Below are 72,089 nucleotides of genomic sequence, written 5' to 3' on the forward strand. Positions count from 1 at the left end.
TAAATTCCACTAAAATCCTAGGGTCTCCTCACCCCATTTGCAGTAATACTTAACACTTCTTTTCTTAACATTGCCACTAGTAACACCTTATGAGGCACCATCCATACTGGGGTAAGGCTAATATGTAGGCTCCTGGCCTAGTCCTTATTAGGATTTCAACAGTCTACCAAAGCAAGAGTCAAAACTTGTCTTTCTTTCCCAAAATATCTTATTCTTTCTAGTCCACAATACTCGAAGAAGTATGACGTCTCCAGCATAGAAACTCCACGTTTCCATATTGAAATTTGCAAACTCTTATGTCCTTTTAAATAAGCAGACACTGCTACCCTAACGATCCTAATAGCTTCATTGGTCCTCCGGACCAATTCTGAACCACAATATTTCATGTCTCTCATTTCATTACTTGAAATGAGTACTTCTCGCTCTCTATCTCACTGTATCTTATTCAGAGTCACCCTAGTTGTAGAGCCTCGAATTTTTACTTAGTTATATAGTATTATCTTACGTTGTATTATTTTAGTTTTCATGGATATTGGTTCAAAGTCGGGATTTAGTTGGAAACTCGTAGAGCTAGTTATGAATTTTATAAGTTTAGCCTATAGTTTAGAAATATTAATTTTATCATAAGGTTTGGATAATGAAAATAGTTTTAGGAATATTATTTATTATAACCTAAGGTTTAGATAGAAGAATTAATAATGTGACATTTGTCACATGTATGTTTATTAAAGATTTAACATTTTGGAGAATAAAAATAACCATGGATAAGTCTAGGAAGTCTAGAACATTCCCTCAGCTGTTAGGATCTTGTATTATTCAGCCAAAGTGGTTTAAACAACTTTAAGTGTGCTGAAAATGTGCAATAACGTGTTTAACATATTAGCATAAGCCGATATATTGCAACTATAGGGGCTGATATATTGCCTATGATGATACAAAAAACACGTCGACTTCGCGTAAATGAAACCACGAAGGCTCGAGAATATGGGGCAGGCGATATATCACCTATAGGGGGCAATATATCGGCTCCTTCAACCATTTTTGAAAATTTGTGGAATCCGAGCTAGTCACAGCTCTCAACAACGTGGACTTGTTCCTGAATGTTTTTGACCAAGTTATGGGCATCTATTGAGCGAAAAATGTTATTTCTAATCATTTATTCATTGAAATGGGAGTTAGTTTCACTCCTTCAAATCTATAAATAGGACCTTTCACTCAACCATTTTCATCATCTTTCAAACACTTTTTAGAGCCTTCAAGCTACTATTTTCGTTCTAGAGAGAAACACTAGGGTTTTGGGGTTAAAACTTTCAAATCTAAAGCTTTTCTAAACACTTGGGAAGTAAGCTTTTGTGTGATTTCAGTGTTTGAGGTACAGATCGAAGCACTAAGCTATCTAAGATACTTTTAATCTTCTGGTTTAGTCCATTTCCATTCTTCTTATTCTTTCCTTTCATTTCAAAACCTAACTCGTTATAATAACTTTTGGTTAGGTGTTCGATTTCTTTGAAACTTAAGGTTTTTGGTAAGTCTTTATTATGATGGTTTAGATCTTCTCTTCATCTTCTTTTCTCTAGAAGACTTATGGTTTCTTTATGTTTGGTTTTAGGAGTTTCCGATCCCGCACTTGTCTTCAATATCCCAGATTTGGTAAGGAAAATTAGGTAGTTTAGTTAATGACCTAGTATATATTTTATATGACGTACCATTTAAGGTACAATAAAGGGGTAAGTATGTCTGGACCTAAGATGTCCAATGATGTATGACGGACTTATGTCTGGTAGCTCGGTTGCCAAAATTTGATGATGGACCTAAGTTGATGTTTGGTGTATGATGGACTTATGTCCGGGGCTTAATTGCCACCCTTATATAAGGACTTGTCCTTTTACTATATCTAACTTGTTATTATGACCTATGACTCATAGTTATGATTATGACCTATGACTAATTACTATGAACTTTCATTTAGATTATGATTTATGATTATGACTTCGGCTATGATATGACCTAGGGTTTTATGATGTGGTATGATTATTATAAATAAGTTTTGTAATGACTCTTGTGAAATTTATGATATGTTTGATTATATGATTATATGAAGACTTGTTTTTATTTTCCTTACTGGGCGTAGAAGCTCACCCCTTATGATGTTGTTGTTACAGGCAATTAAAGATAGAAAGGCCGGTGGCGAGTGGGACCTAGGAGCTTCGTGATGTACTCGTGGGGACCATATAGTCATGCAAGATCAAGTGGGCCTATTTATTTTTATTAAAGAATGTTTTATTTTAAAGTTTTATTTAATGTTGCTCATTTTAATATGTTAAAGACAATTATTTTATTTTTTGTAAAACCATGGATCCATATACTTATTTTTTAAAGTTTTCATTCAATAAAAGAACAACGTTTATGATTATGATCCAAAGATGTGTTCACGATAATTTATTAGTAATTAGGGCGTTACAAGTGGTATCAGAGCCACGTCTATATTGATCCTGAACTTTCCCACGAAATACACACGATAGCTACAAAGGACCAACTCGCTACCAAGTAAGTATACACATTATTATCAAAATATGTTTGTATTTTTTTTTTTTTTAGGTATTATTTTCAGAAATTAGCTCAATGGACTCAAGTGTGGTTAGAAAATAAGTTAAGCTATAAGAAGAATACCAAACCCTGAGTATGAGAATGAGTTAGAGAGAGTGTTTCATAGAATCAACTCAAGAAATGCTAGAAGAAGGATTTGATGTGGAGGATTAGACGATATAGGAACACATTGTTAAGTTTTATTTTATGTTATGTTTTAGATTTTTTTTTCATTTGTTTGTAATTAATTTTTTTTAATAAAACCTGTTATTTTCTTTTATTTTATTTTTATGTTTCATTGTTTAGTAAGTGTTAAGAATTTTGGATTCAATTGAAAATGTAAAGTTCAAATTCCTCTCTTATGGGTTAGCCCATTTGGGAAATCTCATTTGCTTTGCATTATTAGATTGGGCCCAATTTAAACGAATAACAATTAACAAAGAAATGGTTCAAATTCTTGTCTTTTGGGTTCAAGTGGAAGTTAGGGGGCCTTAGTGGTGGGTACGATATACTGAACCTAACCCTCCTCCATGGAAGATTCAATTGTTAAGTCCCATTTACCCGAGTTGGACTTAGTTGTAATAGGGTAGTTTTTAATAGATAGATGGACCTAATATATAGTTATACAATAGGCTAAGTTATAACCTCTACTTGTTTTGTTTGTTTTAGCTTTTACAAATTTTTCTCTCTATTGGGGAAACAGAAAAGACACATGGAACAAGAACCAAGAAGATCTGAAAGACTAGATGATCAGGGAAGAGGCCGAGGAAGGGGAAGGGGGCAAGGGAGAGGAGTTGCCGCAACCCCCATATATGAAGAATTTCCAGTAGCACTGGGAGTGCCAGAAGCACCCAATGTAGTGGAAGAACCGGCAGCTACTGCTACTCGAGAAAATTTGGAAAGAGAAAATGCTCGTCATAGGGCAGAGCTAATGTAATGCCTTAGGTAGCCAAGACCGTTACACTGTGTGTTTATAAAAGTATAAGACTTGCTAATCAAGTCAATTAGTTGAAAACGTGTCGCTAAGACCATTAGTGAACTAGGGTTAAAAGGGTTTTGGTCATAAAAGATACATCTCATATAAATAAACGTTTTATACATGGGATCCCAAAAGAAATAACGTTTGAAGGACAGTTTACAAAATTTTCCAGAGTATATACATCAATTGTCCACTTTAAGGGCAATACAGACATTTAAGGTCCTCTTATTCCCGTCCCTCCCTCAACCGTGGCAGCCGAGTAGCTAATCATGTACATTCCGCTTCTAAAGCTCTCCAAATCAGGGCTGATTAAGCTTACCCTTGCCTTTACCTGCACCACGTAGCACCCATGAACCAAGGCCCAGCAAGAAAACCATAATATCATAGCATAAACAATGACAATAACCAAATAATTCTTTAAGCATGATAATATATTCAGCAGACCATGGCATTCACAAAATCAGTAAATATAATCAGCAAATCCACAAACTATTGCTCAAATAATCAACATATTGTATTCGTCACTTAACAACAACAACCAAATCATACAATAACCAAGGTCGACGCCTTAGGTCGTACCCTATATTTACACCACTGACTCTGATCCACTTAAACCAAGCTCAGTGAATATTAAGCTATCCTCAGCTACCAATGGCTGAGTCGCGTCCTACGCGCCATTATAAACTCTGGCACTCTTAGGTCGTTTGTTTTACATTTCCATGGTATAATACTACCTTACATAATGCATACAAGAATAGGGAGCCCTTAGTCCCGTCATAAACTCACAACCGGGTGCAGTTTTCTTACCTTTAATTCTAAGTGTTCTGATTACAAGAGATGACCCTTGAGCAAGATCTGTTTCCCGAGCCCTAGAAACACCTACTCATAACCAAGATAAGGGATTCCATTAATAATAATTGTATAAAGGTTTCGGGACAAAGTTCTAGCCTCCGGAACATCAAATTCCACCAAACACGATAGTGGAATCGATCCCGAGCACCCAAGGTTAGGTTCCCGCGCCTAACACCTCCTTAAGGCCAAAAATTCCCTTAAGAGCCGCGGCCCTAAGCTCTCTATGTCGCAGCCCACCCCTATCTAGAGGCTCAGCCTCACCAAACAACAAACACGGGTCGTGGCCCAACACTCCCCATGCCACGGCCCACCCTTCATCCCCAACTCCCATCTGCTCCAGAGGGCTGTGGCACACCAAGAACTGAGCCGCGACCCGACCCCTTCGAACCCAGAAAACTCACCATTTTAACAATCAAACCTCACTAAATTCAACCCAAATCCATCCCAATGACATGAATTAACTTCCGCAAACACTCTAACATATTCCCAGCAGTAAAACCCAACAAAAACCTAACTTAGAAACTCATCAAAACTACACTCCAATCTTTGAAACCCAAAAGCTTATAAACCTCTTAGAACAGACAGAATTTTCCAGAATTCAAATGCTTAACTATAATTAAAAGCTTACCTTCACTGAAGAACAAGTCCACCAAGTAGCTGCTGAGCTAATTCCCAAATCCTTAGCCTCAAACCAATCTTCAATATCAAGAACCCAAAAACACTTGAAACCCAACCAAAACTATAGAATTTAGTCAGCTAAACCACAATTAAATGCTTACCTAATTCCTTTATGAACCTCCAAATTGCTACTGAGATATCCCCCAAGATTCCAACTCAAATCCCCCTTGGTTTCAATGGTTTCCTTGAGAAAGAGAGTTGAGTGAGCTGAGAGGAGAGAAAAGGGTCTGTTTAGGTGTTTCTAGCTATTTCCTTGTTACTTTTGTCTTACTGAAGTTAATCCTAAAGCTTGGGGGTACCAAAAACGTCCCCAAGGGCAAAATGGTAAATTTCCCCAATATTCCCTCCTAAGATTCCTAACCTCAAATATATCTCCAATTATTTACTTCCATAACCCGATAACCCAAATAACTGTCTAATACCCAAAATACCCATTGACTCACCTCGAGTCAAGTATTGCGTCACGTTGTGACTTTCTCGCCAACTAGCTCCCTACGATCGCCTCAAGCTGCATGCTGCAAATATATCCACATAATAATGTGGTCTTCACAATTATAACATATAATCTCATTTACGCCCTCAATGGGATAAAATTACAAATATACCCCTTTAAGCTAAACAGGGCCTACATGCATACTGCTACTCTTAAACATGCATTTCATATATCCACATAATCATATAAGCATGCTTATCATAGAATCATGCATTAAATCATTTAATTCACACATAAACCAGTTATGCCCTCCCGACATACTAATCAAGGCCCTTAAGCCTTATTAGTGATTTTTGGGTCGTTACAACTATCCCCTCCTACTAAGAACTTCGTCCTCAAAATTTACCTGAATAACTCGGGATATTGATCCCGCATCGGTCACTCAAGTTCCCAGGTCGCCTCCTTGACCCTATTATTCCTCCACAACACTTTAACTAGCGGAATTGTCTTATTCCATAAAACTTTGTCCTTCTAATCTAAAATCTGAACTGGTTGTTCCTCATAGGATAAATCTGTCTGCAATTCCAAGTCCTTATATTTTAGCACATGTGTCGTATTTGAGATGTACTTTTGCAACATAGAAACATGGAATACATCATGAACTCCTGACAACGATGGTGGCAAAGCCAATTTGTAAGCCACCTATCCAATCCTTTTAGAATCTCGAAAGGTCCAACGAATCGAGGGTTCAACTTGCCCTTCTTCCCAAACCTCCTTACCCCACGCAGTGGTGAAACTCGCAAAAGCATGTGGTCCCTAACCTGGAACTCTACGTCTCTACACTTAGGGTCATCATAGCTTTTCTGTCTGCTCTGTGAAAAGAGCATCCTAGCTCGGATCTTCTCAATAGCTTCATTTGTTTTCTGAACCATGTCCTGCCCCATATACTTCCTCTCACCCATCTCATCCCAATGAATGGGTGATCTACATCTTCTCCCATATAACCACTCACAGGGAGCCACTCCAATCGTTGATTGGTAACTGTTGTTATATGAAAACTCAATCAACGGGAGATACTTACTCCAAGATCCCTCAAAGTCGATCACACACGCCTTAAGCATATCCTTCAACACCTGAATCATCCTCTCAGACTGTCCATCAGTCTGAGGATGAAAGGTTATGCTAAACTTCAACTAAGTCCCCATGGCTTTCTGCAAAGCACCCTAGAACCTAGAGGTAAAGATAGGATTCCGATCAGACACAATAGACTTAGCAACCCCATGGAGATGAACGATCTCCCTCACATACAATTTTGCATACTGTTCCACTGTATAATTCGACTTCACTGGTAGAAAATGAGCTGACTTGGTGTATCCGTCCACTATCACCCACACTGAGTCATAAAGTCCCACTATCCTGGGTATGCCTCCCACAAAGTCCATTGTAACCTCCTCCCATTTCCACTTAGGAATACCCAAAGGCTGAAGCAACCCTGCTGGTCGCTGATGCTTAGCTTTCACCTGCTGACAAGTCAAACACCTGGCCACGTACTCCACTACATCCTTTTTCATCCCGGGCCACCAATATAATGTCCGTAGATTCTGATACATCTTCGTGGAACCCGGATGAAGCGATTACGGCGTAGTATGGGACTCATCTAGTATCTCTCGTCTAATCCCTATGTCAGCAGGAACACAAATCCGCCCCTGATACCGTAACATACCAACCTCAAAAATAGAATAGTCCTTAGCTACCCCTGCTAAGACATTCTCTCTAATCTCTTGTAACTGCGCATCCATCAATTGACCCTCCTTGATCCGCTCTAGTAGGGTCGACTGCAGAGTAACATTGGCCAATCGGCCCACCACCAGTTCTATCCTTGCCCTGGTCGTCTCATCAGCCAATTCCCTGGAAATCTGAACAGAACTAAATAACTGCCCCGAGCCTCTCCGGCTTAATGCATCCACCACTACATTGGCTTTCCCTGGGTGATAAAGAATGTCGCAGTCATAATCCTTTACCGACTCCAACCAACGCCTCTGTCTCATGTTCAGATCATTCTGAGTTAAGAAATAACTCAAACTCTTGTGATTAGTGTATATTTTGTACTTCTCCCCATACAGATAATGTCACCACACCTTCAGTGCGAATACCACTTCTGCCAGTTCCAGATCATCGGTAGGATACCACTGCTCATACTCCTTCAGCTGTCATGATGCATAAGCTATAACTTTCTCATTCTACAACAACACACAGCCCAAACCTAACCTTGATGCATCACAATATACCACAAACTTTCCTTCCCCCGAAGGAAGACTCAACACAAGTGCAGTAATAAGTTGTCACTTCAATTCTTGGAAACTATTCTCACACTTCTCTGACCAGATGAACTTCTGATTCTTCCGCATCAACTCTGTCATCGGTGTAGCAATCTTCGAGAATCCTTCTAAAAACTGCCTGTAATAACCTGCTAACCCGAGGAAACTCTGAACCTCCGAGGTGTTCCTTGGCCTCGCCCAATCTCTCACTGCCTCCACCTTGGATGGATCCACCTTAATCCTCTCTACGCCAACTATATATCCAAGAAAGGTCACTTCTGGCAACAAAAACTCACACTTCTTAAACTTGGCATATAACTGATGTTCCCTTAACCTCTACATAACCTGTCGAAGATGTTGCTCGTGCTCTGCATCTGAACTGGAGTACACTAAGATGTCATCAATGAAGACAATGACGAACTGATCCAAGAAATCTTTGAACACTCTGTTCATTAAGACCATAAAGGTTGCTGGGGCATTGGTCAAACAAAATTACATGACCAAGAACTCAAGGTGCCCATACCTCATTCGAAAAGTTGTCTTCAGTATGTCCTCATCCTTGATCCTCAACTGGTGATAACCAGATCGAAGATCAATCTTTGAGAACACCATCTTTCCCTGCAATTGATCAAACAAGTCATCGATCCTTGGTAGAGGGTACTTATTCTTGATGGTCAACTTGTTCAATTCTCTGTAGTCTATACACATCCTCAATGTCCTGTCCTTCTTCTTTACAAACAAAACCGGAGCGCCCTATGGAGAGTAGCTAGGCCTAATGAATCCCAAATCCAGAAGTTCCTGTAGCTGTATCTTCAATTCCTTCAACTTTGCCGGTGCCATCCTATATGGTGCTCTTGATACTGGTTTTGTCCTTGGTGCTAACTCAATATCAAATTGAATCTCCCTGCGCGGCGGCATTCCTAGTAGATCCTCAGGAAATACATCCAAGAACTCACAAACTAATCTGGTTTCTCCCGGCCCTGCTAGCAAAACCCTAGCAGTATCCACCACACTTGCCAGAAAACCTATACATCCTCCCTGTAACAAGTCTCTGGCTCTTAATGTTGATATCATGGGTATGCGGGGTCCACATACCGCACCCACAAAAATGAAGGGATCCTCGCCCTCTGGCTCAAAAGTCACCATCTTCTTCCTGCAATCAATAGTAGCCCCATACCTGACCAGCCAATCCATCCCTAGAATCATGTCAAAGTCCTCCATGTCTAGCTCAATCAAATCTACTGAAAGCTCTCTACTATCAACCATTACTGCAGTGCTCTAATCCACCTCCTAGAGACTACTAGTTCCCCAGTAGGCAATATGGTCCCAAACCCCGCAGTACGGTACTCACTAGGTCTACACAATCTATTAATCACCTTACTAGAAACAAACGAATGTGTAGCACCAGAGTCAATCAATACAGTAAAAGGAGAGCCAACACTAGAAAGCTGACTTGTCACCACCGAGGGACTAGCCTCGGCCTCTGCCTATGTCAAAGTGAACACTCGAGCTTGAGTCAAGCTGTCCACCTTCCCTGCTTCCCCTTTCTTCACTGTTGGGTAATCCTTCTTGAGGGGCCCCACTATCCAGCATACAAAGCAAGCCTTGGCCCGACACTTGCCCTGATGGTGTCTTCTGCACCTTGTGCACTCCGGGTAACTCCTCCATGCCTCACTGCCTCCCTGACAGCCACCCTGAGCACCCCGACCCCTCCTATCAGGACCAGCAGCGGTCGAAGTGTCAGGGGTCTTCCTCTTTCAATTACTGGGGCCTCCGCCCCTACCAGACTCAGAGTATGGAGGCACTGCTCTGCGACCCTCTCACCTCGCTACACCCTCCCTCCAGATCTTGTTCTCTGCTTCTTCAGCGATAAGAGCCTTCTCAACAGCCTAGGCATAAGCCGTTCCCTCAGGTACTGTTGTAATTCTCACATCCTGGGCTATCATAGAATTAAGCCCTCTAATAAATCTGTCTTGCCCAACTGCATCTGTAGGCCCAAGATCTGGTGCAAATTTTGCAAGTCTGTCGAATTTCAGGGCATACTTAGTAACTGTCATGTTGCTCTGCACCAATCCGACAAACTCATTAACCTTCACTGCCCTGATGGCAACATTATAGTACTTCTGGCTGAACAAATCCTTGAATCCATCCCAACTCAAAGTAGTAACGTCTCTAGCCTGTGATGCCACTTCCCACCAGATGCTGGCATCCTTACTCAGTATATATGTGGCACAAGCCACTCTGTCATAACCTTCTACCCTCATGAAATCTAGAATAGCAGTAATCATAGTCATCCATTGTTCGGCCTTCAGTGGATCAGATCCTCCCTCAAAAGTTGAGGGAAGCTGCTTTCGAAATCGCTCATACAACGGCTCCCACCTGTTTCCAACTTCAACTGGCTGAATATTTGGTGCCACTATAGGTGGCACAATAAGTACAACACTCCCTGATGGAGCTTGCTGCCTCAAAAGACGAATCTGTTCATCTTGGCTCTGAAGTTGCGCTTGCATCTCTGCCTTAATCTGCTGCCAGTTCTCAAGGACTGATGGAGGGTTCTGGCCCTGGTCATCATTTCTAGTCTCAGATCTAGTGCCAGCTAGTCGCGTAGATTTTCTTGGACGCATAACTATCCAAGTTAATCACAATCAATGACTCGGCAATCAGACTATGATGACAGGGTAATATTTTTTCAAAATCCACCAATGGAACATAATCAATCACAAACAATCAAGATATAGGCATCTTTCCATATATTCATTCATATATACGCAATATGCAGATAATTATTCAAATATTCATTGACATGCATAGCAATGCTAATAAGCATGCCTCAATATTGTCACACAGCAGTCAAGATCTAGGCTCTATCAGTCTCTCATGCTTCCTATTAATCCAATAGATAACAACAATCATAATTCTTTCCAATCACTTAAACATATAGAAACATATACACATTTACCAAACCTTGAAATGAGCTTGTCTTTAGCGGCGAATGTACATGTCCAACTGGTCTTCAGGAACCCTTAAACCTAGGATGCTATGATACCAAGTTGTAACGCCCTACGTAGCCAAGACCGTTACACTGTGTGTTTATAAAAGTATAAGACTTGCTAATCAAGTCAGTTAGTTGAAAATGTGTCGCTAAGACCATTAGTGAACTAGGGTTAAAAGGGTTTTGGTCATAAAAGATACATCTCATATAAATAAACGTTTTATACATGGGATCCCAAAAGAAACAACGTTTGAAGGACAGTTTACAAAATTTTCCAGAGTATATACATCAATTGGCCACTCTAAGGGCAAAATAGACATTTAAAGTCCTCCTGTTCCCATCCCTCCCTCAACCGTGGTGGCCGAGCAGATAATCATGTACATTCCGCCTCTAAAGCTCTCCAAATCAGGGCTGATCAAGCTTACCCTTGCCTTTACCTGCACCACGTAGCACTCGTGAGCCAAGGCCCAGCAAGAAAACTATAATATCATAGCATAAACAATGACAATAACCAAATAATTCTTTAAGCATGATCATATATTCAACAGACCATGGCATTCACAAAATCAGTAAACATAATCAGCAAATCCACAAACTATTACTCAGATATTCAGCATATTGTATTCGTCATTTAACAACAACAACCAAATCATACAATAAGCAAGGTCAATGCCTTAGGTCGCACCCTCTGTTTACATTACTGACTCTGGTCCGCTTAAACCAAGCTCACTAAACAATAAGTTGTCCTCAGCTACCAGTGGCTGAGCCGCCTATGCGCCATTATAAACTCTGGCACTCTTAAGCCGTTTGTTTTACATTTCCATGGCATAATACCACCTTACATAATGCATATAAGAATATGGAGCCCTTAGTCCCGTCATAAACTCACAACCGGGTGCAGTTTTCTTACCTTTAATTCCTAGTGTTATGATTACGAGAGAAGACCCTTGCACACGATCCATTTCCTGAGCCCTAGCTTACACCTAGTAACAACCAAGATAAGGGATTCCATTAATAATAATTGTATAAAGGTTTCTGGACCAAGTTCTAGCCTCCGGAACATTGAATTCCACCAAACACGGTAGTGGAATCGATCCCGAGCACCCTAGGTTAGGTTCCTGCGCCTAACACCTCCTTAAGGCCAAAAATGCCCTTAAGAGCTGCGGCCCTAATCTCTCTATGCCGCGGCCCACCCCTATCCAGAGGCTCAACCTCACCAAATAACAAACACGGGTCGCGGTCCAACACTCCCCATGCCGCGACCCACCTTTCATCCTCAGCTCCCATTTGCTCCAGAGAGACGCAGCACACCATGAAATGAGCCACGGCCCGACCCCTTTGAACCCATAAAACTCACCATTTTAACAATCAAATCTCACTCAATTCAACCCAAATACATCCCAATGACACGAATTAACTTCCACAAACACTCTAACATATTCCCAGCAGTAAAAGCCAACAAAAACCTAACTTAGATACTCATCAGAACTACACTCCAATATTTGAAACCCAAAAGCTTATAAACCACTTAGAACAGACAGAAATTTCCAGAATTCAAATGCTTAACTATAATTAAAAGCTTACCTTCACTGAAGAACAAGTCCACCAAGTAGCTGTTGAGCTAATTCCTAAATCCTTAGCCCCACACCAATCTTCAATATCATGAACTAAAAAATACTTAGAACCCAGCAAAAACTACAGAATTTAGTCAGCTAAACCACAATTAAATGCTTACCTAAATTCCTTTCTGAACCTCCAAATTGCTACTGAGATATCCCCCAAGATTCCAGCTCAAATCCCCCTTGGTTTCAATGGTTTCCTTGAGAAAGAGAGTTGAGTGAGCTGAGAGGAGAGAAAAGGGTCAGTTTAGGTGTTTCTAGCTATTTCCTTGTTGCTTGTGTCTTACTTAAGTTACTTAAGTTAATACCAAAGCTCGGGGTACCAAAAACGTCCCCGAGGGCAAAATGGTAAATTTCCCCAGTATTCCCTCCTAAGATTCCTAACCTCAAATATATCTCCAATTATTTACTTCCATAACCCGATAACCCAAATAACTGTCTAATACCCAAAATATCCCTTAACTCGCCCCGAGTCAAGTATTGGGTCTCGTTGTGACTTTCCCGCCAACTGGCTCCTTAGCCTCAAGCCGCATGCTACAGATATATCCACATAATAATGTGGTCTTCACAATTATAACATATAAACCCATTTATCCCCTCAACGGGCTAAAATTACAAATATACCCCTTTAAGCTAAACTGGGCCTACATGCATACTGCTAATCTTAAACATGCATTTCATATATCCATATAATCATATAAGTATGCTTGTCATGGAATCATGCATTAAATCATTTAATTCACACATAAACTAGTTATGCCCTCCCGACATACTAAGTAAGGCCCTTAAGCCTTATTAGTGATTTTTGGGTCGTTACAGCTAAGGAGAAGTGAAGAAGAGTTCCAAATAAACCCAGGACAATAACAACAAGTGGCACCCAAGTCATTCCTCTAGCACAATTACTACAGTTTGCAGAACCTCGCTACGAGGCAGTGTATGAATGCTTTAGAAAGCAGCAACCTCCAAACTTTGATGGCGGATCTGACCCAATAGAAGCAAAAGAATGGCTTCGATCGGTGGAGTCCATTTTAGAACATATGCGGCTGGGAAATGAAGATCAAGTGTCTTACGCTTCAAGCTTGCTAAAGAAAGACGCTCGCATCAGGTGGGATATAGTGAAGCAGACTCGATATGTGAATGCTATGACATGGGATGAGTTTATCCAAATGTTCAACAAGAAGTACTACAATCTTGCGATTCTAGCCACAAGGGTGGACAAATTCATCGCACTTACTTAAGGGAATTCGACTGTGAAAGATTATGCCAAGAAGATTGATAGGTTGGCTAAGTTCATGGAGGATATGGTACCCACCAAGACGCTAAGAATTCAAAGATTCGATAAGGGACTGAAACCTATGATAGTCAGTGACGTAAAGTTGATTCGGGGAATAACCACTTATGTAGAAACATTAGAGGTAGCCTTGGAAGTTGAGCAGGCAGAATAAAGGATTTGGAAGGAAGGTGTGGCCAGAAGGGACGCCAAAAAGAATAAAAATGAATAGAACGACCACAAATGAAAACATGACGGTGTTCAAAATCAAAAAGCCGACAAGAAGAATAAGATTGAAACAGAAAATACCGGGAATAAGAAGCCCTACATGGAATATCCCCAGTGTCTTATCTATAAGAGAAAGCATTCAGGAGAATGTCGATATAAGACGAAAGTATGTTTCAATTGTGGAGAAGAAGGGCACATTAAAAAGGATTTCTCAAAGTTGAAGGACCAAAAGAAAGATGACAAACTTGTGCCATCCATAGTTTATGCTCTTACTAGAGGTGAAGCAGAAACTAGTAATACATTGGTAACAGGTCAGGTCACTATCTCTGGTAAACTATGCAATGTTTTATTCAATTTGGGAGCTACGCATTATTTTGTCTCTATGAATATGATTGATACCTTAGACAAAACATGCGAACTTTTTAGAGATAAGTTTGTCACAGAGTTACCCTCGGGGGAAAGAATGTTATCTAGTAGAGGGGTGCGTAGCGTTGTAGATAGAATCGGAGGAAGAGAATTATCGGTAGATTTGATCAAGTTAGACCTTAAAGATTATGATGTAATATTAGGCATGGATTGGTTAGCAAAACATGGGGCAACGATAGACAGTAAAGGTAAGACAGTCAACTTTCAAATAAAAGACGGAGGACAACTCACCTTCAAAGGAGAAGTTTCCCAAACTTGCATATCGATAGTCTCAGCTGTCAAAGCTCAACGGTTAATCAATAGTGGTTTCCAAGGGTTTCTAGCCAGTGTGGTGGACAAGTCACGAGAGACGCAGCTCGAACTAAAAGGCGTACATATTGTATGCAAATTTCCCTAGGTGTTTCCAGAAGATCTACTGGGATTACCTCCGAGTAGGGAAATCGAGTTTGAAATAGAATTGGCACAAGAGATAGCACCAATCTCGAAAGCTCCCTATAGAATGGCACCTACCGAGTTAAAGGAGTTAAAGATACAACTGCAGGAGCTATTAGACAAGTGTTTCATCCGACCGAGCTATTCACCTTGGGGAGCACCGGCGCTTTTTATAAAAAATAAGGACATGAGCATGATGATGTGCATCGACTATCGAGAACTAAATAAATTGGTGATCAAGAATAGGTACCCTTTGCCTCGAATAGACGATATTTTTTTATCAACTACAAGGATCTATGGTGTTCTTGAAGATAGATTTGCGGTCAGGATATCATCAGCTAAGAGTACGAGAAGAAGATATCCCAAAGACGACTTTTCAGACCAAATATGGACACTACGAGTTCCTGGTAATGTCTTTTGGCTTAACGAACGCACCAGCCGCATTCATGGACCTTATGAACTAAGTATTTAAGGACTACCTAGGTAAGCTCATTGTGGTGTTTATAGATGACATACTGATATACTCAAAGATGAAAGCTGAGCATGAAAAGCACCTGCGACTGACATTGGGACGACTCAAAACTCATCAATTATAAGCTAAATTTAAGAAATGCAAATTCTGGCTAGAGAAGGTGGTATTTCTAGGACACATTGTATCTAAAAATGGCGTAGAAGTATACCCAACCAAGATCGAAGAAGTGAAGGACTGGCCCAAGCCCAAAATTTCCACGGAGGTGAGAAGTTTTCTAGGGTTGGTCGGATACTATAGACGGTTTGTTGAAGGGTTCTCCAAAATAGCTACACCCTTAAAAAACTTAACATGGAAGCAACAGAAATTTGTATGGATTGAGAAGTGCGAAGAAAGCTTCCAAACGTTAAAAGACAAGCTCATATCAGCCTCATTTCTATGTGTCCCAAATGATAAGGGCAAGTTTGTAGTATATTGCGGCGCGTTGAAGCAGGGACTTGGATGCGTTTTCATGCAAGACAAAAAAGTGTTCGCATATGCCTTAAGACAGCAAAAGGAGTACGAGCAGCAGTACCTGACCCATGACCTAGAATTAGCAGCAGTGGTTTTTGCTCTAAAGATTTGGAGGCACTATCTGTATGGAGAAAAGTGTGGAATCTATACGGACCACAAAAGTCTAAAGTACTTCTTTACACAGAAGAAGCTCAATATGAGGCAATGGAGGTGGCAGGAGTTAGTAAAGGACTATGATTGTGAGATCTTGTATCATTCGTGAAAGGCTACTATCGTGGTAGATGCACTTAGTAGGCGGAGTTACGGGAGCATATCGACACTTAAAGGGATAGCTCAACACTTACAAGATGATATTAAGAGGTCCAGAATTGAGTTAATAACTGGACAACTAGCTGACCTCATGATCAAGTCAACACTAATGGAGAAAATAAAGGAGAAACAATAAGAGGACGAGTTTCTTCTTAAGATGAAGACAGCATTACAAAACTCGGAGAATGTTGATTTCTCCTTGAAAAAAGAAGGCATGCTAAGATATAGGAACCGAGTATGTGTGCCATAAAGTGGTGAATTAAGAGAAAGTACTATGAAGGAAGCACACACTACTCCATATTCACTTCACTCGGGATCAACCAAGATGTACAATGATGTCAAGACAATGTATTGGTGGCCGGGGATTAAGAAAGACATAGCAGAATTTGTAGCAAAATGCCTTACAGGTCAACAAGTTAAGGTTGAACATCAGAGACCCCCTGGAACATTGCAACCATTAGAAATTCCCGAATGGAAATGGGAAGATATTGCAATGGACTTCGTAACGGGCTTACCAAGGACCACAAAGCATCATGACTCTGTTTGGGTGATACTAGATAGACTCACAAAATTTGCTCACTTCTTGCCAGTAAGAACAGTTTATAACACTGAGCAGTACGCAGAGCTTTATGTGGCAGAGATAGTGAGACTACATGGAGTTCCAAAGACGATAGTCTCTGAAAGAGGATCGGTTTTCACATCAAAGTTCTGGGAAGGTCTACATCGTGAAACGGGCACTACGTTAAAACTAAGTACGATATTTCACCCTCAAACGGATGGTAAGTCAGAACGCACCATACAAATATTAGAATATATCCTGAGGGCATGTGCTTTAGACTTCTCAGAATCATGAAGCAAGTTTATTCCATTAATAGAATTTTCTTACAACAATAGTTATCAAGCGACGATAGGCATGGCACCTTATGAAATGTTATATGGACGGAAGTGCTGATCACCACTTCATTGGGATGAGGTTGGTGAAAGACAATATTTAGGACCTGACGCTGTAAGAGAAGCAACTGAGGCAGTAAAAAAGATAAGGCAACGAATGGTTTCCGCTCGAAGTCACCAGAAGAGTTATGCTGACGCTAAGAGGTGAACTATTGAGTTTTCAATAGGCGATCAAGTCTTTCTCAAATTTTCTCCGATGAAGGGGATTATGTGTTTCGGAAAGAAAGGAAAGTTAAGCCCGAGGTTTATAGGTCATTTTGAGATATTGGAAAAGGTAGATCATGTACCATATCGGTTGGCTCTACCGCCATCATTAGCTGAAATGCATAACATTTTTTATGTATTGATATTGAGAAAATACATATCAGATCCATCCCATGTGCTTGATTACAAGGCTCTGGAGTTAAAACAAGATTTCAGTTATAAAGAACGGACAATGCGTGTTATATAGCAGGGAACTATGAAGCTAAGGTCCAAAAGTGTCCCTATGGTTAAAATCTTGTGGAGCAACAACATCGAAAGAGAGGCTACATGGGAATTGGAGGAATATAAAAGGAAGTGATATCCTGGGGTTTTTGGTAAGTAAATTTCAAGGATGAAATTCTTTTAAGTATGGGAGAATTGTAGCACCTCGGATTTTTATTTAGTTAGATAGTATTATCTTACGCTGTAGTATTTTAGTTTTTGTAGATATTGGTTCAAAGCCAGGATTTAGTTGGAAACTCGTAGAGCTAGTTATGAATTTTATAAGTTTAGCCTTTAGTTTAGAAATATTAACATTATCATAAGGTTTGATTAATGAAAATAGTTTTAGGAATAATATTTATTATAAACTAAGGTTTAGATAGAATAATTAAGAATGTGGCATTTGTCACATGTATGTTTATTAAAGATTTAAGGTTTTGGATGAATCAAATAACCATGGATAAGTCTAGGAAGTCTAGAGCCTTGCCTCAGCTGTTATGATCTCGTATTACTCAGTCAAAGTGGTTTAAACATCTTCAAGTGTGCTGAAAATGTGCAAAAACGTGTTTAATATATCAGTGTAAGACGGTATATCGCAACTATAGGGGTTGATATATCGCCTGTAACGATACGGAAAATACGTCGAATTCGCACGAACGAAATCACGGAGGCTCAGGACTATGGGGCAGGTGATATATCGCAAATAGGAGGCGATATATCAGCTCCCTCAACCATTTTTTAAAATCCTTGGAATCCAAGCTAGAACAGCCCTCAACAACTTGGATTTGCAACTGAACGTTTTTGACCGAGTTCTGGAGAGAAACACTAGGGTTTTGGGGTTAAGGCTTTCAAATCTAAAGCTTTTCTAAACACTTGGGAAGTAAGCTTTTGTGTGATTTCGATGTTTGTGGTATAGATTGAAGCTCTAAACTATATAAGATACTTTTAATCCTCCGGTTTAGTCCATTTCCATTCTTCTTATTCTTTCCTTTCATTTCAAAACCTAACTCGTTATAATGACTTTTGGTTAGGTGTTTGATTTCTTTGAAACTTAAGGATTTTGGTAAGCCTTTATTATGATGGTTTAGATCTTCTCTTCATCTTCTTTTCTCTAGAAGACTTATGGTTTCTTTATGTTTGGTTTTAGGAGTTTCTGATCCCGCACTTGTCTTCAATATCCGAGATTTGGTAAGGAAAATTAGGTAGTTTAGTTTATGACCTAGTATATGTTATATATGACCTAACATTTCAGGTACAATAGAGGGGTAAGTGTGTCTGGACCTAAGGTGTCCAATGATGTATGACGAACTTATGTCCGGTAGGCTCGGTTGCCAAAATTTTATGACAGACCTAAGTTGATGTCCGGTGTATGACGGACTTATGTCCGGGGCTTAATTGCCACCCCTGCATAAGCACTTTTTTTTTTATTATACCTGACTTGTTATTATGACCTATGACTCATAGTTACGATTATGACTTATGACCTATAACGTATGACTATGAACTATGATTTAGATTATGATTTATGATTATGACTTAGTATATGATATGACCTAGGGTTTTATGATGTTGTATGATTAGTATAAATAAGTTTTGTAATGACTCTTGTGAAATTTATGATATGTTTGATTATATGATTATATGACTGACTCTTGTTTGTATTTTCCTTACTGAGCCTAGAAGCTCATCACTTATGATGTTGTTTCATGAAATTAAAGATAGAAAGGTCGGTGGCGAGTGAGACCTAGGAGCTTCGTGACGTACTCGTGGGGACCATATAGTCTAGGAAGATCAAGCGGGCCTATTTATTTTTATTAAAGAATGTTTTTGTTTAAAGTTTTATTTAATGTTGCTCATTTTAATATGTTAAAGACAATTATTATTTTTTTGTAAAACTATGGATCCATATACTTATCTTTTTAAGTTTTCATTCAATAATAGAGCAATGTTTATGATTATGATCCATCGCTATCATCTTGATAATTTATGAGAAGTTAGGACATTACAGAAGCTCCCACATAAATAAATAAATATATATATAAATATATATATATATCTATATATTACTTTTGAAAGTGAAACTAAAGGTTTTCAAAACCATAAATCTTGAAGATAAGGAATATTGGAACCCGTTAAAATATATATATATATATATACTTAATTAATATGATTTCATGTCATCTCTAATATTAGCCTAATATAATATTCCACGACAACTAGTACAAGCATTTTTATTTACTTACATACATATAATTTTTGTTTTCTAATCAATCTAACATGCTATATAAATTAAGTGGCATATATGCATTACAAAGAAAATAAAAAAAATTTGCGACTAAATAAATGTCATAAAAAATGTATATATTACCATTTATAAAAACTCTCCATAACTAAAAATATTAGCCAGCACAACACTTTATCTATATGGATAAAGTTGTGATTAAATTAAATTATATTGTTCACAACCTATGACTAAAATAACATTTAATTATCTTATATATAATACTGTGACTAAAATACCTAACTTATCTGAACATTCAACATTGTATGTGATACAATTTGCCAGGCACTCTTCAAGTCAGCGCCCAACTCCCAATAACCAAATTCTCATTCAACATAAAAACCATCCAAAACAAAATTCCCAAATATATATTAGCAAGAAATAGAAACAATACAAAAGTAGATTTAGGCATATAACAGAATTCGGTCGTGAGCAATAACCCACTCTTCAGTGATGTTCGACCATAACAAACTCTCTCAGCCATCTTGGCTTCACGCGCGTCCTCTTCTCATGCGTTGCACTTTCTGGAATTGCTTGTTTCTTCTCTCTGGATGGTGTGTCGAGTTCTTTAGCAGCTTTATTTGGAGGCTCCATCTCAGGTGTTCCATTTTGGGTACCCTCATTTTTCTCCTTTTGGGCTCTTCGATCATCAGTCTATGTTTTAACTTGGCTTCTAAGTGTTTTGGGTCCAACAACACTTGGACTGGTGTATCACTAATCCCATCCTCAAAAGTGACCTTGTCCTCAAGGTCAGTCAACCCATAGATCTTACGAAATGGCCCAAAGTCTTCCACAATAGCATCTTCGGGTGAGTTATGCGACCACTAGACAAGAACCTATGGTATGGTTTAAGAGCCCCTCTTAAGAACTCTACTAGCTACAATAGCAAGGGGTAGTAACAGGGGCCTATGTCCAAGATTCAGTTCAGGCAAGGAAAAGTACTCTTGGGGATGGTCACCACGGAATGGTTTGAGTAAGGACACATGGAAAGTAGGATGTATCCGAATTCCTTCAGGCAGTCCCAAGGTATACGCGACGGGTCCTGCATGTCCCACCACTGGAAAAGGGCTAAAGTACCTTCGACAAAGCTTTGCATTTTGGCGATGGGCCACAATTGACTGTCGATATGGCTGCAGCTTTACTAAGACTAGATCTCCAATAGAAAACTCAATGTGACGACGTTTCTTATTAGCTTGTTGACACATTTGGTGCTGAGCTATTTGTAGATTCAGTTTTAACTGTTGTAATATTGCGTCTCGTGTGGTTAACACTTCATCAACGGCCTAAACTGAAGTAGACCCACGAGTATACATGGGAATGGTGGGTGGTGGCCACCCATACATAGCCTAAAAAGGCGTCATATCAATTGTTGAATGAACATTGGTGTTGTAATGAAATTCAGCCCATGATAAGTATCGACTCCAACTCTTCAGATTTTCGGTGATGAAGGCTCTTAAGTATTGTTCCAAGTATCGATTTGCTACTTTCATTTTGCCATCGGTTTGGGATGATATGTCGAACTCATCTTCAAATGGTACCTATCATATTGAACCGTCGCTGTCAAAATTTTCTAGTAAACACCGGATCTCTGTCAGACACAATGGTGTGTGGCAAGCCATGGAGGTGAATGACCATTGTTGAAAATAGCTTAGCAACTTTAGTGGCTGAATATTGTGCGGGAAGAGCTCCAAAGTGAGCATACTTGGTGAAGCAATCTACTACCACCAAGATCGTTGTGAAGCCATAAGAATTCGGAAGTCAAACAATGTTATCCATTGCAAGATCTTCCCATACTCGCCCAAACAATTCCAGCGGTTGCAGCAACCCATACGGTGCAATTGGAGAATACTTCACAGTCTGACAAATCAAGCAAGAATTGACAAAATCTTGGACATCTCGCATCATACCATCCCAAAAGAAATTAGCATTCAAACGAAGGAAAGTTCGTTCCACACCTGCGTGTCCTCCTGGTGGAGTGTCATGGAATTCTTGTAATAGTAGTTTCTTTAATGGGGAATGAACACTAATAACAAACCTATTTTTATGCATCAGCAACCCATCTCTCATAGTATACGTAGCATCCCTAAATGTTCCTTGCTGTAATTGTTCATGTGTTGATACCAAGTCAGAGCATGTCTCATTTTCTTGTCGTAATTCTGCCAAAAACTCAAACTGGCCCCCTGAAATAGTTGTTGTCAGCTGTCCCACAGGTGCTTCTTCCCGGCGAGATAAGGCATCTGCTGCTGAATTCTCCCAACCATCTTTATACTCAATGATAAATTGAAATTCCAACAATTTTTGTAGGCAATACTGATGTTCAGGAGTTTGAATAACCTACGTGAGGATATCTTTTAAACTCTGGTGGTCAGTCCGAATAATGAATGATTGTCCCAACAAGTATTGGCGCCAACGAGTGACTACTTCCACCACTGCTCTTAACTCTTTGTCGTAAGCCGAAGCTCCCAACAATATAGGCCCAAACTTCGTACTGAAATAGGCTAAAGGATGGCCATCTTGCATTAGAACTCCCCCAAATCCCACATTAGAAGCATCTGTCTCCACTACAAAATGTTTCGAAAAATCAAGCAGGTGCAAAACCGGTGTTGTTGTCATTGATTTCTTGAGATTAACAAATGTAGCAGTAACATCTTCATTCCATAAGAACTTGTCTTTCTTCAACAGGTCTATGAGAGGAGCCGCCAGCGATGCGTAATGAGCTACAAAACACATGTAATAGCTGGTGAGTCCAAGAAACCCACACAACTGCTTAATATTCTTTGGTTGGGGCCAATTGAGGATGGCTTCAATCTTGGTCGAGTCAGCCTCCACCTCCTTTCATGAGACTATATGCCCTAAGTACTCAATAGTGTGCTAGAAGAATGAACACTTGCTGCCCTTCACAAAGAATCGGTGTTTCCACGGTAACTGAAATACCAATCTCAGATGATGAATGTGTTCGGTCTCGCTCTTGCTATAAACCAACATATCATCAAAGAAAACTATAACAAATTGACGTAACTAAGGCTTGAAAACTTGATTCATGACTGCTTGGAATGTCGCTGGTGCGTTTGTGAGACCAAATGACATCACTTGAAATTCATAGTGTCCTTCGTGCATTCGGAAAGCGGTCTTATGCACATCACTACTGTCCATCCTAATCTGATGGTATCCTGCTCGCAAATCCAATTTTGAAAAGATCACAGCTACCCCCAACTCGTCTAATAACTCATCAATAGTTGGGATAGGGAACCTGTCCTTGATGGTAATGTCATTCAACGCTCGGTAATCCACACAAAATTTCCATGTACCATCCTTCTTTTTAACTAGTAAAACTGGCAAAGAATAAGGGCTGGTACTGTTTCGAATGAACCCCGCTTCTGACAACTCACTGATCATTTTTTCCATAATATCCTTTTGAAAATATGGGTACCTGTATGGCCTCACATTTACTGGAGCAGTTCCTGGCTATAAATAAATCCTATGATCCTCATTTCAAATGGGCGAGAGTGTATTTGGAATGGAAAAAATTATCGCATACTCACTTAGTAATGACTAGGCTGCAGGTGGAAATTGCTCTTGAACTTGTTCGAGTTCAATTTTCTTCTCCATTAGTTCTTTACTCTCTCGGTGTATCCTCCACATACAACTGACTCCACCCTCAGATATTAGTGTGTTCAACTTAGTACATGAAATCTGCCTTGTCGTCCATGTAGTGTTTACATCCCATTTCATCGTTGCTCTGTTCCATTGGAATTCCATTGTTAACGCCTTATGATCATGAACACAAGGTCCAAGTGTCTGCAGCCATTGCATCCCCAACACTATATCCAAACCCCAAATCAACAAAACATACAAGTCTACCACTAATTTATTTCCCTGCAGTATCAATTCAACTTCTCGACACCGTTTAGAGCAGGTTAAGAACTGCATGTTCCCCATATAAACCTTAAATGCCTTGGTCGATTCCCATGAGAGCTATAACTTCTCTGCCAAAGCTTCTTGAATAAAATTGTTGTTACTTCCAGTATCAGTCAAGACTTCTAAAGATTCAGATGCATTCTTAGCCAATATCCAAAAAATTCGTGGATTAGTGTAGTTGGATAAGGCATTCAAACTTACCTCCTCTTCAATTTCCTCTTCTTTGGGTTCACAAGCTTCACCTTCCCCCACGTCGTCACCTTCTTGGCTACGCAAAAGTAACACTTGGTTCTTGCACTTATGCCCATAGTTCAACTTTTCGTCACACGTAAAACACAGACCCCTCTCCCTCCTCTCTTTAAATTCTGCTGGGGTAAAACGCTTGATGGGAAGTTGAGATAGATTAGAACTCACCCCTGAACTTGCTAGATTGATAATCGGTCTTGGCTTGTTTCCCCCTGGCGTCTTCGTGTTTGTTACCTTTCGATTTACAACACCACTGAAATAGTTTTCATACAGAGGCTTTCCCAGCAAATCTTCATTTCTATCTTCGAATAGTTGGGCCTTCGCCATAGCATCAGGCAAGTCTATAGGTGCAGCCATGAGTAGCTCTCATCGTATTGGTAGTTTCAATCCCCACACACACAAAAATCAGAAACACAATATCGGGTACCCCTAAGATTTGAGTTATGAGCTCCTCAAACTCAGTTCGGTATTGCTTGATTTTCCTAGTTTGCATTAGCTTTGCTATCTTCCCCAATGGATCTTCGTATATTGATGACCCATATCTCTTGCGCAGCTCCTATAGAAAAACTTCCCAACTAGTTAGCATACCCCCCTTCTCCATCCATTGGTACCAAGTCGTAGGGCCTCCATCCAAGTGGAAAGCCACCACTACCAAACGCATTTCAAGTTCAACCTTATGAAGAGCAAATAACTTGTTGATTTTATAAATCCAATTCTCAACCTGACCTCCATCAAGCGTGGGAACCTTCACTCGCAACATCTTCAATATCACATTCAAATCCCGTGAGTCTGAATCTCCTCCATTCCTACGAGTCACGACCTGCTCCTGTTCAAACTCCACACTACGATTACCCTCTGTGGTTCTTGAAGTAGTTGGAGCTTGAGAAGGATAACCCAGTCTTTCTTCTGTGTCCAAGCGGTGTTGTTCCAGCCGAGAAGAAATCTTCTCCATCTGCGAATCCACATGGTCCCTAAGATTAGTTTCCATGGCCTTCAATAGCTCAGCAATCTCATCATTCCTCATGGTTTCAATACCTCTCAATGAAAGCACCAGTGATACAATTTGCCAAGCACTCTTCGAGTTAGTGCCTAACTCTCAATAACCAAATTCTCATTCAACATAAAAACCATCCAAAACAGAATTCCCAAATATATATCAGCAAGAAATAGAAACAATACAAAAATAGATTTAGGCATAAAACAGAATTCGGTTGTGAGCAATAGCTCACTCTTCAGCGATGTTCGACAATAACAAACTCTCTCAGCCATCTTGGCTTCACGCGCATCCTCTTCTCACGTGTTGCACTTTCTGGAATTGCTTGTTTTTTTTCTCTGGTTGGTGTGTCAAGTTCTTCAACAGCTGTATTTAGAGGCTCCGTCTCAAGTGCTTCATTTTGGGTTCCCTCATTTATCTACTTTTGGGCTCTTCAATCATCAGCCCATGTTTTAACTTGGGCTTCTAAGTGTTTCGGGTCCAACAACACTTGGGCTGGTCTATTAGTATGTATGCCACTTTTTCGAGAATACCTTGTATATGGCTAAAATTTTGAAAAACTGAGCAGATTAATATATTTTGATTTAGCTTAGAACAATCATATATATTTATACTTGTGTACGTACGTATAGTAGTAGATTCCGTCCAGTATATATACTATATATTAATATTGTTATATTTGTATGAATTCGATAATTGTTAATGTGGTTGAGACATAAAGTAGTGATAATGGGGTTCGTTTGTGGATTATATTGGTTTATTTTATTAATTTTAACGGAATATACTATTAAAGTTATTAAAAATATATATTTATTACTTATATTAATTAAATTAAATTCAAATATTATAAAATATTATTATTGTAATAATATTTAATAGAAAACTAAATATTTAATAATTATATTAATATTAATTCAAATATTATATAATATCATTTTATAAAATATATAAAACATAATCTTGATTTTTATTAACAAATTTATTATTTATATTTATAAAGAAAATATGTTTTTTTATTACTTAAAGTAACCTAATTAAATATATATATATATATTCATATTAAATAATAACTAATATTATAAATACATTATATATAGGTGTCGTGTGTATACAAATAGTATGATTGTGTAACTATATAAGAAATTAGAATAACTTTTATCTTCTATCAAGAATAAAGAAGTTTATTCTCCAATTATAAATATGTGATTTGAATAATATCATGAATATTTTATACATTTAATAGTGTAGTTTATGATTTAAAATATTATCATATATTTTTTTCAAAAAAAACATAAAAAGGTTTAATTTTTTTTAATATATTTATGTTATTCTTTTACATATATAATATTATTTATTTATTTAAAAATTATATGAAAATTATTAAAACTTAATAAATATATATTTAATAAAAAAAAACTAAATAAAACTATGCAAAATGTAGATTACACATTACTTTAGTATTTATATATATGTGTAGTGTATGTATGTGAAAACATTCACAATATCTTAGATTGATTTGAAGATCAAATATCCCTAAAGCAAACATATTACGGTTCTCAAATAAGAGACATCGATATTCTCTTACTTTACAATATTTAAAAATTATTCACTCTTTTTTCATTAACACAAGTGCATGAATCATATCCAAAACCATCTACCAGCTCATTTAACGACTTGTCGTTTTTGTCTGATTATATTTATTTATATATATATATATATTATGACTTGTTTTCGCTTGCTTTATTTTTTTTATCCCAACTAATTAAAAAATTTATATATATTAATAGCTATTATTTTTGGCACATACACTAAAGACAATATTGCAAGTCAGGGACTATAAACGCATATATGAATCTTTAGTTGCATAATGTTTTATCTAAGATCACTGTTTTTGTAACTACCGAAACTTTATTAAAAAATTATGTACGCTTAGTAAGTTTTCGACCATTAGAAACATCATTATAGTATTCCATACATGATATATATTAATATAGTGTTTGCTTTAAAATAACATAAATTTACAGCGATGACTCTGTTCTGTTTGAGAAAAAAAAAACCCTCACACGACACAACATACAAAAAACAAAATATGAAGGCAGGGATCAAACCATATGCATACATAAGAACATATATGTACCAATATATATTTATATATATATCGATACACATACACCCCATATGTATGTTTGGTTAATTTAATAATTGCAATTCCTAGACTTAATTAGTTGTTGGCAAAATTTGTCGTTATGGGGCATCACATGATCGTATAACAATCAACATACATATCAATCGTTTATATGGCTAATAATAATATCCGTACGTAATCATTAGTATTCTGTTATTTTATAAAGTATTGTTTTGATACTTTGTGTTGGGCTCAAAATATTCGACCCAAATGTTTTGTTGTTTAGGATAAAGTGAAACGGGGCGTTTTAGTCCGTGCAGAGGAGCCAGAGTCAGAGGTTGCGGATCAAAGGCGGACGCTGCCTTTGTCCTCTGCATACCAAAAGATCCGAAAGCATTTTGGCAGAAAATTCAGTTATTCATTTAACCAATCAAGAAGTAGACTTAACAGACTAACTTCTTAGTACTTTTGACCATATAAATATCATGATCCCATTTAAAGAAATGATCGGAATCTGACTTATGCATCAGAATGTCTTTCTTGCAGGTACTCCCAGATGGTTCGAGATCACTTGAGCCATCCACATTACCGGAAAGAGATCGGAGAACTAGAGTTTGATGAAAAGTACCACCCAATTTAGAAATACAAGATTGTTGCATCAACATTTGGCGTTGTCTGTGGGAACTTTTCTCACAAAGTCTTTGAACTAAGAAACTTCCAAGCAATCAAGATTCTGTCAAACATAAAAGCCATGCCACCAAAGACCAACGGAGCATCAAGCACAGTAGTTCAGTCGCCCCTGCGACGGATGTCAGTGACCCAATCGACAAAATGTGTCGACTACTGGAAGCTAGCCAACAGAGGTCCAATGAGGCCATCAGAGCACTGATTGCAGCCCAGGCCAAATTAGAGGCCGAAATCGCCGAATTGCGAAGAACCAATGAAGCCATGCGCAAAACTCAAGACAAAGAAAATCCCAACCTTGATGGATTAGGATCTTAGGTCGTCCAGATCGACCCACCCGAAGGGAACACTCATCATGTCCCCGGCATGCCACCATCAGAGGACTGGCGAACGACAGACCGAACGGTACAAAACACATTCACAAGCCGACGCAGAACCAACAAGAACAGCCCGAACTGCAACAGAGAGCGAACGACAACAAACCCAGGCACAGATCCCACAAGGTGTAGCAATCGAAGAGTCCACCCCCTCTGTTCGGTTTTTGGAAAGCTGGAAAGAGGAAATGTTACGAGAGGTGATGCAAAAGTTCTCTGACGGGTGATCTGCACACGGCTTTGACTACATAGAATTGGTTTCAAGAACCGCTGAAAGAACACCTTTCGCAGAATGGATACAGAACGAGCCAAAACCGAGAGATTTCGTGATTCCCCCTCTACCAGCATTCAATGGGAAGGGAGACCCACTTAATCACTTATTCCAATTCCAACAGAAGATGGCCTTGGGAGTAAATAATGAAGCCATACAATGCAAAGTATTCTCCACGACTTTTTCTGGACCAGCTCTGCTGTGGTTCAAGCAACTAAAGCCTGGCTCTGTCAGCAGCTTATGTGACCTTCACAGAGCTTTTCTGTAGCAGTACAGTGCCAATTGCGAAGCTCCAAGAACAATGGCAGATCTCTACCGAATTGAGTAAGGAGAAAATGAGCACCCAAAGTCGTACCTACAATACTTTATCGATCTTGTACATCAAATCCATGACATAGAGCCAGCAATCGCGGCCAACCTCTTCATCAAGAGTCTGCAGGTGGGGTCCCTCTTACATGAAAACCTCACTATGACCCCACCTTATGACATGGGAGAAATTTAGGTCTATGCCGAGGGCGTCTTCAGAGTCTTGGAATATCGAGAGTGTGCACAGAAGAAGTCCGCTCTCATTTCCACACCACCAAACAACCCGTCCCCTCCGTCTAAACGGGATGAAAAAAGAAAAAGGCATGAGTCAGACCCTTCGAAGGGGGGAAAGAGGCCAAGAACGAGCCGAGACCCACCAAGATTCTCTTCTTTCGAGTACATTGTCCCACAAGAGGTCATCTATGTAGAGAACAAAGACAGACCCATATGGCGAGAACCATACAAAATCACCACTCCCCCAGAAAGGCGAGACAAGAGTTAGTTCTCACCTTCCACAAGGACCATGGCCATACAATATATGAATGTCACAACCTCTACAACCAAATTCAGGCCCTTATGAGAAACGGATGATTGACCCAGTGCATTAGAGGAACTGACAGGCCTGGCATCCCACAATCCAATACCACTCCTACCCCAACACTAGCAACAGTGCCGGCCTCTACAAACGTGGCTTCTACGAGTTCACAAGAACCCCTCAAACAAGTCCCCATGATACACGGGACCGTAGAACCAACCATGGAACAAGAGCAGAAGTCCGAAAACCATAAACAAATGGAGGAAAGAGTAAAGCGATATAGATCATTGGGGCACGTCGTCAACTTTCTTCAATAAATGTTATAGAAGACGACCTACGGGTGGTACACCTACCCCATGACAACCCTTTCTTCATCAAACTACAAGTGGACCATTGCCAATTGGGGAGAGTTTTAGTCGATGGAGGCAGTAGCATTGATGTCCTCTTCTGGGAAGCCTTCCAGAAAATGGGTCTTGAAGAAGTCAGATCAGACCTTCCGTTGCACCAATCCTGGGATTCAACAGCCAAAGAGTATACTCAAAGGGCGCCATCAGGCTAAATGTAGTCACCGCAGAACACATTTTAGAAGTGGACTTCCTGATAGTAGACTCTATCACAAGCTACAACGCAATCATGGGACGAAATTGGATCCACAGAATACAAGGCATCATCTCCACTTTGCACCAAGTAATGCGATATCAATCACCCAGTGGGCACTACACCATCGACATAAAAGGGTGTCAGAGGTAGGCAAAGAAATGCTACTTGACCATGAAGGAGATAAATGAAATCGACACTTCCACCCCTGACGATGACCCCACCAAATAGCAATCAGAGGGCAGATTACCAGCATATCTCAGAAGCATAGAAGCAGAGGAAAATAACGATAAGCCACAAACAACTCTCAACGATCTAGACATAATCTACATAGATGAAAATGATCCATCCAAAAAAATTCTGGTGAGTGCTCGATTGCCAGATTCAGAAAAACAAGATCTAATCAAGTTCCTCAAAACTAGAGTTTGGACTTTTGCCTTGTCCCCACACGATATACTAGGCATAGATCCCAAAATCATGTGTCATAGCCTCAATATATCAAAAAACTTCCCAGCTATCAAATAGAGGCAAAGAAGGTTCACTCCCGAAGTCAACCAGGCAATACAAGAATAGGTGCAATGATTACTGCGCATAGGCACGGTCGAAGAATGCCTATATCCCAGCTGGCTAGCAAACCCTATGGTGGTTCTGAAGAAGAACGGGAAAAAACGTGTATGCATAGACTATACTAACTTGAACAAGGCATGCCCCAAAGATTGCTACCCCCTTCCCAAAATTGATCAAATGATAGATGCCACGGTGGGTTACGAAAGGATGAGCTTCCTTGATGCCTATTCAGGGTACAATCAAATCCCCATGAAAACAGAGTATCGAATTCACGCAGCTTTCACCACAGAGCGCGGTCTGTACTGCTACAAAGCCATGCCATTTGGTCTGAAAAACGCAGGGGCAACATATCAGAGGTTGATGCACAAGCTATTTTCCACATTGCTCGATAAAAACATGGAAGTCCACATCGATGACATGGTGGTCAAAACTCGATAGGGTGTCACACACGTGGAAGACCTACCTGATTGCTTCAACATACTTGATACATACCAGATGAAGTTGAACCCAGCCAAGTGCAATTTTTGGGTATCCTCTGGGCAATTCTTAGGATATGTAGTCAGCAAGAGGGGCATCGAGGCCAACCCAACCCAACTTGCCTCACTATCAGAGATCAAAGAGCCTAGAACCATCTGAGATATCCAAACTTTGACTGTTAAAAGTGGTAGCCCTGAGCAGATTTATATCCCGCATGTCAAATCGTTGCCAACCTTTCTTCCAGTGCATCAATAAATACACCAACACAGCATGGGGAGCAGATCAAAATAAAGCTTTTGAGGAATTAAAAGCCTACCTAAGTACTCCGCCCATATTAAGCTCCCCTGTCCCCAACGAAGACCTCTTTTTATACCTATCTGTTTCCAACTTTGTTGTGAGCTCTGTACTCTTTAGAGAAGATGAAGGCCAGCAGAAGCCAGTATTTTACTGTAGTAAGATGTTGTTCGATGCTGAGACACGATACAACATGATGGAGAAACTGGTCCTCACATTAATTATAGCAAAGAAGAAACTCCGACAGTATTTTGAAGGACATACAATTGTAGTATACACAGACTATCCATTGAAGCAAATCTTAAGTAAGGCTGACCTCTCTGGAAGAATGTCCAAGTGGGCAATTGACCTCGGTACGTATGATATACACTTCTTACCACGAAAAGCAAAAAAAGGGCAAGTACTGGCTGATTTCTTAGTCGAAATACAATCGTTTACACCTGAGACCACTCTAGAACTGTTGAATTCTGAAGAAGAATGGATGTGGACGATGCATACAGATGAGGCCTCAAACTCGTAAGGGGCCAGGTTTTTTTTTTGGAGGCACCCTCCGAATTAAAAATCGAGGAAGCCATAAGGTTGGAACAGCACACCACCAATAACGAAGCCGAGTACGAAACCCTAATCTATGGACTAAAATTAGCACAAAGCATGGGCATCAAGCAACTACTAGTCTGAGGAGATTCGAAGCTAATGATAGAACAAGTGGTCGGTAACTTTGATACTAAGGCACCCCATCTGACCGATCTATTGGGAAAAGTATCCACGCTGAAGTTACAATTCCAACAGTTCAAGCTCATACAAATACCCAGGGAGATGAATCAGAAGGCAGATGCCCTTGCAAAGAAAGCCTCCGTAGGGGAATGCTCGCAACACTCATCAATTTCCACAGCTCATACATGAGAAGCTTCAAGAGTTTGTTCCACTTCGACAGAGCCCGAATGTTGGATGGACCCAATTACCAAGTATTTGACCAAATCTGAACTGCCTGCCCATACAAAAGATGCCAAGCTTCTGCGCCTTAGAGCACAATGCTGCTCCATTATCAATGGGACATTGTATCACAAATCCTTTAATGTCCCCTACTTACGATGCTTGCACCCCACAGAAGCGAAAAAAATTGTTAGAAGAAATCCATGAAGGAGCTTGTGGGAACCACACAGGGGGGCGTAGCTTAGCACAAAAATCACTAACAATGGGGTACTACTAGCCAAATATGATGACGGAAGCACGTGACTCTGTGAAAAAATGCGACAGATGCCAGCAATTTGCACCTACCATACACCAACTGGTGCAAGTTTTGCATTCTGTTGTCGCCCCGTGGCCATTAGCAAAGTGGGGGATGGATGTAGTTGGTGAACTCCCCAGGGTCGCTGGAGGAAAATGGTACTCCTTGTTAGCCACCGATTACTTCACAAAGTGGGTCGTGGCAGAGGCTTATGTTACAGTCAGCAAAATAGATAACATGAGTTTCATATGGAAGCATATCATCTGCTAGTTCGGAATCCCATGGGAAATAGTCGTTGATAACGAGACCCCATTCCAAAAAACCAAAGTACAAGAACTGTGTGATACATACAAAATAAAATTAAGCTTTGCTTCTGTCACTTATCCCCAAGGCAATGGCCAAGCAGAAGCTTCTAACAAGGTCATTTTCGCCAATATCAAAAAGAACTTGGAAGATAAAAAAGGCGCGTGGGTAGAAGAGTTACCAAAGATGTTGTGGGCATACATAACAACAAAAAGAACATCCATGGGCAAGTTGCCCTATGCTATGGTATACAGAACAGAAGCAATTATCCTCATAGAGGTGGGCCTGCCAACACTTCGTACAGAAATCGCTTCTAATCTGAACACGAACAACGAGCAGCTGACCCATAACCTCAACCTCTTGGAAAAATTACGTATGATAGCACATATTAGACACGAAGAATACCAGAAGACATCAAAACGCTATTACAATAAAAGGGTACACTCACGCTCATTAAGAAGGGAGATTGGGTTCTGCACAAAGCTACTGGAAATCAGAAAAAGCTGGAGCCTAACTAGGAGGGTCCATTTGAAGTCATAGAAGCGTTGGGGCGAGGGTCTTACACTTTGAAGAACATACATAATGGCAAGAATGTACCACATACTTGGAACTCAATGTCTTTAAAATGTTACTATTGTTAAATGCTATATGTACTCCACAATTCAAAAAGTAATAAAACAACTTTCCTTTTTTATATCACTCTATAATACTTTACTTAGTCAACATCTGCTGACGCAAATCTATGTACGGAATCTCTCCTGACGCATCATAGGCAGTACACACATGTGAACACTGCCACCCTACTTGGTCTACACTAGGAGATAATATTAACATGTATACTTTAATATATCATTATCTACCTATATGGGTTAAAACATTATTCACTTGAACAACACCCCACCTACCACGTCCAATATAAATATAGCCCTGTGGTGGTCAATTAAACACACAAAGAGGCATGATGCCTCCCTCATTCTACTAGTTCACTAGTTCTCTCGTGGCATCTACACAATGTGTTCCTCATTAGGAATCGCATTACACGACCAAATGTGTTCTAAGCTGACCTGACTAAAGCAACGAGGAGCTAGGGTCAGCCATTTCGCAATCTAATCTGACCTGAAAATGCGAGTTTGGTTGTCCTGTCAGGGTAGTATTCACCATCTACCTTGTCCTCTTGCTTTGCTGAAAGACTATGTGTATACAACTTACACTACAATCTTCCCATCCGGTCAAGCAAATAGAAGAGCCTCGCCTACGAGGTCTAATCCACCTTGACTACTACAGCAGAACCATCAGACACCCCACTTTGGCTCTGCCTCATCCAGAATAACTGGTTTTGCAATCCAAGAATGGGAGGAACTTTTCCAGCACTCATACCCATGTCCTACCCGCTAGCTGTCTCTGTTGGGTTTAATGGCCCACCCCTTCTTCGGAGTGCCTATCTCAGCAAAAGGTACCTAATAAACCAAGGAAAGATGACCAATCTTAGGCTCTGCCTCGGCGCCCAGCCTCGCGTGCTGTGTTCTAAGTCCAAGCTCAGCCACGTCGCCTCCTCTCACAAATGGTAGAGCATCTAACTTTCTCTTTCACACACCCAAGGGGATGACTTAGCTCTAAGGAGGGAACAGCGCACTCAACTCTCTCAATGAACACAAGAATAATGCACTCAACTCTCTCAACGTTCGCAAGGACAATAAACACGTATTTTGTAAATCAACAACTTATTGAAAGATCTGTTTTATTTATAAAATACTTTCTGTTAAATATCACTTTACAATTATTTTCATAATTCATTGTCGTTTTTGTTCATGACAAACATAACATTACTTATTACATACACCTTCTGCTAATGACTAATCCCACTCAATGCGACGCACATACTCCGTCATCGCACTCTCTAGCTTCGAATGACCTATCCCATATCGCTCACATGATATGTAGCATGGGATTCCAATTCTCACTAACTCATTTAACGCCCACATCGAGTACAACCATTGTGGCTTATCAAAGATCTACCTCAGAAATGGCACGTTTACCCAATCACGGTGCTCACCTGAAATGGAAATATCATCAAAACCATTTGATCGAATTAAAATTATGCACACATAACTCATTCCACACTTAACTATGCATTCTCTCCCACCATCTGTACGGGCTTCTCCTATATCTCTCACACAGAGGCCTGAAGCGCTTGTGAAGCCTCTCATCGATACACGTCAATGGAACCTCACAAGCTTCAATGTTATCATTTTCATAATATCAAACAGACATATTTGACAACAGATAGAACCAAAAACTTTATATACGATACACCTCTACATATACAATGTACATTGTCTCAATACTATACATTACAAGAAATCATTGTCCAAAAATGAAAATGAGAGGGGAGGGGAACACATATATATAATATATAAGAGTTATGTCGACCGTTCTACGACACCTCTTTCACTCCTTGACATTGCCTCTGTCACTGGCATTGACTCTGTGACCGCCTTTTTTTCTGCTACCATCTGTGCAGATGCCTCTCTAGCAGCCTCTGCAATGGCAACAGTACCCGAGACAGAAGCCACCTCCACTGCAACATCGCCTTCTTCGGCAGGTTCTCCACTTGCAGTGTAGATCGAACCCAGAGCATCACCCCTTTGCCTCAATTTCTCCAGATGCTGCACCGGGTAGTTGATTTGCAAATCCCCGAGCTCACCAAGTTACTGTTCAACGTCATATTCTCCCACATTCACGTCTATACTTTTACAGTACATCTCCAGCTTAGCCCATTTCTCCTCTGGAGTCTGCTTCTTATTGCACAACGCAAGGTCCATATACTTTGCAGTGTCCACTTCAGCAATCCTCATGAACTTTCGTTCGGTAATTTCATGATCTCTAATGCACTGCCTCGTGGCCTCCACTACTTCCTCTTCCATCTCCAGCAAAACAAACAGGTCAAACACTTAATACTTAAAACACAAACTTCAACCATACAATCATCATGACAGTCTATACATAACATACCTCGGTCATTTCTTTCAACTGCCGCTCATTTTTGGATATGACCTCCTCTTTCTCCTTTAATTCAATGTTTAACTGAAGTTCCGCCTCCAGCTTCTACTTCCGTACACTTGCAACGTTCATCTTCAACCCCTCCACCTTCCCTTGCGACTCCTTCCTCTCCTTCTCCCCCAACTCCTTATCTGTTTGCAAAGACACCATATCTTCCTGCAATTCGTTGATAATTTCATTCAACATCACCATCCGCATCTCATGCTCCACGCAAAACTGGCTCTTCTCCATCAACTTGTTGGCCATCGTCACTAAGTCCGCCTTTGGCTTGTCACACTCCAACTCTAGTCCAATGGACCCTACCAACTTGGCCTTAGTGGATGCCACTTTCTCTTTCACCTCTGCCAGCTCTGCTTCTAGCCTTTTAACAACCTCTACAAGCACACTGTGGTTAGCTTCAGCCACCCTCCTTCCCTCACATTCCTCCTCGAGCATGGTCACCTATTCAGCCATCGTAGAGCTCTTTTGAACAACCACTGCATACTCCCTTCTAGTAGCAAATGTGCATACATAACTCTGTAGAAATTCAATACATTTGTCAAACATTAATGCAACACACAAAATATAAGTGAAATCATAACATGTAAAGGTTATTCACACGAATATTCCAGAAAGTGGTACTCACCATCCATATATGATCGGACGCTTATTGTAGCAAGTCACCCTGACCACTCAGCAATCCAACCGCTTCAGCAGGAAGATGCAACCGACTTATGCGAAGCATCTCTTCCATCACCTCCACTGACACAGTCAACACAAACTCCTGCAATCCCTATGCTCTGCCAATTGCTTCTATTCATGCTGACGTAGTAACAAAAGCAACGGGGGCAACCGGTTCCCCACCTGCTAATGACGACACCACAAGGCTATCAAATGCCAACGCAGTTAATCCCAACTCAGGGAGTCACGACATGGAAGAACGAGAAATCAACCCTTCGCCAACATCCTCACTTAGATCACTCAGCAAAAACATTGGCGTCTGCACCGCAGAAGACGTCAGCTACTCTAAGAAGGTGTTGGGTGAGTCAAAGTTGTTCATCGTCTCTGGGGATAGGATAATGACCTCCTCTAAGGACGTCTCTACTACTGCAGAGGCGGGGCAAGCATCGGCACCTGAGCTCTGGCCACCTACGGCCTTAGTAGCTTCTAACTTCTAAGGAACAGAAGCAGTTTCCATGCTTGAAACATCGTGGTTTAAATCTCGCAACACCTAGGTGATTGCTTAGCTCGCATCTATTGAACATGAAGGGTTACCTGTGGTTCCCAAGCCGCCCCCGAAATCATCCTCTAAAAAGAGGTTCTTATGGGAGGTAGAGGCGGGACATTTCACCTCTAATCCGTGCTTGTTAGTAGGACAGGTGTCAAAGCCTCTATACGAGGCAGTAGCAGAGGTCACCACTCCTGCAGAGCCAGGAAAGATGTTGGGAGATCTCACCCCCACTAGCGTGTCATTAAGCGCCCGTGTGTGAGCCGTCGTCCCTGGTGATTTGACTGTTGCATAGGAAAAAGCCACTGGGGGCAAGTCACTTTTCGAGCCCTCCCCCAGGGAGGATCCAGGTGCAAAGGAAGAAGAGAACAACTTAGCTTGAGAAGCAGCGTGAGCGGACCCCAGAGACGTTTTGGGGAGAAACAAAGCCTGCCCAAGTGGCGTTTTCCCAGGCGTAAGCTTAGGAATTGTCAAGGAAGAACCTCCAGTGGCAGAAGCAGACCCTCTCAGAATACGGAGTTTGGGCGAAATTAATTATCCATCGTCTGAACCCTCATCAAAGGAATCTTCCTGTGACTTCCTCTTCCCCAGGGTGTCCTTTGACAAAGGCACCTATTGAAGAGGCTGGATTTGCAGAGCTGCAAAGGGCGTGGAGGATCGCCCTTGTATACAAGAGGAACGGCGCGCCAGAGCAGATTTGTCTAGGGAAGCTTCTTAAGAGTGGGGTGGCTCAGAGCCATCTTTCTTTTTGCTCTCAGGGGCCCCCTGACGCTTGGCGCACGATGCAAAGGTTTCAGAGCACGCCCTTTCGAACTCAGTCCTTGATATTTTCAAAGTAGATGAAGTAGGGGTAGGCCTTTTTAAGAACACTCCCAACTGCTTCGCAGATACAGTCGTGACCTTGGCGAGGGATATGTCACTTTTCGTAGTCCTGACTCACATGGCCCCTAAATCAGTTCGGTCTAGGAAGCAGAGGTGAGTCATAATTTTCATACAGTAAGGATTCATGACTCCCCTGATGCTAATGGCGCTCTCTTTAGAATCATGGATGAGTCCCTTCTCTATCCACAGACTTTGCCTCTCAGGGTTCATGCTGACTTGAGGCCATGAAAAATCTGTGACATAAGAAAAAATTGAAACACGTAGGTCCGTATGAATAATCTATTATTTAAAACAGAAGATACACACATAAAAAGAAAAACAAAGCAGAAACAAGGTGCACCTTTGATGAAAACTCTAGCAAGGGGGAAAATTTCTTGGGGCAAAAACTCAGGGTACCATGCGCCTCCAACAATGAAGAAATGCCTTCCCCAATTCTTGTGGGAACTATTGAAATCAGTGAAGATTGTACGGTCCTTCTTAGGGGAAAGATAGAAGGTCTTCCAAGGCTTTCCTTCTACCGCGTTGTTGGTCGACTTGGTGAAGCATGCGTAAATGTCATTTGATTGAATGTCGACATTCCTAAGAGCTCCAATCATCTAGGCCCCAACAATGGATTGGATGGCGTTTGGGAGGAACTAAGAAATGTGAGCCCCGGAGTTTGAAATTATTTGGACCAGCAGAGTAGGAAGAGGAAACCGAAGCCACTCAATGTGTCTCAAACTCATGACAATCTCACCAGGCTTAACCACATCCTTAAACTGCCATTCTTTTAATTCAAAATCCGTAAGCATTCGAACTGTGACGTTGTCTGGGATATCAAATGACTTGCATATATGGTCGAATGCAGCTTTATATCCTTCACGGTCTACAGGTTTAGGGGATGAGCGTGAAGCCATAGGTGCAGAGATTCGAATGGCTGACTATCTACAAAAGAGAAAGAGCAAATGAACTTAGAGATTTTTCTGTCTTTCTCTGAGAAAATCAAAATGGAACATAGTTGATTTGAAAATGAAATGAAATGATTTGAAACAGTAAAGTGAAAAAGGGAATACACACAGGCGAGGTGTAATGCGCGGTAATTGTGTGCTCAATAAATTTGAGGTGACAATTGTGAGGTTTCGCCATGATTTTTTGCACGCGGTGATTCTCGATTGAAGGGAAATGACGGCATTGGGCGAAAATTTTGAAGACGAAGAGTCGACCCAAGGTTTGAACGATCTAATAAATATACCAAATTCAAAACTCGGGCCTAGGGGCATCTGTTGGGCTCAAAATATTCGGCCCAAATGTTTTGATGTTTAGGGTAAAGTGAAACAGGGCGTTTAGTCCGACCAAAGGAGCCAAAGTCAAAGGTCGTGGATCAGAGGTGGACCCTGCCTCTATCCTCTACATACCTGAAAGATCCAAAAGCGTTTTGGCGAGAAATTCAGTTATTCATTCAACCAATTAGGAAGTAGACTTAACCGATTAACTTCTTACTACTTTTGACCCTATAAATATCATGATCCCATTTAGAGAAATGATCGGAATCTGACATAAGCATCGGAGTGTCTTTCTTGCAGGTACTCCCAGACGGTTCGACGATCACTCGAGCCATCCACATTACCGGAAAGAGATCGGAGAACTTGACAACAAGTACCACCCAATTTAGAAAGACAAGATTGTTGCATCAACACTTTGTGTTTATAATAATGTTCATTTGTTACAATGTAGTTTGAAATCGTACATATTTGATAGCTAAACTCAAATTTAAGTAATAAAATTTTACCAATTTAATCAATTGCTATCAATTATATGAATTTCAAATTCAAATTTAACTACATATACCTGATTGTAGTTTGGTCATATTGATAAAATTTTATTTATCAAATATGAATCTAGGGTACCAAATATGTATGATTTTAAAATACAGAGTACCATATAAGCATGATTGAAAAAAGAGTGTACCAAAATAATACTTTGTAAAAATAAAATCCCTAATAATATTAATAAGCGTACCACTCTTTCTAATATAAATATATATATACTAATAATATATCAACACTATAGAGAAAATCTTACTTTCAGCTATAACAAAATTTGTAACTAGAATTATTAATATTTACAAATTTCTTATTTAACTTCAATTTGAAATAAATTGATGATTAGTTATTTCACATTTAATATTTAATTTTTCTAATTTAATTATTCATATCAAACATAATATGTTAATGTTATTGTGTTATTGATGTTATTATGTTATTTAATGTTATTATGTTATCATTAAAGTTATTCTTTATATTTGTATTTGGTTTTGTGTTTTGTTATGTTAACTCTTGTTTTATTGAGTTCTCAAAGTTGTTGAAGACTATTACGGATGTTGAAGTATGAAGCACTAATAACAGATAAGTTTTAATTTTATTTTTTATTGTAATAATAGGAAGAAATATTTAATCTTAAATTGTTGTTATTATTATTTAACATGTTAATATTATTGTTTTCTCTTTATTTCATTCTTAAAAGTTTAATATTCATATCAATTTTATTTTTAGTATTTTTTGTAGGTTGTTTTGTTATCCAAGAAGAAGGTGTGACTTTAATGATGCTATTGGCAAATAATTATAATGTAGATAAGTTTTTTGTTCTTTTTTCCATTACAATTGATAATTTTATAATTGTCATGGTATTTAGTATTATTGTCCTTTAAATTTTATCATTCATTCAATTTCATTAACTATTGTTGCTTTTGTTTGTATGATATTTTATTTTATTTTATAGGTTGTTTCTCAATTATAAAAGCAAAATGTGTGGAGTAGATGGTGGACATGAAATTTGATTATTTGGGTAGATCTTCGAGTAAATGTTGTGGGTACATATTGTTTAGCAGTTCTGTTTACTTTTTCTTAAAGAGCCACATTTTACATTCATCTTGGGTCTTTATTAGAGGTTATAACAAGTTTGTTATCTAGATTTCTAGGAGAGTCCCTAATCCATGATTCATCATTTCATGGTTAGTTGTGCATGCTCTTAGGATGAAAAGATAACTTATTTAGTTAGAAAATATCCATAATTTTCTTTGGGATATTTATTCTTTCTAGGTTGTACGACATTATGATATTTGTCAATGAAGTTAGCATTGCTCAAAAATATAAATTTGTAATTAAAAAAACATTATCATGATTAATAAATATTAGCAGACCATGATTATTATTTATACTAATAATCTTAAAACAATTATAGATAACAACAATATTATTTTTGTATAAATAAAAACATAAATAATAATATTAGTTATGATAAATAGAGAGACAATACATATGTACGGTGTGGCATGATTAATAATTGAAATGATATTATAAAATTTAAATTTTAAGATATATTTAATATTATAATGTTATGAATAATAATAATTTTAAAAGGTGATAATGATATTTTGGGTCTTTATATAAATTTGCCATTATAATCTTTTTTTTTTTTTTCCTGGTTTGTGTTATAATGTACTAGGTGTAAGCAACATGCATTGCATGTTTGCTTGATTTTATTTAGAAAATTTATTAATTATTTTTATTAAATTTTTTATATTTTTCATATAAATTTTCAAAAACTAAATAATATTATATATAAAGGAATGACATAATTAAACATATTAAAAAAATATTAAACTAAAACCTAGTTTATGGTTTTTTTTATAAAATCAAAATATGATAATCATTTAGATCACAAACTACCATATTTACTGTACAAAACATTCATGATATTATTCAAATCATACCAATGATTAGAGAATAAGCTTGTTTATTTTCTATAGAATATAAATGTTATTCTAATTTCTTATGTGGTTACATAATCATACTATTTGTACACACACAACACCTATATATATAATATATTTATAATATTTTTTGTTATATAATATTAATATATATATATGGAAGAATTTTCAATGGTTACTACCCGTAAATAGGTACTAACAATTATGATGATGTGGCAACATAGTGACTTGGTATAGCAAGTAACCAAAAGGTAAATATTTTTTTTCTACATTAATTTCGAATTTTCATATATAGTGCTTAAATAAGATTTTTTTTAATTCTTTAATTTAATAAATATGTGACCACCATGTAATCAGGTAGCCTTTCCAAAAATTTTAAAAAATTAAAATTTATTTTTAGAAATATTAATTAACAACTATAAATATGAACCATTGATATTAATCTAATAGTTAATATTAAAGTAATCATTCATGGGTAGTAAACATTAAGAGTGCCCTTATATATATATATATATTTACTAGATACAAGTAACATGCAATGCATGTTTTTGTAGTTTATTTATAGAATTTATTAATTATTTTTATTAAATTTATATTAATGTCAAATAAACATCTTTTTTTAATTAAATAATTTATTTATTTTTTTTAAGTTTATGTTTGTTCTAATATTTGAATTTGGGAGTGACAACAAGAGATTATACATTATATGTTTAATGTAATATTAAATATTATACGTAGATTTTAAATTTAAGTTTCTTGCTAGTTTTTTTTTTTAAAAAAAACAATTTGTTGTCAATTGACATTAGATTATATTATATGTTTAATATGATATTATTCAAATAAGTAAGTTTAAGTTTAAGTTTAATTAAATTTTATTTAAGATATAAAACATATGATTTTATTATTTTTAAATAATTATCATTGTAAAATATCTAAAAATATTATTTTTTAATTTGTTTAATTATTTATTATTTTTAAATAATTATCATTGTAAAATATCTCAAAAATATCACATTTTATTTTTTTTTAATTATTTATTATTTTTAAATAATTATCATTGTAAAATATCTAAAAAAATATCTTATTTTAATTTTTTTAATTAATTATTTTATTTTATTTTATTTGAGTTTAAGTGATGTTTACAAACTACCGTTAAATATAAGAATATTCTGTTAAATATAAAAATATTTCATTAATGCTAACATTAAAAAAATAAAAGACCGTTAAAACCAAGAATTTTCGTTATCTACACACTTATTATATATATTTATATAAGTTAGATTAAGTAATAAAAGAAAATAACATATTTTCTTTTTAAATGTAAATGATAAATATTTATATAAAATTTAATATTATATATCATTATTATAATAATATTTATAATATTTAAATTTAAATTAATATAATTACTAAATATTTATTATACCAAAATTTTATAAAAATTAGGATTATATATTATAATAATAATATTTGATAACATTTGAATTTATATTAGCATAATTATTAAATATCTAGTTTTATATTATATATTATAATAATAATATTTGATAATATTTGAATTTATATTAATATAATTATTAAATATCTAGTTTTGTGTTATATATTATTTAAAAAGTGATATTTTATCACATTTGAATTTATATTAATATAATTATTAAATATCTAGTCTTATATTAAATATTATTATTGTTATACCCAGATTTCGAGCCATGAGAATTGTGACCTCGAAAGCTGAATTCATAATGAATGAACTCGTAAAGTCTGGAATATGTTCAAAATCTAAACATCGAGCCTGCGAAGCAAAGACGACTTCGAAGATGATAGCCTCGAAATCCTCACAAGCTCGAAAGATAGACCCCGAGGTGCATCTGTTCTCGGGGATGACCTCGGATCAGGGGCTCCGAGCCTGACGCGCGTACGAGCTCGAAGTCATGTGGCCTCAGGAGATGTTATAGCTCGAAAGTCAATAAGAAACCTGGGAGAATAGGGTCTTGGTGATATAGGATAACAACTTTGAATATCCTAATGAGTCATCTATAAGAGACGCGGTCTACATTTATTACTGTAAATCCCCTACAATCAAGGGATATTATTTGATCAGTTATACGCCCCCTGATCTTCAGGAGACGTTTCCTTTTATATCGGATTGCAGGCATTTAATGCCATTTAATTTATTTGCATATATAGAGTAACTTCCCAAAATATGTGGGATAGTATTCTGAAATCTTCTCTATAAATAGAGACGTCATGCACCATTGTAACGGGGGGAATTTCGGTGATCTTGAGAAAAAAACTCTGAAGAATTCATCCTTGAAGAATTTTCAGAGATCATCTTAAGTTTTATAACAAAGACTCGTGGACTAGGCAGATTTAACTGCTGAACCACGTAAAAAATCGTGTTTGTGTTATCCTATTTTTATTGGCCATTACTGATTATTGTTTACGTGCTCTTCTTTCACTGTTGACGAAAAATGGCGTCAACAGTTTGGTGCTTTCGTTGAGAGCCTTAAGCATTCAGTCCCTGAGTAAGTTATGGCCACTAATAATCAGAACGCTCCTGAAGAGAATTACCCAAGACGTCCTGGGAAACAACCAATGGAAAACCCAGATGTCGAAGAAAGAAGTGGATCTTCCGATTCTCGGGGACCACCTGCTCCACCAAGGGATGAGGATATGTATTACAATCCTGAGCGGTATGTTCCCATTGTGGAACTTGAGAACCGGCAACTGAAACAGCAGTTGGCAGAGGCCAACAAACGAAATGAGGAGTTGGCAAGGATAGCCGCAGAGGCGCAGGTGGCTCAGCCCCCGCCTCCGCGTGAAAACCAAGCCCCTCCTCCAAGGGACGTACACGTTCCTCCCCGCAGACCATGTGGGCGTCCACGAAAAGATGCTGCCACAAGAAGGCCGGCTCAACCTCCGGCACCAACAGAGCCATCCGCTCCCCCTAGGCCCCAGAGAAGTACTCGGGCTAGGGCCCCAGTTAATCCATATGTGGAAGTACCTGCAGGAACTGAGAACAATCGAGCCCCTGCAGAGGCTCGGACTCAAATCCCTGGGAGCGCACCAAATGCAACCAACCCATCTCAGGCAAACTTCGGACCTTCTAGGCCGCGAAATGGATGGCAGCCACCGTCACCCATACGGTTCCCTCCATCACCTATAAGATATCCTTCACCCCCTCGCAGGAATGCTCAACCAGTTCGAGATCAGGGCGAGAGGCGTGCGGGAGGGAGACAAGGAAACGGGGAAGCTTTCCAGGAGCGGAGAGGCGCCCCATCAGAAAGAAGTCAAACATCTCGGTCTCGCACGGCGGAGACGAGGCAGCATGGAAGAGATCCATCTCGAAATAACTATGCGACGAGTTTTACTAGTGACGACTCAGGAGATACCAGGTCGGTCAACAAGCATGATCGAGGTCGTAAGAATATTGGAAGCCGCAGAAATCACCCCGACCTGCGAGAACACCTGAATCAGAGTCGGGTTAATGTTAACCCGATAAATCCGGACCTGAGGGATCGCTTGAATAGGCGTAAAGATCCCTTACGGAGGCGCGAGCCTGGAATTGTGATCGATGACAACCGATTCCAGACAGTACCTCTCCCGGACCCAGTCCAAGAAAGAATTGACCAGCTTGAAAGGGCCTTTAGGCTTTTGAAAAATGAGCAAGAACACGAGCGATATGAAGATTCTGACGAGGACCTTGATCCGTTTTCCCCCCATATTTCCAACACTCCATTTCCCCAAGGGTTTCAGATCCCTCACATCCCAACGTTTGAGGGAAAGACCGACCCGTATAGTCATCTGAGTACGTTCAACACCATAATGAGAGCCAGTATAGTGGGTTACGAGCTCAGATGCATGTTGTTTCCAGCATCATTGACAGGACCAGCCAAAAGCTGGTTCGAAAAATATAAGAGACACTCAATAACTTCTTGGGAGCAGCTGTCTAAAGACTTTAAGAAGCAGTTCAGAGCCATGATGGGGGTTAGACCAGAGGCATCAACCCTAACTAACGTTCTGCAACAACCGGGCGAAACGTTAAAAAGTTACCTCACAAGGTTTAACCTGGAAGTTGCCCGAGCTCGAAACGTAGATGACAGTGGACACCTAATGGCTATCCAAGCCGGAGTAATGCCAGGGAGTGCCCTCTGGGACGACATGCAAAGGAAACTGGTGAGGTCCATAACCGAGTTTAACAGACGAGTGCAGAGGTTTGTCAATGTAGAAGAAGTGAGGTCGACACTTAATGTGACTTCCCAGCCCGAAACTACAACAATAAACGTCAACTCTGCCTCAACCTCGGCGGACCCAGTAGCTTCAAATCTTGCTGTAGAAAACCCCTCCAAGAGAAAAAAGAGCGAAGGGAGTAACCCCGAGGCCGAGGGAGGAAAGAAAAAGAAAGGGGAGAGATATTTCTCCGTGTACAGAGTGTACACCGAGCTCAACGAGTCTCGGGAGAACATATACCTGGCCAATGAAAACCAGGTCCCCTTTAGGCGTCCGGACCCGATGAGAAATCAAAAGTCCAAGAGGGACTCTAGTAAGTATTGCCTATTTCACAGAGACACCGGACATACTACCGATGAATGTCGACAGCTGAAAGATGAGATCGAAGGATTGATCTCGAGAGGTTACTTCAGACAATATGTCAAGAACCAGAGTACTAGTCAAGCGGCCGCGAGCCAGAAAGTAGCCGCGCCTCCACCCGCACAAAACAATAATTCTCGAGCTCGGGAAGAAGATAGGCCCCCGCCAATAGATGGAGAGGATGTAATAACCATCTCGGGAGGGCCTCATCCCGCAGGAATGGGCAGGAATGCCCAAAAGAGATACGTTAACGAGCTGAAGACTGGGGACGGGTCTCCCTATGAACCCGAACCTAGGGCTCCAAAAAGCCAGAGGATTGAATCCCAACCAATAACCTTCACTGAGGAAGACGCGTCCCATGTCCAGTTTCCTCACCATGATCCGCTGGTCATCACTCTCCAACTGGCCAATAAAAGGGTCCACCGAGTTCTCGTAGACAATGGGAGCTCAGTCAAAATTCTCTATAAGGCAACCCTCGAGAAGATGGGACTCTCCCTTCGCGACCTGAAAGCGTGTGCAACTACTTTATACGGCTTTTTAGGAGAAGGGACCGCCTGCATGGGATCCATCGAGCTCCCCGTAACCTTGGGAGACTACCCAGTCTCGGCAACCAAGATGATGGAGTTCGTAGTAGTAGATCTACCTTCAGCCTACAATGTGCTGCTCAGGAGACCCGCCCTGGTTGGGCTGGGGGCAGTCTCATCAGTAAGGCATCTGGCCCTTAAGTTCCCGACCCTAAGCGGTGTTGGAGCATTGAAGGGAGATCAATTGGCTGGGAGGGAATGCTACAGCATTTCCTTGAGAGGAAAGAAACAGACGAGCACACAAACACTCGTCATTATTCAAAATAAAGACGGGACAGTCTTAGAGATTGATGAAGAGATCAATCCAAGGGTTGAGGAGAAAGCTGACCTCGAACCCTTAGAAGAGCTCGAAGAAATTCAGCTCGAGGAAACCGATCCCTCGAAAAAGGTGAAGGTTGGAAAACACCTCCAAGATGAGACAAAATAGCAACTAATTTTCTTTTTGAAGAAGAACCAAGATGTCTTCACGTGGTCACACTCGGACATGGTGGGAATAAGTCCGAATATAGCTAGCCACACACTGAATATAGACAAAAGCTTCCCTCCGAAGCAACAAAAGTGAAGACAGCTGGACGAAGACAGAAAGAAGACACTAAAGGAGGAGGTTGACAGGTTAAAGGCAAACCGCACTACAACAATATTTAGTATATATTACATTAAAGAATAGCATATATTTAGAAGTGCTATTATTGGTGTGGGATTAAAAAGACACGGAAGACATTTTGGCGCCATATGAATAATAAAACTCAGGCGCCAAAATGAATTTTTTTTTTGTTAGTCTCATCTGCCAAATTCCATCTCTCACTCACGAAGATTTCTCTCAGCCTCCATCTCTCACTCACGAAGACTCACTCCACCCTCTCCGCCCTCTCAAATCTAAGTTACCCGAAAGATTTCTCTCAGCCTCCATCTCTCACTCACGAAGACTCACTCCGCCCTCTCCGCCCTCACCGCCTCACAAAGTCTCTCTCTCATCTCGTCTCTCCAGAGTGGAGCTCTTTCTCTGTCTCGTCTCGTCTCATCTCGTCATGGCTACTCTGAAGTGAGTTTTCTCATATTTCCCTCTACTTGGATTTCTTGTATTATGACTATGGCGATGAATCACTTATTTCAGAAATCAGGGCTATTTTGAGGGAGAATGTAATTTTAACTGCTGGTTCAAATCATGACATGAATACAAGATGTCTAGGTCTATTTAGGATCTATGAATGGCTTGGCTCACTGTCTTTACAAGATGCTTTATTAAGACTTCTCTGGGTACAAAATGCTATGTTCTAATTTATACATCTTTGGTGATTTTCAGGATATTGGCTAATTCTAAACCCTGTCCAAAGTGCAAACGGCCGATTGAGAAAAACCAAGGGTGTATGCATATTACTTGCACTCCACCTTGTAAATTTGAGTTTTGTTGGTAAGATTCTTTGCAACTGTAAATAGAACTCAGTTTAATTGGAATTATAGGTTTGCTAATTAACTTTTTGCATTTTGTAATTCTAGGAAGGGGTGTTTTGTTGCATTACTCTTTTGTTCTTAGTTAATGTCATTTGTCTATGTGAATGCCTTTTGTCATGTGAATCATTGAATTACTGGTTCTAGAGGAATAGAGATCTTTTGTTCAGAACATTGTTTATCATGGATGACTGAAGCCCATTATATTTTCTATTTGTATCATCTCTTTCTTTTCTTTTGTTTTTTTGGCCCATTTCTTTTCTCTTACTAATTCCTTTCAAGAAGAAGTTTACTTGTGGTTGCTTAATCCTAATGAATTTATTAATGCTTCTAGGCTCTGCCTTGGTGCTTGGTCGAACCATGGTGAGAGGACTGGCAGTTTTTATGCATGCAATCGTTACGAAACAGCAAAGCAAGAGGGAGTGGTGTATATCAATACAGCTTAAATGTTTATTTGTCACTTGAGATATGTTTCCCTATATTTTTGGTGCTATATTTAAGTGAGTCAATTTTACAGTATGATGAAGCTGAGAAAAGAAGAGAGATGGCCAAGAACTCGCTAGAGAGGTATACTCATTATTACGAAAGATGGGCAACTAACCAATCGGTATGTACCAGTTCGCCAAATGTGCTAATATTCTTTCAGTTGTTGACGTTTCAATTTAGTCTTTTTTCCTTTTTACTTTGATGATTCTTCTGTTATGATTTATAGCAGAAATTGATCACTCAATATGCGAAGCATTCCTTTTTGTTTTCTACATGGACAATGTTGATTTTAAGGGAAAAAAAGAGTGAAACAGTGTATCTTAAAATAGTACCCTTAGTTTACCTTTGGAAAGTGGGATTGGATTAAAAAATAGAAGAGATAAACATAGAATTAGGAGAAAATAAGTTGGATGCAAAGTTGTTAACTTTTTTTTTCTTACCCTACAATACATAAAAATGAGGGATTGGATAGGATAAAATTATCTCTCAAGTTTTCAATTAGATTAAGCTATCCCATGTTAGGAGGATTAATTATTTTTTTTAATAGTCTCTCTAATTTTACAACAAAATCACTCTCCAATTTCACAACAAAATCAAATAATAAATATTATCCAATCCAATCTCACCAAAAGAAAATAAAAAAAATTCAAGCCCACTTTCTACTTTGACCTTATTATCTTTTGACAGAAGCGCTTTATTCCCCGTTCATTTAATAGATATATCCCTTTGTAGTAATAGCTGCAATTACCTTTGGAATGTTTTGTTGAATGTATGTTTTGCGTGTTTACTTAGGTGCTTCTTTATATCTAATGTTTCATGCAGGAATGTTTTACTTTTATTACTTTGTAGAAAATAATAATTTTTACTTCAGCTAATAATTTACCAATTTAAAAAAGAAATTGTAGGATCAGTTTAGTGATTGGAATATAGGGAAAAGATAAAAGGAGTGAAGGAAGGCCAATGAAGAATGCGTTAGAAATAGAAATAGAAGAGTAAGAAGATAAGAGAGTGATGTATTTTTATCACTAATTCCAATAGCCTGGCCATATAATTAGGCCTGGTCAAATATGCAGTTCTTACTGAATGAAATCAAAATTAAACAAAATTTGAATTTTATAAATCAAACTTAAAGTGAATTGAAATAGCAAATAAACCCATATCCACATAGTAATCTAGAATATCATAAGCATCTAGTATTTAGACATCATCATCCCATTTATGAATTCATAAGTTTTGAATTGTGACAATAATTGGTACATACATTTGGCTTGACGACTCTTTTCAAACTCAAGGTCCAAAAAGTGAGTTGAGAAAATTAGGAATTCATGAGTTTTGTATTTGAAGACATGAAAATGTCACAGAATTACTATAGGTTTCTGGATATTATTTAATATACAGTTCAGAATCCACTAACATCATTTACAGACAGAGTGGGTCAACAAAATACAACACTTGGTAATGGTATATATATTGTGGCTATTTCCTTTTTTAGTATTTTATACCAGTCGTTTCTTATAACAAGTCAATTAATTCCTATCAGCTAGTTTGACTTTGATTCGTCTTTGTAGTGAGGTTTTAACAAATAGAATGTGATGTTTGATATTATTTGTTGTTTTGACCCTTGCTAGATTGTCAAGGAACTGTGGATTCTTGCTCTTTTATTATATACGTAATGGTGGAGTCTGATTTCTTATTTTTCATTCTAATTGCAGTCTAGGCAAAAAGCACTTGCAGACTTACAGCAAATGCAGAGCGTGCATGTAAGCATTATTATTACTTTTTTTTTTCTCTTTTCTGAACCAATTATTAGTTTAGTGATGATCTAGTGTGATATGTGCTATCAAATTGTAGATTTCTTCATGTGATATATATACATATTTATGATGTAAGTGATATATTGTTAGTTTCATGATCAAATTGTAGAGTACTTAAATTAATAGGTGGATATTATTATTATTGGTTTTTTTAACCCCCCTCTCTCTCATGCTTATTGTATATTTTTGAGAGGCTGATAGTTTTGACCATGCACGACTTTCTTTTAGGATTCATGGAGTTTTAACTCAATCAATTGCTAATTAGCAAAGGCACATGTTCTTATTAATGTATAAAAATGTGGGACATGCCCCTCAAGTGGTTGTTCTTTTGGTTCACCACTCTTGAATTAGATCTTTAGTTCTTTTTTTTGAATAGAAAAGGAAATAGCACTGCAGAAGTATGCCTTATTATTTTTTGAGCAAAGTATATCCCAAGAGAACAGTATTTCGACTCTTTCCTGTTTTTTTTATAACATTAGCTTTTTGTATGTTAACTGTTCATGCCTACTTGTCACTTAAAAAAAAATACTTTGCTGCCAACAAATAAGTTCTCTTCAGTTGTAACTATCCTAATTTATAAGATATTTCTGCTTTTGTTTTGCTCAAGCAATATTCATCTTCAATATATAAACCGTGTGTTATTCCTGTGATTGGAGGGAGGCAGATTTTTATTTTGTTTTCCTATTCTACATTTACTTGGCTGAGACTGTTCCTATTGTTACTTATCTAAGTTTTACAATTTATTCAATTTTTAGCTTGAGAAGCTGAGTGACATACAGTGCCAACCTGAGTCACAGCTAAAGTTCATAACAGAGCCCTGGCTTCAGGTAAGATAATTTAACTTTTATTTCAAGGTACAGTTTCTTCACTCGAAGAAATGAAATAATGTTTTCCTTACTATTTTTTTTTCAGATCGTTGAGTGCAGGCGTGTTTTGAAATGGACATATGCTTATGGATATTATTTACCAGAGCATGAACATGCCAAGAGACAGTTCTTTGAGTACTTGCAAGGTTAGTAGTATTATTCAGCTTGATTCTAAACTTATCTTTGTTTTGCCCTCTTTTAAGTTTTAACTTTGGCTTTTTGTGCAGGTGAGGCAGAGTCTGGGTTGGAAAGACTTCATCAATGTGCAGAAAAGGAGCTACATGTTTACCTTAATGCAGAGGGCCAATCAAAAGACTTCAATGAGTTTTGCACAAAACTTGCTGGACTGACCAGGTAGTTGCCAAACCAAAAATTTACTTGGCTTTTTTCTTTGAATCAGAAGGTCCTGTGCAACATGCATATTAATATTAATTTGTCTATGTGTGTGAATAAATATCTATCTAAATATATAGGGAGCTAGTTCGGTAGGGGTGTTTTCCCTATTGGCAGGGGTCAATTTTTTGTATGAAAAATGGTCTTTGTTATTTATTTGACATTGATGCTTTATCGATAAAGTGATTTATTATGACTGTTAGATTTAAATAAAATGGTAAAAATTGGTTTTCCTATTAATAGTGATAAAATAAAATTTCAATATGTAATGATTCCATATGTTTGTCTTTATTCATTGAAGAAGGCTTCTTTTGAGAAACTTGGTTGGAAGTGAATAATTACTGTACATTTTAGTTCAAGTAAAAATGTAATTTGGAGTTCTTCTTTACAAGTATATATTCTTAATTGAATACTTGTTCAATCATCTTCTGAAAGTATTGAAACTTGAGCAATTAATTTGTAATGTCCAAGATTGCATGATGACATTTTTTGGTGTGACTGTCTAGGGTGTTATGATAACACATGGAAACATTGTAGCCACTGCTGCAGCAGTTATAACAGTCATTCCAGAACTAAATAGCAAAGATGTCTACTTGGCGTACTTTCCCCTGGCTCACGTTTTTGAATTGGCAGCTGAGGTACCCACATATGTTCTTTTACTTGTGCATGTTAGGCACTAAAATTTGTTGTAACACACTCGTGACTTTCTAGTCTGTCATGGTGGCTACGGGATGTAGAATTGGTTATGGTTCCCCATTGACTTTAACAGACATATCAAACAAAATTAAGAAGGGAACCAAGGGAGATGCTTCTGAATTAAAGCCAACTCTCATGGCAGCAGTTCCTGCTATACTGGTAATTATTTCATATTCTTGAGATTTACAATAATTGAATTTGAGGTTTAACCTTGTTCTTTAATACAATTAAAAGGTTAAATTATTGGATTGCAAACTCTACTAGATTAGTGTGTCAACATGTGAAGTTATATGTCATACTTATATGCACGCAATCACTCGTCCAAATTCATTTAGATGCTAATACTTCCATATTTAGTTCCATGCTAGACTAACTATGCACTGTGAAATTCTTGCAATGGGTCGTGTTATTTTTCATTTCATGTGTATCTATTGCTTATTATTGCATACTTTTCTTTTTGGTTGATTATGCTTAAATAGGGCTCCTATTGGCCAAGGATATGGCTTGACAGAAACTTTTGCTGGAGCTGCTTTTTCTGAGGCAGATGACACATCAGTGGGCCGTGTAGGGCCACCCCTTCCTTGTTGCTACATTAAGGTATATTAAGAGTTGATCATTTATGCTTTAATTTCATCTAATATCAATATTCAACTGATTGCTTTTTGACATAGTGGTTATATAATATTTTGTATTGATTGCTTTTAGCCAGGTCTTAATGAGAAATTAAAATGCATGAAGCAACATGCTTTTAGATCAGTTCACTTAATATTATTGACTTCGATTTAAAAGAAATGATTTCTTTTTTCTTATTATTTTTAAAATAGATTCTTATCAAAACATTTTTGTTGGAAACTCTGGCCTCAATTTCAGGCAGTGGCTGCATAACCATGTCATTATCAGACAAAGAATCTTCGACAGTACATAGCAGAGATTTCTTCATCAAAATGACTGGTTTATGGTTTTCGGTTTTCATTTCTTGTTGTTCCTCTAGTTTCTTTACTCGTTCTTCCAGATGTTTTACATAATTGATGGCATCTCCCAGAACAGAAGTCCTGTCCATCTGTTAAGAGTTTACCATCATTTACAAATTTGAGAAATATTAATGGCTTTACATATATACAATGTAGTATTGAGATCCCATAAAAAGAAACTTATAGGATTATATAGTCATATCATGCTGAATTAATTGGCACAAAACTAGCAGTAAGTACCTTCTTTAGACCTGGAACCACAGCGGAAAGAGCGACTACAAGAATTTTACCATTTAATTACATTAAATAATAACATGTTTTAAAAAACGTAACTAACTCATATTAATATACATTTATTATTTAGTAATAACCTTGATATATTTGTCAAAAAAATATAATACTAACATTCCATTTTGTCTCTCTCTCCATCTCTGTCTCTCTCATCCATTTCTCCTGTCACTCTCTTCGATTTCTAGTGATCACTCTCTCAATCTCAAGCTCTCATCGGCATGGGTATGTACTTCGAATCTTCACTTTTGCGATCTCCACTCATATTTTTTCCCAATTATAACCCTAATTCTCACTCTACTTATCATCTTTCCTTCAATTTCTCTTTCTGTTTTGTTTATCACTGAATCATTGATTTCGTTTCATTAGTTTAATCATTGCAAATATGATAATAATAATATGTGATATGGTTTGTTTCAGAATAAAATTGAGTAGGCTATTGATATTGTGGTTTGAGTATTTATTTTTTTATTTGAGCAATAATCTAATTTGATTTGAATCAATAATTTTTGTGCTCTGTCTTGTTACATTGCCTTGTTTAAGCTCTGTTTTCTTATAATCATAATTCAGTTTCATCAGCTTTTTTATGTGATATGGTGTGCTTAACCTATGCATAATAACTGTTTTGATTTCTTATTATTTTTCTTGACTCTGTTTTTATTTTTGTTACCTTTTGGGGAACTGAGGCATTTATAAAGGGATCTCATATTTTCATCTCAGCTAGGTTTGGTTCATTTGGCTATTTTTTCACTTTCAAGGTATTCATTATTGTAGAGAAAATTCTCAAGATAGAACAAACTTTCATGGATTTATCATTTCCCTTATTTGTATTGATAATAAATCTGATTTTTTTCATCCTTTTAAATTGGAATACAAACTGTTTTTGGTTTTTTGTTCTTTCTATGTGTGTTGTGTCTGCTTTTCTTTTTATTGTTGGTTTTATTTCAAACTGTTGCATTATTGTTGGCCTTTGCTATTAGTTTTTCTGCTGCTTTTGCTGCCTCTTGTCGTTGTATTTAAGATTTTTGTTGTTCTTTTTATTTTGTGAGCTCTAGTTTCCAAAAATTCTATAGTGGGTTTGGATAGTTTCTTGGTTGTAAGAGTTGTATTTTTTTTAATGATGACTCCTAATTAAAGGTCGAATGATGTTGATAGTTTATTAATTGGTATGTAATTTTGCTATCATTTTAGTGGCTTCATTGGATTTCAAATTGGAGGGAACTTTATTTGCAGCAGTTTGCAAGAGGTATGTTATCTTTTATTTTTGTTAAAATACTTTGCAAATGTTAGAGGAGTTTGAATATCTTAGATATTCATCCATAGTGAAGTAGGTTCTGAGATTATTATTATTGTGTGTTGCGGTGATAACAGAAGGTTGAGAACTTGTGTGTATTAGTGAAGTAGGTTCTGAGAAATTTGTGTGCTGCGGCGAGATAAGGAAGAAAACTTGTGTGTTGTTTGAATATTTTGAATTGATTTTTGTAACTCATCAAAATTCGTACTAATTATAGAAACGGTTGATCAGAAACTAGTCAAAGAGTTTGCCAAGTACAAGATATGTCACCTCCATCTACAAAAGGAAAGAGGCCAAAACACATACCTACAGGAAAATTAGTTAAACTCCTCAATGAAAAGAGGAAGAGCTTTAGACTAAATTTGGAAATGGATAAGGTTGTTGAAGAGAGATATGGAGCAAGTGCACAAAGGATGATGAATTGAAGGATGGAGCAAGTTTCACGAATGGTTTACTTTTGTGTATCTTGTAATGTTTCTATTTTTCATTTTTGAAGTAAAAATTGTTCAAGATTATAAAACTTTATTATGTTATGCTTTCAAACTTAAGTTAGAACTAATATCTCATGAAGTAGACACATTCATGGTTTGAATTAGTTATTGTTTAATGTAATACTTATGGTTTATCAATCTATTGAGAATTACATTTTATGATTAATTTTGAATTTTTTTTTATCAAAATACAATAATGAAAATCTTTTAATTAAAAAAAACCATATAAGTATACTTATCAAAATAAAATTTAAAATTTTATTACTATATGTTATGATTTAAAAACATATTATAAGCGTAAAAAATCGTTATGGTTTATATAATATAACAAACTAAAAATGTTATCAAAACAATCAAATGTAACAGTTGAAAAGTGTTATGAAAAAAGTACAAGATTAAACTTCAAATTTATAACCAAAAACTCTATCTAAATGTTATTATTTGAATATTATAGCACCTAAAAATGTGTTATTGAATAGTTTAAGATAACACCGAACATAACATTCAAAAACTGTTATAGAAAAGACTGGACTTTTAATAACAGGGGCTATGTTAGCATTTTCAGAAGTGCTATCAATAGTCCTGGTTAGCAGTTTTTAAGTGTTATGAATACTGTTTTTTCTTGTAATGCCGATTCATTAGGGATGCCTTTTACCCTGACTGGGTAGCCAATCTGGTGTTGGTCCCAAAACCCAATGGGACGTGGCGGACCTGTATTGACTATTCAGACCTCAACAAAGCTTGCCCGAAAGACTGTTTCCCATTACCAAGGATTGACCAGCTCGTGGATGCCACTGCGGTGCATGGCCTGATGTCCTTCATGGATGCCTATTCTGGATATAACCAGATTCCCATGCATGCCCCCGACCAAGAGCATACGAGCTTCATAACGGATAAGGGGCTATACTGTTACAATGTCATGCCATTCGGGCTCAAAAATGCTGGGGCCACATACCAGCGGCTCGTGAACATGATGTTTTTAGAACAGATAGGCAACAATATGGAGGTTTATGTTGACGACATGCTTGTCAAGTCTCAACTTAACAATAACCGCGGAGATCACACCGGGGGGCATAGCCTATCCAAGAAGATCATACGCCAAGGATATTTCTGGCCTACTATTAAAACGGATTCTTTCGAGTACGTGAAGAAATGCGACAAATGCCAGAGATTCACGCACGATTCCCCGAGCTCCACCATCCGAGCTGACCATGTTGACTTCCCCATGGCCTTTCGCGGTATGGGGAATCGACCTCATAGGCACTCTCCCAACTGGCAAGGGCGGAGTAAAATATGTTGTAGTTGCCATGGATTACTTCACGAAGTGAACAGAGGTTGAACCATTGGCAACAATAACTTCTAAAAAGATCCTTGATTTCATGGTAAAAAACATCGTATGCCGATATGGGGTGCCGAGGAAGATTGTATCTGACAACGGAACCCAGTTCGATTGCGACTTGTTCACCAACTTTTGTGAAAAGAACGGAATAATAAAGAGTTTCTCATTAGTAGCTCATCCTCAGGCGAATGGCCAGGTCGAGGTTGTGAACAAAACTCTCAAGAGTTCTCTAAAGAAAAAGTTGGAGGAGGCGAAGGGACGATGGCCCGAAGAATTGCCCCAAGTCCTATGGGGATATAGGACCACAGCTTGAACATCAACGGGGCATACCGCGTTCTCTCTAGCATACGATTGCGAGGCAATGTTGCCTATTGAGGTCGAAATCCCAACAATCTGAACTCAGATTTACGACCAAAATTCAAACCGCACTCAGCTCGAGGAAACCTTAGACTTGATTGAAGAAAAGAGAGAAGAGGCTCAGTTGAGAAATGCTGCCTACCAACAACGAGCTACCAGGTATTTCAACAAGAGGGTTCGAGATCGAAAGTTCGGAATGGGAGATGTGGTGTTGAGACGCGTATTTTTGGCAACACGAGATCCGGCAGCTGGTGTGCTCGGGTCGAATTGGGAAGGACCATACCAGATAGGGTCATTCATCCGGCCCGGTGTTTACAAGCTAGCAATATTGGATGGAAGCCTGGTACCGCGAGCATGGAATGGCGAACACCTAAGACCTTACTACCAATAGTATAGGAAAAGTGTTGTCTGTAACCATGATTTTCTATCTGTATTAATTTCTATGCTTTTGAATTCCATCAAATAAAGATCTATTTCATTCAATATGTTTTCTCTTTTTATTTTTGCAATCTCTCTTAATTTAATAACCTATGGTCACACTCATAGGATATTAAGGGGGCATCATGGGTATATATACCATTAGCTTAAAAAATAAAATAACATGCACGAAATACATACAAGTATTTGGATATAACCAGATGCGCGAGCTTAGATAGTTTGGACATAACTGAATTATCAAAAACATACAAGTATTTGGATGTAACCAGATACGCGAGCTTAGATAGTTTGGACAACCAAATTATCAAAAGATGTTTGGACATAACCAAATTATCAAAAGATAAAAACGTTTGGATTTAACCAAATGTGTGAACTTAACAGGTTTGGAGCAAACCAGCTAAAACTAATCGACGATAAGTGGGAACCTAAATCTACTTCAAAATAAGTCGAGATCGAGGCTGGAATATCTTAAAGAAAAATAGTTTCGAACTCATGACCTCGGGGAAATAACCGAGGACGAGGAAAAGTAACTAAGCAATAAGATATAACTAAACCATTCATATTACATACCATACAAGTACTTTCGGGTTCATGGTTAAAGTAATATCTGACCTTGATGAATAACGAGATCGGAAGCAGATAATTCGAACAAACAATGCGTGAATGCATCGAGTTTCGAGCCTAAATCCAAACTATGTTTGTATGAAGAAATAAACATAAACAATTCATCAATAAAAAAATATGCAAAATATTTCGAGCCAAGAAATATAAAGCATATATAAGTTAATATAAAAAGAAATTGTATCAGTCCTACGGGCATAAATTAAAATAGTTACAAAGAATAAAAGGACGCAGCCCCGAGGTGAGGATCAGGAAGGAGCAGTTCCCTTGGCTTTTCCAGCGTCAACGGCACTAGACCCCCCAGGACGAATAGCATGACTATCCTTCTGAGCAGCCTCTCGAGCAGCTTCACTCGCCTCAAGACGGGCATTCCACCGCTCTACATACTTGGCCTCGAGAGGACCCAGGAAGATGGTATCGAGGTCGGCATTGTCAACCCAAATTTTGTACATGGCCTGGTCGACCGCCTTCTCCTTCTGCTCTTTGAACTCGTCCAGAAGGCGGACCTTCTCGCTTTCCATGATGTCGAAAGTAGCAGCTTTCTCCTCCTCGAGCTTAGCATTAGCCTTCTCCAGCTCAGCAAGATGAGTCTTCGCCTGTTCAAGCTCGGCTTTTGCCTTCTCCATCTTCGCGAGATGGGTCTTCACATTCTCGAGTTCATTCTTTGAGTACTTGAGTTCATCGGCCATCTTAAGCTGGAGATCCCTCGATTCTTGGGCCAGAGACATACTCGTGTGCACCTCGTTGGTCAGCTTATAATTAAGTTGTGCTGAAACGACAAGGGCCTGAAATACAAAGAATGAATTAGATCGCGAGCCGAGACACAAGCAATTAAAGGAGAGTCGCGAAGGTTACCGCGGCAGTGAGTTCAATACTCTTATCATAAAGAGCATTACAGTCTGAGGCCTTGTGCACAAGTTCCCAATGGTCGGCGCCGAAGCCTGAAAAACTCTGACCCACTCGAGAGAGAACGTCCGAGCTAAGCACAGCCCCTTGGGTCCCAGCAGCACCGTCAAGCACGAACTCCTCAACATGAGGTCGGGCCGTCGGCAGTAGGACCTTGGAGACGGAAGGTTTCTTCGGGGGCCGGCCGACTGTTATTTGAGTGTTGGCTGGAGGAAGCAAGGTGGGCGCGGTTGAACCAGATGCATCGACCTGGACATTCGGCTCCTCGGGTGTGCTCGCAGTAGCCTGAGCCGTTGGGGTCTTCTCAGAGCGTCTGGGGACCTTGGATGGTTGGTCGGACCTCCACGAGGCTCTCGGACGCTTACTCTTCTGAGCTCCAGCTCTCTCATCACTAAAAAGCACAGCGCCAAGGTCGGGATCCATGGCACCTGCACAGTTCCAATCGAAGTTAAACATAATGCAAATAAACTTGGAAGATAAAAAAGAAAAAACCAAGTAAAGAAAGACCTAACTGGAACTCTTTCCCGAACTTGAGCTCGGGGACCACGAAATTCCCCCATCTTCAGAAGAGGCGGGGGGAGTACCTTCCCTATAGGTGGACGTCAACCTCGAAAGGTCCCTATAGTCATTTGTCCCATATTGGACGGCTATCCCGTCCCACACCTCGTTCAGACTATACATGGTGTCATACTTCCCGAGCTAACTATCAAACCTATGAACTCGGTCGTCTACCCAAGTCCAAATATAGAAGTGGTCCCTATCATCCGGGCACAAGACTAACCTATCGGGTTTACCTTGATCTAAGGATGACTTTACCTTGATCATCCGAGTCTGAACTCGAGGCTTCATCGTTAGCCTCGTTCCCCGATGGCGAGCTGGGGGTGGAGGCCTCGCCTCTCTCCTTGGAGGGAGGACACCTGTGGGCAAAGGCACCTCCTCCCAACAATCATACTTTTTATTGGACCAGTCCGAGGTGGACTAGCCATCTCCCAAAAGCTCATAATCTCAGAGCTTACTCTCATGCAAAAGGTACGAGAGAGACCTCCTGCCGTAAGGGAGTTGGAGCAGAGTCTCTCTATGCCCCTTCATTGCCTCGTCGGGAGTAGGATGGTGAAAATTGGCTGGAAAGCAAGACACATTTCAACTAAGTATGGATTTACAAATAAAATCCCGAGCTCGGAGATAAAGAAGATTGGAATACTTACGAATCTGTCTGAATGAGTAGCATTGAGACGGGGACAAGCCATCGGTCCAGAAGAAGGCTTTCTTAAAATCAGGTGGATGATTAGGAAGATCCTCAAACACCTTTTTCTCTTTGGGATAGCTCGAAAGGTAGTAAAAGCCGTCTCCTCCCCGAGCTTGGGAGGGATTGCTTTTCAGGCAGAAGAGGTATAAAATCTCCTACGGCGAAGGTCCCTTCCACTTCAGCTCGTGGTATAACGACCTCAGGGCAGACAGAACCCTGTAAGAATTGGTGTTGAGCTGGAACGGAGCCAACCCAACAAAATCCGTGAAGTCCTTGAAGAAAGACTTCAAAGGCAGTAGCGCTCCTGCCTTCATGTGTTCCTGACTCCAGGCTGCGTACCTCAGCCTGTTGTCAGGGTTTCCAGTCCCTGGAGCATGGCAGCTGCGTTCGCTAGCGGTCGGAGCTCGACATCTCAAGGAGCTTGACAACCTGAGGCCATGGAAGGCCAGAATATCAGTTATCTGATTTATCGAGGTAACCGAGCTCCAATAGTGCTCAGCCTCAAAGATTTCCCTCCTCGGTTGCGAGGTAGAAGGCTCCCCCATGAGTGAAAATTGGAGCTCTCCCAGACTGTACGCAACGGTCACTTTCAATTTTGGGTTGAGCGGGATCGGCCTAGGCCCTGAATTGAATTCTGGATAAATTGCCTCTCGAAGGGTTCTCCTTTTCTTCTCTATGACCTCATCAATTTGGCGGCGATAATGAGCTCGAATATCCTCTTGTTCGCGCGCGAGATCGTACTCACGAATTCGACGTTGATTCCGAGCAAACAGCGACTCCGGGCTCGGGGTTTTGGGCGAGTAAGGGATTGCCAGCAACGACCCCCACCGTCTTTCCAGATTCTGTGACATCTAGCGAGAAAGAAAAAATAGTGAGGGCCATGCATGCAAGAGTTCAAAGGTTACGAGCTTGACAAGACAAGCTCGGAGCTTAAGAACGAAACGAGCTCGAAACTAAGACCCTTATTAAAGAGTCAGAACGTGTATTCCACGAGAAAAAGGAGGAGAGTGGACAGAATTTTTTGAAAATCCCGAAAATCATGGGAAAAAGAGTGGCGGTTATCCAGAAAAGGTAATCTTGGGTAGCGTGAGTTCTTTAAAACCAAGGTTTTATACCCAATATCTTGGTGTGCAAGATATGTCCTTTAAAATTTTGAAACCCAGAAAAAAGAAACCTTATTCTACACAAAAACTGGATTTGAAACCAGAGATTTAAACCTAGTATGGGAACGTAAACGTAGAAGCCTATCGATGAAAAATTTCCTAGCATATCATACTAAGGAAATATATCAGCGCACTCCCAGAAATAACAAGAACAATATGGACAGAAACTGGCATAAGGGAAAATAAAAATTGGACACTTACACAATAATGGCGATTGCAAAGAAATCATTGATTGAAGGAGAGGCTGCAGGTATGAGCTTACGATCTCGAACAAACCGGCGGTCCTTTGCTTCTTCGGCTAAGAGAACATGCACAAGCAGGGAGTTCTCAGGGAGAGTTTTTGGTTTTGTTTTTGTTCTTTCTTCTGAAGAGCGAAAAATAAAAGGAAGACAATGAATGGGGTCTTATATATAGACGGAAAAAGGGGATTAATCTGGGACATTGAATAAAACCCTTGCAAGATCCAACGGATAGGGATTACTGATATGATGGTACCAGAAAGGTGGCAGACGAATGATCGTGGGCAGATTTCCAAGGTACTCGAGTACCCTGAATGGGCAATACCCAACTGACACGTGTCCATTCTCAAGTATGTGACGGTACGGTTCCCGAAGAAAGTAGTTCAAAAGTTTCCTTCTCATAGGATTCGAACAAATACTTTTGAGGGGGCAAGATGTTATACCCAGATTTCGAGCCATGAGAATTGTGACCTCGAAAGCTGGATTCATAATGAATGAACTCGTAAAGTCTGGAATATGTTCAAAATCTAAACATCGAGCCTGCGAAGCAAAGACGACTTCGAAGATGATAGCCTCGAAATCCTCACAAGCTCAAAAGATAGACCCCGAGGCGCATCTGTTCTCGGGGATGACCTCGGATCAGGGGCTCCGAGCCTGACGCACGTACGAGCTCGAAGTCATGTGGTCTCGGGAGATGTTATAGCTCGAAAGTCAATAAGAAACCTGGGAGAATAGGGCCTTGGTGATATAGGATAACAACTTTGAATATCCTAATGAGTCATCTATAAGAGACGCGGTCTACATTTATTACTGTAAATCCCCTACAATCAAGGGATATTATTTTATCAGTTATACGCCCCCTGATCTTCAAGGGACGTTTCCTTTTATATCGGATTACAGGCATTTAATGCCATTTAATTTATTTGCATATATAGAGTAACTTCCCGAAATATGTGGGATAGTATTCTGAAATCTTCTCTATAAATAGAGAGATCATGCACCATTGTAAGGGGGGAATTTCGGTGATCTTGAGAAAAAAACTCTGAAGAATTCATCCTTGAAGAATTTTCAGAGATCATCTTAAGTTTAATAACAAAGACTCGTGGACTAGGCAGATTTAACTGCTCAACCACGTAAAAAATCGTGTTTGTGTTATCGTATTTTTATTGGCCATTACTGATTATTGTTTACATGCTCTTCTTTCACTGTTGACGAAAAACGGCGTCAACAATTATAATAATGATATTTTATAATATCTGAATTTATATTAATATAATTAATGAATATTTAATTTTAATTAGTTTAAAGGAATATCCAGTCAAATTTATGTATTATTCCGTTAAAATTTTAAAAAAAAAATTGTTAAAACCAAGAAAAACTGTTAAATACATAATTTTTATATATAATAGATATACCTACATGTTTTTTTATAGAGAAAATTTCATAATTTTTTATAAAATTGTGTGTCATTTGCAGGCATTAAAAGTTTGGGGTATGTAGAATACAGTTGTTATGCTGAACTTTTGTTAGACTTAGGAAATAACACTCATTATAAAAATAGTTAGAGAAATTATTAATTTTGATGATAAATAAAATTTGAAGTAATTAGAAAACAATTAATTAATATTTTTTTCTAATTTAATTAAAAATAAATTAAACTTTTAACAAAGGACATTGATTATAAATTTTATAATTAAAATAACTACTAAGTTTGTGCTTTAATAAAATTATTACTAAGTTTAGGGTTTAATAAAATTATTTTATTAAAGAAAACTACTAGTTTGGGTTTTAAGAAATTGTACTTTAAGAATATGAACATTTATTAAAATTTAACCTTATAAAATAAAATAATTACTAAATATTAACCATTAATAAATTTATATGTTTTCATGACTATATATCTCTTCTATATAAAGAGTATGTAGATAACAGAATTTTTTGGTTTTAACGGTTTGTTTTATTAACTTTAACAGAATATTCTAAATATTTAATAGAATATACTTTTAAAACTAACTAAAAATGGATATTTATTAATTACATTAATATAAATCCAAATATTATAAAATATCATTATTATAATAATATTAAATATAAAACTATATATATTATAATTATATTAATATAAATTCAAATTCAAATGTTATAAAATGTCATTATTATAATAATATACAATACAAAAATAAATATTTATAATTATATTAATATAAATTCAAATATTATAAAATATTATTATGATAATATTATATAATCCTAATCTATTACTAACTATATTAATATGAATTCAAATATTATAAAAAATTACTATTATAATAATATTTAATACAAGACGAGATATTTAATACTTATATTAATATAAATTTAAAATTTATACAATATTATGATAATAATATATTATACATAATTTTACTTTTTATTGAAAAAATTATCATTTATTTTTAAAAAGACTCATATTGTATATATTTGAAAAAATCATAAACATTGTTTTAGTTTAATTTTTCATTTGATATGTTTATGTGTATGTCATTCATTTATATATAATATTGTTTATTTATTTGAAATTTATATCACAATGATACAAATTTAATAAAAATAATTAATAAATTCTATAAATAAAACTAAGCAAACGTGCATTGCACGTTACTTGTATATCTAGTATATTGTATATGTGTTTCAAACTAACTAATAAATCTGTCATACTTAGCATAAAGAGGTTAGTAAATATAGCTAGGGTGCACGATAGAAATGATGGCTGTAATATCCGAGTTATTGTTGTTTTTTAATAAAATTAATTATTTTAATTAAATATATAATGAAGTGAATTGTAATAACCAATGTTATTATTTTCTTATAACACTACAAGAAAAAGAGTCTGCAGCGACGAATTTTGTCGTCGCTGTAGGTATACAGCGACGACATGTCGCCGCCAAAATGATGTCATTGTAAGTCCATATGTGTAGCAATCTACGGCGACGACAAAATGCAGTCGTCGCAGTAGTGTTTTACTACAGCAACGATATGCCGTTCGCAGTAGGGAATCCTTATTTTCGGTTGGATTGGGATATTGCGACGACATGTCGTCGCTGTTGGTGGTTGCAAAATTTGAAAATTTTAATCTCAAAAACTTCTACACCGACAACATGTGGTCGCTGTAGGTCCGTCAACCGATCCATCTACAGCAACGCCATGTTGTCGTTGAAGAGTGTGTGGGTTTATATGCCTTCAACGACGACATGGCATCGCTGTAGTGTAACCAAAACTCAAATTTTTGTGTTCAGCGTTCACCCTACGGCGACAACATGTCGTCACTGTAGGTATACAGTTTTTTTTTAAATATATATTTATTTAATTATATTGGTTAAAATTTATTTAATAAAATATTAATTAAATAAATAAATAAAACCAACTTATTTAATTAAATAATAAAACTAATTTATTAATTAAATAATAAAACCAATTTAACAATATCCATAGTCTCCAAAATGTAAGATAACAAAACATAAGTAGTATTGTCTCCAAAATAAAAAATAAATAAAAAAATATTAATAATTTAAAAATAGTAATATAAGAAAACTAAATGTCATCAAAATTAATTCCAAAGTCATTATTGTCGGACTGTTGTGGTGGTTGTGGTGGTGGATGTGGTGGTTGTTGTTGTGGGGGTTGTGGTGGTTGTGGCTGCTGTGGTTGTTGTGGTTGAAATCTTGCCATCATGGACTGTATCATGTTTATGTCCAAGTTGATAGGCTGAAATTGTGGAGGTTGGATGTTCGAATTTGTTGTTTGCAAATATTGTTGCATTTTCTGGAAGTTATTGTTCTGGGTCATAAAGGCTTGACTGAAGTGTTGAATCATGGACTGGAAAGCCTCAGGTGGTATCGTTGGAGGGCCAACTATGGTGGATGGAAACGGTGATGCCTCTGATTGTGAAGAGGATCCGGTGGCGCTTGAGGCAAAGGTACTAGTGCCCTTCAACTTCCGTCCAATACCTCGATTGTGGCCACGATGTTGACCAAGTACCTTTGAGACGACTTGTGTCTCATTGACAGTGGAACTTCCTGCTTCAGATTGACATTGAGATTGACATTGGGATTGTGTCTGGACTTCTTGCTGCAAGGCATCCTACAGTTTAGAAACATGACAATTAATACATAATATAATTGAATAATATACATGGATACAAAACATAGAAAGTTACTTACATATGCATCCTTAGCATTCGTGTTCACCCATCCACATGTCGAATGATTGTGCATGTCATGGAACGTATCGATAATGTTGGGCAGTTCCTTAGTATAAAGATTCATCTTTAGAAAATAAAATTTAACAAAATCTCAGTTAAATATTGAAATTATTATTAAGATAACTTAAAATATTTTTGAAATTATCCATATATTTTTATTTACCTTCTTAAATCGAGCAGAAGCATAAGAATTCGATCCATGGAGACTTGGATACTTCTGTTTTGCTCTGTTAGCAACATTTGCCTTTGAGCGTGCCATGAACTATGGAGTGGTGAAAAGGTCAACCAACTTTTGCCAATTCTCATTGCCAATGTCCTCCGGTGGATTCTTTCTGGCTGTCTCGATATCATCATACCCTCCATGTTCATCGAAGTGTCTTTTCTTGCGACATTTTCTATCCTTGTAGCGATCTTGAAACTCTCGCTCAATCCCAGTCTCTATCAGTCACCACTCAGGGAAAGCTCGGAGAAGAATGAAAAATTCCTTAAAAAAATGGTGAGATTTTTTAAATTATAAAAAAAAACCATTACATGTGAATAAGTAGATAATTTTACCTCAAGCTTTTGCATCAATCCAATCTTGTGCTCATCTGGAACACTCTGCCATGAGTCATAATATAACACGACATGGTGACCAATAAGGTTGCCAATAACTCTCGTCAACAACATCCCAAAATCACCAGCTACTTTGTAGGTTCCCTCTTTCAAATCAAATTGTAGAGCCAACGGACCTTTATTGTCGTTGACGAGCATATGTTAACGACAATACAATTAAATTGAATAAAATAATAACAATGTGTCATTCATTGATAAAAGATAGACTAATTATAGTATATTACCTGTCTCACAAGAAGTAGGAACTCGTGTGGGATCTGGAGGAGGAGGATCCGCTCCATCACCGCCATGAGAACGAGCAACAATAGCAGACATATCTTTGCAGTTTAAATAACTATTAACTTAAATTCAGTTATAGTTGGAGGTTAATTACATAACTTGAAAAACAAACATTGTTGAGAAAAGTCATTTATTGATAGAAAAGTCTTCAAATTAAAACATACACATTAAACATACAAATATGAATATGCATAAGAAAATATTATTCCTCATCAATGTCGATTCCTACATCATTATCTGTACTTTCTAAATCATCTTCACTAATTTTGTCATTATCATCGTCATTGATGAAATCATCATCCACATCTGGAACAGATCAAGACGTTTCCCCAATTATGCTAGTGTGACCAGGTCAATCCAAATGCATAATCTCCAACTCTCCTAATTCCACAGTAAGTACAAAATTTGATGAAGTGCCATCATGCACAACATCAACCTCGTTATCATCATCGATACTTGGATGATCCCAGATCTTTTGATGATTTACTTCTTCTACTACCTTCCAATTTCTGTTTCTTAAATGATCTTCCAAGAAGAAAACTTATTTTGCATGAGTGGCGAGAATAAACTGATCGTTCTTGTACCATTCAGAATTAATCATGATACTAGTTATTCTTAGTCACATTTCGACCCTTGCTTGCATCGGTGTTGAACCATTTGCATTGAAACAATACTACCGATTAACCATGGAAATAACATAACTCTACAATCTCCTCAAGTTGGCCATAGAAAGTGAAACCATCGATTCCTGGCACCGAAACTCCACTATTTTGAGTGGTATATCTTTCTTCACGACTATGGACTAAAAAGTTCACACTGTTAACAATGCAAGCTGTGTAGGAGTATGCATTCTAATTGGAGATGTTTGCTAAAGCAAATAATTCATCAGTACACTCAGTTGACTGTACTTGTCGCAAACGACCCATCTATAGAGTATGACACAAAAAAAGAAAACACAATGAGATGAGTATTAAACAATACGAATTTCGTAAGAATTCTACAGTTTCGATAATTTACCTTCAATTTAAACCAGATAGGGAAATCTATTTAAAGATTTATGTTTGAATTTTCTCGAAAGCATTCACTGTATAGCATAAAGATTAAGGTAATATAACAGTTTGCCATGAATTAAATTTAATGAATTCATATATGTGTTGAGCTACTTACTCCATATATGGTTTGATTTCAGGGCAATTGTTGAGTGCAAACCACTCTGCTTCTTTTCGATGAAGATAGTCAAGGGATATGATTTTCTTTTTGCTACTTGGACGACATTGTGATTTAAAAATTGATAATTTTATTTTAGGAATAACAATATCCGCATTTCTTTTTGGATGATTAAATTTATTCTGTACGCCCTGAGGATATTGCGAACAAAAAGTCAAAGCTTCATCGGCAACATAACCCTCCGCTATAGAACCTTCAGGGCGCGCCTTATTCCTGACATAATTTTTTAATTTCTTCATATATCACTCAAACGGATACACCCACCTCATGTAAATTGGTACTCTAAGGATAGCTTGTTACGGTAAATTAAGAATTAAATGAATCATTATGTCAAAAAAAGGCTGGAAGAAAAATTAACTCCAACTTGCACAAAATTTGTATCACTTGATCTTCTGCATTCTCCATGTCCTTAACAACCAATGTACAAGCACAAATTTTCTTAAAGAAATTGCAAAACTCAATGATTGTCTTTGAAATAGACTTATCCAAGTAGTCTCGAACTTCTACCTGTAACAGACATTGCATAAAAATGTGACAATCATGGGATTTCAACCCAATCATGTTGCCATCATTGTCGGTTAATTTCTTAGAGAAATGTGAACCGAAGTCATCAGGAAGTCTAACTCCTTTTACAAACTGACGAAAAAACTATTTCTTCCTGTGTGAAAGAGTACATAGGATGTGGTTTGATCAACTTTGTACCGTCTTCCTTGAGGAGCAACTCTTCTTGAATACCCCAATTCTTCAAGTCTACTCGTGCGTTGGTGGTGTCTTTAGATTTCTCATTCATAAGAAAAGTGTCGAGTAAACTATCGCAAACATTTTTCTCTACATGCATCACATCTAAATTGTGCTTCACTTCAAGTTCAGACCAGTAATCAAGTTCAAAGAAAATACTATTTTTACTCCAATTAAGCTCTTTTGGATCTCGCTTTCTTTTCACACCCCCGAAACTGACATGTTTACCCAGCAAACGATCTGGAACATGTGCCAATTATTCGAGTATGTCTTAACTACTGAATTTTCTTGGAGGACGTCCTTTTTCATAATTCTCATCAAACAAGCGACTCTTCCTCCACTTATGCGTAGAAGATAAGAATATTCTATGACTAACATAAGTCATCTTTCCAATTACCCGACATGAAGGAGTGTCTTCGTTGCATGAAGGACATGCCATATATCCTTGGCCACTCCAACCAGATAAACTACTACGGGCCAGAAAATCATTGATAGTCCATAATAGTGCTGCACACATTCTGAATACATTGTTCATTGCAGCGTATCTGGTTTGAACTCCTTCATCCCACAACTCTTTCAATTCGTCTACCACAGGCCTCAAAAATACATCCATGTCCTTCCCAGGTGATTTTGGACCAGGAATCAATAAGGTTAGCATGAATGATGACTCTTTCATGCACAACCAAGGAGGCATATTGTACGTGCAGAATATTACCGGCCACATGCTGTAAGATAGACTCATGTTACCAAATGGATTAAAACTAGCAGCAGCCAAGCCCAATCGAACGTTTCTGGGTTCTTTGGAAAAATCAGGATATCTGGAATCAAATTGTTTCCAAGCACAACCATCAATAGGATGGTGCATCACACCATCTTCTTTCGACCGTCCCGTACTATGTCAGGTCATATCATTTGTTGTATGCCTTGAACCATAAAGACGCTTCAGCCTAGGAGTCAAAGGGAAGTACCGCAACACTTTGTGGGTGAATTTTTTCCCCTTTGTGTCTTTGTCAATCCATCAACTCTCACCACATACAGGACAACTCTGTTTTTGGGAATTCTCTTTCTAGAACAAACAACAGTCGTACTTGCAAGTATGAATTGATTGATAACCTAACCCTAACTTCCTCATTTTTTTTCTAAGCTGGAATCTTATTCTTCTTCAGGAATGTAAATTTCATATACTTCAAAAGTTCATCAAATGAACTATTTGTCCATCTATTCATATCCTTCATGTGCATCATCTTCGCCAAGAAGTTCAAGGAAGACAACCAAGTACAACCAGGGTATAACTCAGCTTCGACCTCTTGAAACAGGTCATCAAATTGATTCTTCGCACTATTGCCACCACCATCTGAAATTCCTTCATTTCTGCCTTTTTCGTTAGTGTCTTGTTCACCAATAACATCATTGATGATGTCATTCATCTCATCAGTCACTGGAGCCCCATCGTCCACTACTGGAGGCATATCAACTTCACCATGGTAGGTCCACTTCACTTATCGCTGCAGAAACCCATATATGTGTATGTGAGCCTCCACCACATCCAGTTTCTGATTCAGCATATTGACACACTAAACACATGGGCATCTGACTTCTCCCAAAGCATTCACATGATCCTTGGCCATTTGTATAAATGCTTGAAGAGCATTCCAAAACTCATCAGAGTTACGTCGTCTATCAGTTATCCAACTATTGTCAATCGCCATAACTGATTCAAGTGGAAAATAAATTATCACAACGTGATAATAATAAAAAACTATATTTATTTGCTAATAATTTTATGAAATCTTATGAATAAATTATTAAATTTTATGAATATATATTATTGTTAGTTAGGAATGTTTTATAAAGTTTCATTATATAATTAAATATTTAATTATAATTATTATTATGTTATTTAATAATTATCAAATTCTTAATATAATTTTCACTTTTGATTTTTTTTTAAAATAACAATAAAGTTTTATTATTTTAATTTTAACTTAATTTGAATAGTATAGTTAACTTAATTACCTATTATTAATTTACCATTAAATATTATTATTTTAATTTATACTTATTTTATAAAAAATATTAATAAAGTTTTATACTTGTAAAATTATTATTTTAATTTACACTTTATAATTTTTTTAATTAATTTTTATTAATTGCTTTAAAATTTATTAATTAAAAAATTTAATCACATTATTTTGTAAGACTTAGTTTTTCTAAATCTACAAAAATTTCGACAGCATAATGGCTATAATCTAGCTTATCCCAAAATTTAAAATCTACATAAAAACATATAAACCAGTCCCAGAACATACATAAAATTTAATACAATCATTTGAATTCACAAATAAACAACAAAAACATATTATAAACATATTCACAAATCAACATATTATTTATATAACCTAACTTATATATAATTCAAAACAAAAAATTTATTTAACCTAACATATATATAATTGAAAACAAAAAATTATAATAAACATCTAATCATATTAATCTAACCTACCACACAATTTAAAAATATATTTCACATTCACATTTATATACATATAAACATATTCACATAATCACATTTATAAACATATACTTATACATATATTTAACCTATCATATATTTTTTTATTACATAACATTTAATTAAATTAAATTAACATAAAACAATATTAAAAATCACAAATATAATTAAATTAACAATACAAATTTCTAAAATAAAATTCAACACTATCTAAAATAACCAATTACACAATTAAAAACATAATTTAACCATTAGTCAATCACAAAATATTTTAAAAAAATTACCCAAGGCTCGGGCTAGGGGATTATCCAAAGGAAAAGGCTCAAGATGATGATCCAATACCCAAATCTAAAAAGAAAAAAAAACAAAACAAAACAAAACAAAAAAAATGTCAAAATTAATTTCCACCAAATACATAATGTACACACATATCTTGAGAAAACAAATACATATTAAGGGATATAATAGCAAGGTAATGGTTTTAGACTACTGAAACTTGGGAGAAATTGGCCAAAACGGGGTTGGACGGCGATGGGAGGTGGAGAAAACCAGAGAAGTCTCTGTTTTTTTTTTTTTAAGAAAATAGCGCAGAATGAGGAAGAAAGCCTCTGCTTGGGGGTTATATCG

General features: G+C 37.8%; 1 protein-coding gene across 1 annotated transcript; it reads left to right on the forward strand.

Moving 5' to 3' along the window:
• Positions 1–36,493: 36,493 nt before the first annotated feature.
• LOC133779980 (probable E3 ubiquitin-protein ligase ARI8) lies at positions 36,494–51,782 on the forward strand. Its single transcript, XM_062219870.1, has 8 exons — positions 36,494–36,879; positions 48,098–48,205; positions 48,578–48,668; positions 48,761–48,850; positions 50,442–50,489; positions 51,299–51,370; positions 51,456–51,555; positions 51,637–51,782. The coding sequence occupies exons 1-8, from the start codon at positions 36,494–36,496 to the stop codon at positions 51,765–51,767; spliced, it is 1,026 nt and encodes a 341-aa protein (XP_062075854.1). The 3' UTR covers positions 51,768–51,782.
• The last annotated feature ends 20,307 nt before the right edge of the window (positions 51,783–72,089 follow it).

Source organism: Humulus lupulus, chromosome 5, assembly GCF_963169125.1.
Source record: "Humulus lupulus chromosome 5, drHumLupu1.1, whole genome shotgun sequence".
In the NCBI taxonomy this organism is placed as follows: Eukaryota; Viridiplantae; Streptophyta; class Magnoliopsida; order Rosales; family Cannabaceae; genus Humulus; species Humulus lupulus.

Bases quoted from the DNA above. Each gene is read 5' to 3' on its own strand.
- LOC133779980 (XM_062219870.1), top strand. From the start codon at position 36,494: ATGCGAAGCATCTCTTCCATCACCTCCACTGACACAGTCAACACAAAC. The intron at 36,880-48,097 runs GCAAGCATCGGC...GGTGATTTTCAG, and splicing joins TCTACTACTGCAGAGGCGGG to GATATTGGCTAATTCTAAAC. The intron at 48,669-48,760 runs GTGTATATCAAT...TCAATTTTACAG, and splicing joins CAGCAAAGCAAGAGGGAGTG to TATGATGAAGCTGAGAAAAG.